This window comes from Neolamprologus brichardi, chromosome 7 (genome assembly GCF_056152115.1).
Source record: "Neolamprologus brichardi isolate AB-2024 chromosome 7, ASM5615211v1, whole genome shotgun sequence".
Taxonomy (NCBI): domain Eukaryota; kingdom Metazoa; phylum Chordata; class Actinopteri; order Cichliformes; family Cichlidae; genus Neolamprologus; species Neolamprologus brichardi.
The window spans coordinates 26,585,986-26,656,830 of record NC_142110.1 but is presented as its reverse complement, the minus strand read 5'-3'; the positions used below and the strand labels follow the sequence as shown (position 1 = coordinate 26,656,830).

Below are 70,845 nucleotides of genomic sequence, written 5' to 3'. Positions count from 1 at the left end.
TTGTACACATTCACAAATCACTGAACAGCTATATTCACGCATTTACAAATGTGATTATATACACATAGATCTGAAAATGCACAAAGAGATCTAAATACATGTGTATAGTTCTGAGAGCACACACACACACATACACACACACACAGAGATTTCAATAGGCACACACAAATCTTTACAAAATACACACATGCAGACTAAGATAGGCTCACACAAAAATCCTTTTGCTACAACAGTAGTCCCATAAAGGTCAGCATTTAGACACAGCCTTCAGATATTAATAGTTATAGTACTAAGTAGTAATGGAAGCTGAAGTTCCAGCATATTTGTCAAAAAACATCAACACACTGCTTCAGAAACACTATGCCAGGGCTTTGTTAGTCTGAACAGTCACATGATCAGTGACGTCCAAAGCTTAATTCAGCACGTCACTACCTCAGTACCAGATTCAGCGGTTTATAAGGAATTGAATCATTAGCAGGATTTGTGCTGTGTTTGGGTGATTTTGTGCGAGAGGGAGCGAACCAGTGTGCGTCATAATTAGAGCCAGGAAAAGAGGACGTTCTGCCTGTGCCTAAATAAAAACCAGTTCATCAGCACTTGTGCTCCCAGGTATAAAATGTACATAAGGAATACACTATAGGTTACAATTATAGAAGTTACAGTATCCATCCATCCGCTTATCCTTTTCAGGGTCGCAGGGGACGCTGGAGCCTATTCCAGCTGTCATAGGGCGAGAGGCGGGGTACACCTGGACAGGTCGCCAGTCTGGCTAACACACAGGGACAGACAACCATTCGCACTCACATTCACTCCTGTGGGCAGTTTGGATTAACCAATCCCCACTAACTGCATGTCTTTGGACGGTGGGAGGAAGCCAGAGTACCCAGAAAGAACCCACGCAAACACGGGGAGAACATGCAAACTCCACACAGAAAGATGGTGGACTTGAACTCAGAACCTTCTTGCTGTGCAGCAACAGTGCTAACCACCGTGCCACCGTGGATGTTATAGTATACTATGAATAAACATACCTGTCCAATTGTTAATTACATAATCACGTGGAGGCAGGGACTCCCAACCTATTATAAGATTGTGTTGTACATTGTTATATATAGTGTATTTTAGTTTTAGTTAAAAAAAAAAAACATCAAAACATCACAAGCAAAAGGAAAACAAACCATGGCACATGTTTAAACAAGGAAGGTTTATTTGTCTGAATTATTTATTATTAAAATAGACATAAGATAATTTATGAGATATATATATATATATATATATCATATATCATATATCTTATATAAGATAATAAGATAAAAATCAAAAAACATATTCAAAGCACCATAGCTCTGTAGAGTGGGCAGTCATAATGAAGCAGTTCATTATACGTTTTAGATTCAAGCTGCTCTTCATATTTCTGGCCACCAGATGTCCCTAAAGAGGACTGTGTTAAAAAGCTTTGAGTGATGAACTGTTTTTCAATACAAACTGCCTTAAACCTCAAATTCTGTTTTGTAATACAGAGCTAAGGTGGTTCTCTGGTCCATGTATTAGTGTAAATAAATGGATCGTCAATTATAAGGGTAAAGGCGAAGTGAGGGAACTGAGAAGCTGGCTGTTTGCAATTAACTTCAAAGGCAGCTGCTATCACTAAGCAATCAGCTCCTGCTGCACTGAGGATCATATAAAAGCAGCTTCTGTAGGTTGCAACAACTAAGGAGAAGTTATTAGCACAAGTTACAGGGTTGGTAGAAGCTATGAGTTTGTGGCTGATTGTGTTGGCTGGGATTATTGATATGTTATGGTTGACCAGGGTTTCTCCATTTTTGTCTTAGTACAGGCTCTCAGGGGCAGGTCAGAACTCAAACAGCAGCAGAATGAGGTGAGTAATTATGTTTAAGTCTAAAGCTAAATTTTAAAGGGCCTGTCTGATGCATCAAGATAAATGGGTACTAAGGCAGTGAGGGTAAATGGCTAAATATTGGTTTAAACCTTATGTTCTGAAATGACTGTTTCTAGGGTTTTGTGGATTTCATGTCTGCTGTTTGGAAGCATCATCTGTGTTCCTGTAGAATATGGTATGATAACACTAACAAAATTGAGAAAGCTGAACAAAGTTAAGTGGCCTCGAATACATTCTGACTCTTGCCTTGTTTCTCCTCAGATAATGGATTTGATATGGAATATGATGATATGGACACATACCCCATGCAGGAGGCAAACGACGGCTATGCAAACGACGGCTATGCAAACAGCGGCGATGCCCACATCGCTGCAAGCGACGCCGGCTACGCTGCAAGCGACGCCGGCTACGCTGCAAGCGACGCCGGCTACGCTGCAAGCGACGCCGGCTACGCTGCAAGCGACGCCGGCTACGCTGCAAGCGACGCCGGCTACGCTGCAAGCGACGCCGGCTACGCTGCAAGTCCTCGTAGTTACCGGAGTAACAAGGTGGTTGGGGATGACTGGTTCACTAGTGGCTATACAAGGGGGGACAGTGTTTACACTGATACCAGTGGTGAGGAAAACAAGCCTGTTTTTAGTGATGTGTCTGGTCTGGAACCAGTCTACACTACTGGCTCTCGTTCACGCTACCAAAGAGGAAGAGCAGTGTTTGCCCAAACCCGCTACACCCCCACAGAGTCTTTTGGCTTCCCTATGCCGCTATTCTCATACACCAGCTACACACTTTCTTGACATGCAATCTTCAAACTCCAGTCAAAGCTGCCTATTAACTCTTGGTGAGTTCAATTACTCTTGGCTTTTCATTTGAGTGGTGTGAATGATAACTGGTTGATTAACTTGTCTGCTCTGCTTCTATTCTCAGGTATGTCCAATGACTCTTTGTCCAGTTGCCAAAATACTTAATAAATTGCTTTAAACTTAAACGATGCCACTTATTTCCTCCTAAGCTGGTGTTTAACAGTTTAAGGGTTAATTGCATATAGATGCATGTTTGACAGTTCTGAAAGTTTGCCAAAAAATATCAGGTATTGATATCCAAGCAGAAGGCTTTTTACAATAAAGAATTATAATCATACTTTTTTTTTTTTTTTTTGAAAGACCATTTAAACTTTGAATATAGTCTTTAGAAAGCTGCTCCGTTTAGCATTTAGACATGTGGTGTATTGTAAGGGGTTCTTGAGGTCCGTAGCGGTTTTAGATACGGGCGGTTGCCCGGGGCGGCATCACGGACATCGGCAAAAAAAAAGGATTGCTCGTACTCATGCTGCCCCGACATCAGCCAGCGCATACTGGGAATGGCATAGGCACCGATCGGCTTTCTATCGCCCATTTGCTGGTAGTAAGGGCGCCCTCCGTTTGCGAGGTGCGCCTGCTGCTTGCGGCACAGGGAGGAGAGGGCGGGGCGGCGGGGATTCTCTGGCTGGCTGGAGCAGCATCTAATAACAACTCAAAAAATAAAAACAAACACAAAAACACCAGACATTATAATACAGACATATAATTTGAAATTCTTTACACGAAAAGTGAGCGCGAGAGCCCTCGGTGCGCCTGCTTGCTGCTGAAGCCAAAGTAAACTTTATTGTCATCTCCGCTATAGTCCAGTCCAGTATATAGAAAGACGAGATGAGGAGGCTCCAGTTACAGCAGTGAAAGTAAACAAATATAAGAGTAAGAAAATAAATATACACTTTAGGCCTAGAGGTAAAGGGATCACTAACAATTTATAATTTACAGTTTGATGATTTCAAGTCTCTCACACAACCTGTCGAAAGGGGAGGGAGACCTGCTGCTTCCAAATAGAGCACATTTAATTCATAATGTTGTAAATCCAAGCCCATTATGTATTCATGATTTGAATCCTGGTTTGTGAAATCTCAGAAATACACCTTAGACAAAGTGAATATGTGAACTAAGGTGTAGGTCTATTAGGTTATGTTGTGGTAATCCTCAAGTTGGGGGATTTGTGTTCATACTGGAGTGCAAAATAAAACCAAGATGGACAAGAAAAGTTCAAAGCCATCAGGTGCTCAGTTTAGAAAAAAGAGAAAAGAAGAGGAAGAGAAACGAGCAAAAGATACAGGTAAGCAGATGTGTCATTGGATAATGGCAGGTCATCCTGAAACAATCAGAATCAGAATCAAAATACTTTATTAATCCCTAAGGAAATTATGTGGATTACTGCTGCTCCAAGAAGAAATGGTAAAAATAGTAACAGTAACAGACTAAATTCCAAACAATACAATATGTTACAGATTTTAATATTAATTAGTGTCAATTGTTGATTCGTCCTGTTCTCATTGTATGATGAATTATGGTGGCTGTTTGGTTTGCATACAATGCATACTCTCTCTCTCTTCATATGTGCATGTCTGTGTGTGTTTCTCTGGCAAAATTCAGTATGGTCCCGACAACAGTTTTATGTTAATGTATAATACTTAATATGTTTTGTGTGTGTGTGTGTGGTGTGGGGTGGGGTGGGGTGAAGGGTGGGGGGTGGGGGGGGCGCCAGAGGGAGTGTTCGCCCGGGGCGCCAAACGGGCTAGGACCGCCACTGCTTGAGGTGGACAAATATGGGGTGGCTGCCTGGGTTTCTGTTATGATAGCTGGTTAAAAGGTATTTGACTCTGTATTCCCTCTGCTCAAAACGGAGCAACTGCAAAGAAACTGAGCTTGACCTCCTAGTGTGTGTGCACTGTTGGACATGGCTAATGCTAGCATGTAACCTAATGACTGTAGACTGTCCTACAGTCATTGCTGTAGCCCCACTCTAAGGCTCGTGTGTATTTTAAACCACGGCCATTTCTCAATGTGTACCGTAGCCCTGGTATTGGTACTGTTTATATGGTTACAGTCAGCTGAGAGTGAAGAAGTCACTTGGAGACAAAGCTACGCTCCGTCCAGATGAACAGAATGAACTTTGGGGAAAAATCAAGGTTTTGTGAAAACTGTCTGGAGACATTTCCACCCTACAAAAAGACAGTTTTCTTGGCTCAGGCCCAATGGAAATTGTATATTGTCTATGGGAAGAAGAAAAAGCAAAGAAATAAAGGCATTTTATTTCTCAGCTTAAGCTATATCTGAAAAAGAAATGAGTGATTTGAAAACTGAGGGTCTTGACTCTGTTGGTTTTTTTTTGTTTTTTTTTGTTATAAAAAGAACACAGAAAATGGCTTTGGGGAAATCACCAGGACAGAATGGTTTAACTCATTTTTATCAGTATATTCAGACATGTCAGAATTTTCTTTTTTTGAAGCAATAAAATGTGCACAAAAGAATTTACTTTTAATAACGGGGCAAGGAATAATTAAAAAATGAGAATTTAAGAACATAACTTGTTGATTAAAAAATATTTACTACAATTGGGTATTAATAAAATTATTAGTGAAACAATCTGGCTTTCTCCACAACGGATTGATCCATAGTATCTCTGATGCTAGATCTGTTAAATTATGCAGAATGGATAGAAGATGGGGGGGGCATTGTTTCAAGAGAACCCACTGAGTGTCTACATGTTCTGTCTCTGGGACACTGTCCCTCTCCTGCCTCATTGGTATGCTGACTGGGAGGTGTAAGCTCTTCCTCATTTCAAGCCATGTCTTCTCTCTTACACTTGCTCTTTTCTCAGAGAAAAGCAGAAGGGAAGAGACTATCTTAATAACTTATACAAGTACTGCACATGGTACTGTTAACTTTAGACATACAAAATCTTTATTTTGTTGTTATTAATAGATTTATGTAGCCATATTATTTTAATTAGTATGGCTTTTTTGGGGGGTTGGCTTTTGGTGAACAGCCAAAATTGTTTTTAGCTAGTGGGTCTTAGTAACTGTTCAGACTAACCCTCATATATTCTACTGTAAAAATACATATGTATGTCAACACGTAATGTATTTGTTATGTAAATAAGAGAAATTAATGATTTTATAGATTAATAATTTCCCCAAATTGACTGTCTCCATTTAAAGCAGCGGTAAGCGCTGCCGCCGTGCATCACGTGACACCCCGAATTCTGAACCCACTGTTGGGAACGACCCTCCGGCACTTGCCAGCCAATCCCATGAAAGGAGCGTGCTGACGTCTTATTTCGGCGCCTGTTGGAAAGGTTTTTAATAGCCTTAGCCGTCTATATCCGACGATCAACTTATTCTGTCTTACTTTAAATCAAACGCTGAAGTCGTACCCAGACTTGGAATGTAAAATTTGTAATCTGTATGAAAGTCAAATGACTTCCGCGATTATATGTGCGATAAACATCCTGACCAGACCTCTTAAAGGTAAGTGGACTGTTTGACAGCGTTAATCTAAATAAACGCATGTATTCCGGAAGCACATGGGTTAAGTACATTGAATAATATATAGCAAATATTTTAGCTTTCTTAACTTTTGCCTTTGGTCTCACAGTCGTGTAGAGAACGTCTTTGGTTTACGGCTACAGCTGGTGATTTGTCAAAAAACAAACAAAAAAACAAAACAAAAAAAACCCAAGTTGATTTATAATTTTTAATTTATTCTCCAATACCTGCTTATATAATTATGATTATGATTTTGGAAGCTAAACGTTTCAAAATATCGCACCCCTAAAAGTAAAAAAGGATGACAGATGTACTTGAGGACACGTTTGATGTGTATATTATGATGTTTAGAGAAAACAAGCCCAATTATTATATATTGTTGTAGGGTGTACCTTACAATATAAAGCGACTTGAGATGACTGATGTTGTGATTTGGTACTGTATTAATAAAACGGAATTGAATTGAATTTAATATTTTTTCTCTCATTAAAAAAGGTTTATATTGTTGTATAGAATTTTTGTGTAGTGTGATGTTCTGTGTGTCTGCAGAGGTATCGGCACATGAGGCTCAACTGTCACATCAGGAGGTCCTTCTGGCAGCTCTGGGGGCCAACCGGGCCCATCTCCTGGAGCAACTTCAAAGAGAGAGCAACTTTGAGGTTGTGAAGAGGCTAAGGGAGGAGGTTAAGGCAACAGCAGATTGGTTCTGTGCGGATACAGATGATGCCACATGGGCTTTTGTCCAGGAATGCCTCCTGCTGCTACTCACGTTATCACGTCACCTTTCTGATGAACTGGAGCGTTTCCAACAGGATCAATCTTGCTTGGCACCAAAACGTTGTACCCCTGAGATGGCCCCACCTTTAGCCCCTGACATCCTCAGCATCAGCCAGCAGAAGACAATCGGAGCTGCTCTGCAGTTTGTGGTTTGCCTGGGGCTCTGCCCATACTTGGCACCTGGAGTGGGTGTCCCACTAGGACGGAGGTCAGCTTTTGGAGCCATGGTGGAAAAACTAGTCCATGTGGGCCCGGTGTCTGCAATGGCACGCCACCTTCTTACCACCACCAAGGTCCTGTTGGAGCTGGCAGAGTTATCGTCTCTTGCCACACTCGTGTTCACACGATATCTGGGAGACATTATTGCAGCAATATGCCAGCTGGGATACATGCCACACCACAAGGATGAAAAGGTAATTATTGTTCTCACTGTCAGGATTATTTTTGCACAAATAGAAATGTCAGGGAATAATGATGTAACTGACTAGGCAGGGTGGGAGATGGGTTTTTGTTTTTTTTGTTTTTCATTTTTGAGACCCAGCAGTCTCTCTGGAAGATACTGTTTTAATTTTCTTTCGTTCTTCTTGAATGTTTTAATGCAGCTGCTCAGTGCTGAGGAATGTCAAACATGTAAGGAGACCCTCAAGACCCTCCTTGGAAAAGTGTACCAGCCGATTGTCATCAAAGAGCTCCTTATTCTCCAAGGAGGAGCCAAACAGGTGATAATGACGGCATAGTTTTTATTTGACAAATATACATTTGTGCTGCTGGATGGTGATTTGTTTGCTTGAAATCACCCCAAAGTTTAGACAAACTTTATCAAGGCTTATTGTTCTGATTTCCTCATTGGATCAATTCATTTGGGCTGCTGTGTAGGTCATGTTTTTTATTCTTATTCAATCTTTGTAAGCCTGTTTGTTTTTCACATAATAATAAATATGTTACTTCAGAGGTCTCACTTTAGATGTCTCCTTCCTTTCAGTCTGGTCCAGTTCAGAGCTCCAGTGGTTGCAGCTCCAGGGCTCCAGCTTGGCTGAGGCGTCTGTGTGGTCAGCTGCTGTCTGAGCGACTGATGCAGCCCAATGGTGTGCAGGCTGTTATCAGAGCAATTCTGGAGGGTGGCACAGGTGAGAAGTGTAATTGCAGCCATCATGTACAGTATTTTGAAAAGAATTAGCACATCATGAAGAAGTGGAAATGTTGTGGTTGGTGTATCACCAGCTTGTGATCACTAATTCATCTATGAAATCTGAATCATATAAAATGCTGCCAGAAGATAATGTGAGCTCTAGAAACACAGCAGCAAAAAGGCTTCAAGTACAAAGTCCAGAGACCAGTGGGTGATGCCAATTGTGCCAATATATGTCTGTGGTTCCAACCAAATAGACGCACTGTTTCTGTCCTGTTTCAGGGGGTGAGTCAGACTGGAGGAAATGCGATGCTGTGGCAAAGATCCTCATTGCCTGCCCTCAGCAGTCTGCCTCAGCTGACGCCTACTTCAGAAACATCTGCCCTCAGGTCATCCCCTGTGTTTGTGGAGAGTACATCACAATGACAGTCACCTGTGTTACACCAACCTTAATCAGTATTTGACTGATCCATACCTTTATCCTAACCATAAGCTAAAACTAACGCTGTCCTTATGGACTCCTTCTTGCTTTAATCAGTTTTCTTTATTCACTTTTCTGTCTAGTTTATATACTCTTTACATTTCTTGTTTAAATAAATCAGCTTATTTGTTGTTTGTGTTGTTTTCCAGATCCTTGAACTCCTGCACTTCAAAGACAAGCTGACATCCCGTCAATTCCAGCTTGTGGCCACCAGGGCGGTGCTCTTTATGGTGCAAGAAAGATCTAGCTTTGCCGAAAAGTACCTTCTCAGCCCTCTGCTTGCTGCACTGCACCGTTGCACCACTATCCCCAGTCAGTAACACAACCATCTTCATCTCTACATCATAATATGACAAGATAACATTAAAAATATATATATCTATATTTGTTTTTTGTTTTTTTAAATACCCAACATAATTCTCTGAAAGGTTCTGCAAATTCTCTCCTGGAGCCTTAAAAGGTTGATTCTGTTCATCTGGACGTAGCGTTTTTAGTGGGAGAAACGTTTAGTCACTCATCCAAGTTACTGAATGTTGAAAACGCTGCGTCCATTGAAAACGCTACATCCAGATGAACAGAATCAACCTTTTGGGATTTACTTCCCTGGATGATTAAGCATGCATCAAGACTTCCCTTCTGGAATTTTATATATATAATAAACTGTAATTTGGCATCTTAATCAAAAAAATAATTTGCTGTCTTGGTACACAGTAAACAATAGTTGTATTTTATCATGAAAGTTTTGATTTGCTTAAAGAACACACTGGTGGATTAGCCATTATAGAAACATCCAACATTTGTTAATACCAAAAATGGCAACACTATTAATTTAGGCCAGCTGTGGCATAAAGCTCACATTGGGTTAGTAGTCTTATACATTTGTTAAGTAATGCACATGACTATGATATATGTTAACAACTAAAGCCAGTATCAAAAGGTCAGTTTGATTGAGGATGAGGATTTACTTTGTAATTCATGTAGGAAGATGTCCAGGTTGTGTTGTCAGCACTTTGCATCAGCTGTGGTTTAAAAGGGCTTTATAAATAAAGGTGGATGGATGGATGAGCAGTATATGGATGATAAATCAGTTTATGTGCATTTTTCCAGGTGAGTGTGATTCCCAAACTCCTGTGGAAGAGTCAGAACTGACACAGTGTGTGGAAGATGTATACAAGGTGAGGACGCAAGGTCTTTACAGACATGTAAAAGCAGGAATGTAAGAGGAGTGAATTTCTTTCATCTAACAGAGCTCTTTGGGAAGGATGTGTCCGGCATTGAGGATGTTGGTGGAGTAGCATAGGGCCATCAAGATGATCTCTGAATGTGCCATCCAGCATCTTCCTAATAACTAGGTCCAGTGTATTCCATTTTTTAGCCAGCCTACCCATGCTGCATTATTGTATTGCCTCTTCCTCTTCTTCTGCTTTAATCCAGCTGAACTGTGGTCTTTGAGTAACCTGCGTTTGAGTTTCATTGAATTGTTGTTGCAGATGAGTCAAACATGTCTTCTCAGTGGCGTTGAAGTAGCATAGAAAGAAGTGCTTGTGCGAGTGGGTGAATGAGGCAAGTTGTAAAGCGCTGTGAGTGCTCAGAGTAGAAAAGTGTGATTGTAAGAACCAGACTATTTACCATTTATGAAGACCACAGATTAACTTTTGTAACTGTATCTAGTGAAAACTGCAGAACTTGAATAAATTGATTTGAATGAAATGTCATTAAAAATGAACCATCTGCTGATTTTATGCCTGTACCTGCAGCTTGTGGCTTTGATAAACAGAATTTTTTCACAGGGTGAATCCTGGTTGTGCTGTTTACTTGATGCTTGTCTTGTGTCTCCTGTTGCTGTCAGGTCTGCATGGTTGAAAACACTCCCTCAGCTTCTCTTCTCAGAGCTCTAGAAGACGTTCTTCCTGTTATCTTCACACTCTTCTGTTTTACCAAGAAGAATGTTTCTCACCTCCGGTAAACATTTTCTGTTTTTAGCTGCGATTTAACTTTGTTTCATTCTTCAGCTTCTTTTTTCATCAGTTTGTGTATTTAAATGCATTTATGCCTTAGAGCAGCGGTCCCCAATCTTTTTTGCGGTACCAAAAAAAAGAAGTTTTATGCATAACACACGTGAAAAGACCCAGGAAAACCGAGTTAACAATAAAACCGATAATAAAATAATGCTAAAAAAAGATTTAAAAAAACCCCTGAAAAGCATACATTTCACACCTGAGCCTCAACGCTCACGGCCCGGTACCAAACGACTCCGTGGCCCGGGGGTTGGGGACCGCTGCCTTAGAGTGTGTAATGGATGCGGCTACAATAATATTACCCTTTGCCGTGTGAATCACTGCTAATTGGTTGGATACTTTGACCAACTCTTTTGTTCTAAACCTGAGTTGACCATTTTGGAAGAAAGGGTTGAAGGAGTTCAGTTTTGGTCTTAGTGTAATCACAATTAAAATGCTGCTCAACAAACATTTTTTAGTCACTAATTTTGTTGGAAAAGTTAAACCGATACTGGATGCAGAACACAGTAATTACTTGTGTGCGCTCTGTGCTCCACAGCGCCCCCTGTCAGGAGATCTTGCTGTGGTACTTGACCCACGCTGAGATGTCTGCAGCCTTGTCAATACTGAGGCAGCTTTCAGACCTCCAGAGAGGGAATAACCAGGTGGCAGCAAACTTTCACTTCACTGCTGGCAGTGAAGGAGGGGCCAGGCTCAGCTCCAGGGAGAGCTGCAGGTAATGATGTTAAACATACAGATGACAGATCCTAAGTATTAAAAACCTTAATTTAAAGTAAAAAAAATAAAAGCACAGCAATGTAAAAATGTTACATTACAAGTAAAATGTTCAAGTTTTACAAGTTAAGTGTTTATTAATACATCTTTAATGACTTGCAAAAATCTGAATTTATTTTTGGTTTTCATCTGATCCACAAGGTGTCGACAGTATACAAACAACAAGAAGCAGTCGAACAGCACAAAGCTGACAGGCAGTGTTCAGTTTTAAGGGAATATTGTTTTATTTTGCTTTCAAACATTGTGCACAAATAGGTGATGAACATTTGGTATTAATTGGTAAATAACTGTACATGAACCACTTGAGCTTGTTTTACTTATACTATAGTATATTTCTAACTTACTAGGCAGCTTATTCTTTCAATACAAACACAGGCAGTATTTGGCCTTGCAGAAAAGGTCAGAGGTCCAAAGTAATATAATATTTAGAATCTCATTATATCGTTCCCTATATGCTCACATAAGTTGTCAGTATGAAGAATTAAGCATTAAGAAACATAGTTTGCCTCTGTATTTGAAAATTGCATATCATCTCATAAGGGAGATGATTTAAAATGGGGCGAGTTAGAATAATGAGGGATGTATGTGTGTGATCACTTATGACTGGTTTTATTTAACCAAATATTAATGGGGCGTCCAAAAAAAAACATAATGCTTAAGCAGAGTAGTATATTAAATATGTTATTTTCTTTCTGATGCTGTTTCCCAGTGATGAAGATGATGAGATGTATGAGAGACTGTCAGGGGACCAGTGGAGAGTGGAGTGTCTGATGCACCTGCTGGCTGAGCTCAAAGACTGTGATCTGCCAGGAGACTTTTTCCTTGACCTGCTGCAGGTAAACAGGGATGCACGAGGATAGACTGCTGACCTATGATGGTCAAAAGTGAGGGTTACTTCCAGCATTCAGTCATTACCTCTCAGTCTTAAATGACTGATGAAATATTATTATCACCCTGCCAGGTGGGCGGGTGGCGTGGAAACCCAAGTTTGTGAATGCAATCACTTGATAACAAGGCAACATAGGATTTTGAAATTCATACCGTAGGTGCATCTACTAAAAATCTTTGAGTTTGAATTTAAGTGACCTCGACCTCAAGGTGACCTCTGACCTTGACCTCAAGGTCGAGGTCAGAAGGCAAGCTTTCTGAAAATTTTGTAAATGCAGTTACTCAAGAAGAAAGTCACCTTGGACTTTCACACTCATACCATAGCTGCTACTACTAAAAATCTCAGTTTGAATCTCGGTGATCTTGACGTCAGAGGTAAAGTCAGAGGTCATATGTACTGTACCGTGTGGAAACCTCCACTCCCATCAAAATCACCTAAATCACCAGATTTCAAACAACGCAGAGTGTTGATGATGTTATAAGAACCCACATCTGCCCAGAAACCCCGGCTGGTCACAACCAAAAGCAAAAACCAAGAAGCCAAGAACACCAGAGTGCTGTGTGACAGAAAAGTAGAAAAGTTTCCACTAAGGTCCACAGCCCCAGTACAAACCAACCAGCACATACAAGGTGACATAGTTACGAGAGAGGGGCCTGCAGCATCGCCAAAGCCAAGGGACAGTGAACAGACGTGAAGCCCAAAAAGGACACCAGCCAGCACGATCTGCCACGGTAGTCCAGTCCCATGGGTCCCACTGGGCCCACCCACATTCACCAGACAGACCATAAGCACCGGGACAAGGAGAGAGACAGCAGTAGTGAGAGACAGTGACACAGAGGGCCAACAGCAAAGCCCCCACTCCTGGGACCCCACCAAGCTGGACCAGTCAACAATCCAAGTCAACTCTTACATGTCCTCCAATTTCCTGATTTCCTGAAAGAATAATGAATTGAATTAGTTGAACAACCAAATATTGCAGTGAAAATCAGAACAAAATGTTTTAATTTGCTTTATTTATATTATTTTTTTGGCCATTTAAATATGGATCGGTTTTAAAAGAACTGAAACTCATAAATAGTGCTTATGTGAGCTTTCATCAGCCTCAGTAGAAATTGATAATTTTATGTAGTTATCATTGGGAATTGGAGTGTTTTATGTCTAGATTATATTACAGTGTTTGTTTTGTGACAGAAAGCAACCTCAGATAACTTTGCTCCTTCTGTAGGAGCTCACCAGCTGGGCCGTTGCAGATGAAGAAACAAAGGATGAAGAAGAGGTTGACATGTCGGCCATGACGCTGCTGGAAGTGGAGCAGCAGCTACTGGGTCGAGCTGAGAAACAAGCCCAAAGACTGGCTTTGCTTCATGTACTGGCTACGATGGTTGAGTCCCTGCAGCACACTCATCTACTGAGAAAAACAACACAGGTGAGTGGAGACATACAGAAATGCATGAAATTAGTGTCAAAAGGTATACAGATCTGTAGGATGTGATCCAGAGGTGTAAAGTACGACAATGATTGTGTGTATATTTTGAGCACAAATGAGTGTACCAGTACACACACTAAAAGAGAGCAATTTAAACACATGTAGCAGTATTTTACAATTGCTTATATGAAAATGTTAACACTGATAATTTACACACACATTTTTAAGGTCAATGTCAAAAATCGGATTATTTCTGCTCTCAAAACTCTTCTTGTGCATACAGATGTCTTTAAAAAATAAATACATTTCTGACATTCTTTTTGCTCATTTACGGATTCTTAAATATGTGTGCACGATACACACAGGTCACATTTGTAGATGGGGTTTGAGGCTCCTCAATGTTTCAGTAATATAATGTTTGTTCAAGTACTAGTAGGAAACGGGGAATTCAACTTCCTGTGAATTCCTGTTTTTCTAAATAAGCAGAACGACTGATCACCCCTCTACTAGAAAACATACATTTACCAATACCAATATTTTACCCCATCTCTGTCACCTGTATAATCTGTCACTATTAACTTTTTTTTATTGCTCAGTATTAGTGTATCAATCAGAGCATGTGTGTGTGTGAGTACTCAAAATGTAAACACTAATCACCGTACACATTTTAAAATCGTAGTTTATCCTTGTGAATCTTTTTTTACACGTGTAAACCTTTGTTTTTACTAATTTCGCTCTATACAAGATTTGTGAGTGGAGATAATGAGATCTTATGCAGCACTCCATCACTTTGCTTCTTGCTCAGACAGATCTTACTCACCTTGGGGTCGTTTTCCTGCTGAAAAATTAATGATTTTCCCAGTAAGATCACAGCTGTGCTGCAGCATGTTGTGGTAGCCATGCTGGTTAAATGTCACCTTGAATTCTCAAATAAAGCTTCTGGTCTGGACCTTCTGGACCAAACACAACATTTATACAACAAGCCATTACCAGATTGGATTTGAATTGATTCGATATATGTAATTTAGTTTCTCCTAGACAGAAGGAACAGAATGGATGTCTTCAGTGTCATTTTTCCTAAAGCAGATGACTTCCGTTTTGCACTGTCACTGTCAGTTGACGGCACAAGTGGAGGGCTGTTACTGGCTTTGGAGCAGTTGGAACTTTAATGCAACGTTCTTCATGCAATCGAACTGAAAGCAATATTAATATGTACAGTCCTCAAAGTTGTAGACCACTATACTACCCTACACAACCTGAAGTCAGGTGAAAGGACACATTTATTACCCATCAGTTTCTGGAGTTCACATTTTTGGACCTCACCACACTTACCATGTTAGTTTTTGGAGGCTGTGCTTGGATGAGAAGATAGAGGGCTACATTACTGGTCAATGCTGAGAAGCTTGGTTATCAAGATGCATCCACACACTGCACAGGTGCAACACACAGACACTCATTTCTGCTCATTTGTACTAAGTGAAAGGCTAAAAAATACTATAATTTTATTTCCCAACAGTGAAGCATAAACTTCTTAGACGTTTCAAAGAAAACATTTTTTTTTAAAAATAATCCATCTAAGAGTTATTTTTCAGCTTTGGGTATAAATTCTAGTACTTTATTAGTATGTTATTTATGATAGTATTTGTTACAATCATATACACCTATGCTAGCTAATATCTTAGCACTTCACCCTTTTCAAATGAATTTTGTCTCTTCAGTTTTTCAAATTACTTTTGTTGTTTTTAGTCTTTCTACATTTGCCTCCCTGATGTTTCATCACTGAGCAACTGACCCCTGTCTGGGTTTGTTATAGGTTGTGGACTTTATGATGTCTCTGCTCCAGAGGGCCTGTGCGGGCCTGGATCAGACCACTGGGCTGAATGCTGGCAGTGCAGTAGAGAGCCAGACACTGAGAATGGGGATGGGTCTGGTGTCTGCGCTGTTGTCTGAACCTCAGGTATGCACAAGTGACTGATAACTCCATTCTGCTGCATGTGGCTCATTCACGTTCAGTTCATCATGTTCTGTAGTTTCATTTTTTGTAGCTTTGATTATACATTACATTTGTACATAACAGAGTATCTGCAGGTCTTGAGCATTAATTTTGCTCAAGACAACAGCTTCAGTTAAATTTCAAAGGTCATTTTCTATGTGTTTTTATAGACAGCTACAGTTGGTAGTTGTTTGTTATTTTGTTGTTTTGGGGGTTTTTTTAAGAAAGGTTTTTAATTACCTCCAACCATAAAAGGTGATGTAGGAGCTTCAAATTGTTAATATGGGCATATCTGCATTTATTCAACCTCAACCTCTCAGAGGTCACTTTTTCTGAAAATCTAATGAATACAATAACTTGAGAAAAAGGAGATAAAGAATTTTGAATTGATACCATAGGTGTGTCTTCTAAGAGGCTGAGAGGTAGCACCGGTGGTCGCCAGTAATTTTAAGTCATTCTAAACCTGTGATGTTCATATGTTGACTTTGTTTTACAAAATACATCCCTCTATTTCTTGCTGCTTATCTGCTATCATGCCTTACATAACACTAGATAGCTTTTTAAAAAAAAAAAACATTTAGAATTTTTATTTAAGGAACATTTTGAGACTCTGATGATGTACATATGCCTGTTATATGGAGATCTAATCAAGTAGTATAATTCCAGCTTTAGCTATTACGTACTTCTGTGTACATGTGCAAAAAATTTGCCATCTGTTTTTTGAAGAACGTTAAAGCAACATTAAAAACAAAGTTTTAGAACTTTAACACACTTTATAACAGTAAATGCATAACAGAAACTCTCAAGAAACCCTTACATTTGACTTTACAGTTTAGTGTGGAGGACTACTTGTCGATGTCAAAGCTGCTGCCACCTCTGGAGATACTCTCTCAGCAGCATCCTGACGTGATTATTCAGGAGCTAGCGTCCAACCTGAGAGCTGTCATTGCCACTCACGGGGCGTACCGCCCTGACAGCAGCAGTGAGGCTATCTCTGTCACTGACGCACCATCCCCCAGAAACCATAAAACGGCTGTAAAAAATGTAGTGAAAGGTGAATCAAACGACTCACATAAACCTGCCCAAAGCCATGAAAGACTTACAGCATCTTCTGGAGGGTCTGGAATAAGTCCAGGATGTGAAGGACAGATCTCTGGCTCCAGTGACTCTTGCCCTACTTCCAAGCCCATCTCTGACTGGCTGCTAGAGGCATGTGACCCAGACGTGCCAACAAGAGCGTACGCCCTGAGGGTACTGACACGAATGGTGCAACATAGAAACCCAGAAGCCATCCAGGCGCAGGAGAAAATCTTGACGGTAAGTTACCTGGTAGCTGCTCTGTTTGTTTTTTTGTTTTAAATGTGTTTTGGCTTTTTTGGTGTTTTGATTTTTTTTGTTCTGTTCTTTCTTTTGTTCTTGTTTTTTTTAACTTGGGCTTTTCTTTTCTTTTTGTTTGTCAAGTTGAGTAGATGTTATGTTCTTCACATTTGCAAGTCCTGTATAAATTACAATTATAAATTAAATTTTTAGGTAGAGAAATTTGATTCATTTGATTCAAGTACTTTATTTCAAAATAAAATAAATGCTTATCCACACATATAGTACAGGAGTTGGAGTGGCCTGTGTAGAGCAGGTGAGATACTGAAGCGTTAGTTGCTCCCAGTGTGTTCATCTTAGTGTGACTGTATGTCAGTGTTAAATAGAAAAAACATTTAGACATTAAATAGAAAATCATTATATAAGAACCAGTATCTTTACCATTGACAGCACTGTACAAAGGTCTTCAGCTACCCCTCATTTCTGTATATATTTTGCTAGGAAGATTGGAACTGCGTCCAGCAATTTATTAAAAGTTGTTTAAACTGGTCACGAGCTGTGGGTAGTGACCGAAAGTACGAGATTGTGGATACAATCGGCAGAAATGAGCTTCCTCTGAAGGGTGGCTGGTCTCTCCCTTAGAGATAGGGTGAGAAGTTCAGCCATCCGGGAGGGGCTCAGAGTAGAGCCGCTGCTGCTCCACATCGAAAGGAGCCAGTTGAGGTGTTTTGGGCATCTGACAAGGATGCCTCCTGGCGGAGGTGTTCTGGGCATGTCCCACCAGGAGGAGACCCCGGGGCAGACCCAGGACACGCTGGAGAGATTATATCACTCCATAAGACCTGTTATGCCTCCCATGGTGTACTAGTTAACACTTTCATTTGGCAAGTGAAAGGTCACTGCTTTGATGTCAGGAAGGGCATCCAGCTTGAAGCTTTGCCAAATCATGCAGGGGAGCAGCTAACGTAGCTTTTACTCCAAAAAAACAGTTGTCACTGATTCTCAGCCCAGTTCTTGAGTAATTTAGCGTACCATAGCTTTTCCTCCAATTTCCTTTCCTGTGGTTAATAATGGCTTCTTGACATCAACTCTTCCCATTGAGCCCATTTCTGTTTAGGCTTTTGTGAACAGCTCTCAAGTCTGTGTCAAGTTTTAGATGGATTTTTTTTTCTTTTCCATGTTCATCTGGTGTATTTTTTTTGGCACATATACAATAAAATCTGTCACAGTGTGTTATTGTTTCAAAAAAATGTGAGCATTGGCAATATCTTTGTCTCTTGAGACTTCTATAATAAATGAGGGAGCTGAACCTCTTTGAGACAGCTCAAAAGAACTTTGAGCTCTTGGGGCTTGTTAAGATGCTATGGGCAAGAGAAGATACCAACTAATGTATTATTCTATTTGATCAGAAGCCCATCCCCTTCAACCATCCTTCAGCAAAAACCCCCTTTATTGATTTTTCTGCCTTGTCACACAGTTGAGTTTTCTAGAGGTCACTTTTCATGTGTACTGTCCTTTCTCCTTATTTTAACTGAAACTACAGTTTTAAAAAAATGTTATTTGTTAGTTTGTTTGATTAATGTATGGAGTGGTGTGTATTCTTCTTGGCTCTGCTGTTTGTATGTGTTTTGATGTTGTGTGTGTTTTTTACACAGTAGACCATGTGGTTATAAATCATGCTGATGGTCTATTTTTCTCCAGCTCTTCTTAGAAAACCTGGAGCATGTAGACTCATTCATCTACCTGTCAGCCATTCAAGGTAATCTAGTGATTCATCCCAATGTTGATGAAGTATTCAGATGCTGCTGATGATTGATGGGCTCGTTATAAACCGTCTTTAGGTCTGGCTGCATTGGCTGATTCCTACCCTGACAAAATACTGGAAAGGCTCCTAAAAGACTTCCAACATGGACCCTCCCTCCTTTCCTCCAACAAAGAGCGCTCCGTGGAAACCCGCCTTAAAGTGGGAGAAGTCCTGATGAGGACAAGCAGGGCCATGGGTGAGCATCATCAGATTCAACTTAACAGTTATGCTGTGATGTTACTTTGTTGTTGTTGTTGCTTCTGTTTCATGTCTGTCAATGCTGTGTGCTCTTGTGTGTTGAACCAGGATCTGAACGCACTGTTGTGACAACATTGCTTTTTTCTCTGATGAGCTCTATAGACTCTCTATAAGCTCATCTTATTTCTGTATATATAAAAAAGAAAATAGGTCAAAAGATAAGAATAGCAAGACAAAGCACAAGTGGAAAAACACAATGTGTCTCTAATAGAGATGGATATTACGTATCGGTATCGGTCCAATACTGACCTAAATTACTGGATCGGATATCGGAGAGAAATAAAAATGTAATCCAATCCACTAAATATCACAAAAGCACCTCAGAAAACTTGCGACACGACGTAACTTGGCTCATAACCGTAGCATGTCGGAGCAGTGTGCATCACGTGATAGAGGAGCTGTGTTTATTTGTAGCCTCGCTACCAAACCGGCATTTCATCTCCGAGGAAGTTATCCCAGAGAGAAGTAAAGCAAGTGTGTAAGTTCATCTCTGAATGTCTGTAAAACATTCCCACGTTAAGCTTAACAACCGATATATGGATCAACTGCTTCTCTCCCTCCCTCTCCTGTTGCTACTTCAATCATGAAACTGATCAATGATCAGCTGATCGGCTTTTCTGTCGCGAGTCCGTCTCTCTTCTTTGTTTTTGGCCCACTTTGCACCAGAAAGAGGAAACCAGCGGCTGAACAACAGCAGCACGTTTAAACTTGATAAGCTGTTGTTAGAATTTATTTAATATTACTTTCTACACCAGGATCCTTTTCTACGTAGCTGTCGGCTGTAACTGTGCAGGGGCGGATCTAGCAAAGTTTAGCCAGGGGGCCGATAGGGCATGAACAGGGAAAAGGGGCACAAAGACATACTTTTCTTTCTTATTCTCATTTAAAATGTCTAGCTTTTAATAAATAATTATCTGAATCTTAAACCCAAAGTTTCAATCTGATGTAAAATGTATAGAAGTCCATTACTGTATAGAGGAACTATTAATTCTAATATACCCTAGTAAGCTATAGTACTTTTGGGAAGGTACCATCTGTGCAGTCTGCAATTCTGTTGAAGAAAGATGTTGAATCTATTTAATTATTCTTGAAAAATAATTTATTTCTGTGAATTTTTTTCTTTTCTTTTTTTTTTTTTTTTACACATGCATTAAATTAAAATTGATTACGTCAATTAAGCATCACGAGGCGGAGGGTGGGGGGTGGTTCCCTTTTTTTTTTTTTGTTTGTTTGTTTTTTTTTGTGGTGGGGGTTGGCAACCCTATTAGTTAGGTTGTTTAATATTTCTGCTAAGTACTCTTTAAAATACCAGAATAGGGAGGTTTAAGTTTATTAGCTTGATCAGTTTTGCTGAACTATGAAACATTTTGGGTGCAGTGTATTTTTTGAATACAGGTATAACAGAATAGCTTTAGTGTTTTGTTTTTTAAAACTTGACTATAAACTTATACACAATGCAGCAAGATATTAGAAAAACAGTTTTATTGATTAAAAAATATACTCTATCGGATTCATATCGGTATCGGCAGATATCCAAATTTATGATATCGGTATCGGACATAAAAAAGTGGTATCGTGCCATCTCTAGTCTCTAACTGCTGCACCTGTAATAAAACACATACAAGAAGGCAGCAGCTGACCACAATCTTGTTGGTGTGTGTGTGTGTGTGCCTCTGCATGTGTGTTTGTCACCAATTATACTTGGTAATGATGGAAGAAGAAGCTACACTAACTGTGTCTCAGGAGACAGAGGCAGACAGAGAAAGACCCAGGAGACCTGAGCCATCTGCAGCCTCCAGACTATGAAAAATGTTACTTAAAATTAGAATAAAATAAGATATATACACCATATAAACTAAGGCATAAAATGTACCTGTACTTGACCTCTTTGACATTAATAAAAGGCAAGTTTTTGTGTTGCTGAAGACCGATGGTAATTAATATTAACAATAATTCACTTGTCATGTACATCTTTATTGGCTTGTGAAAGTAGCTTTTATTTTATTTTACATTTTTAATGCAATTTAATGAATACAATATTTTATATTATTTCACTTTTAATCTTAATAATGTTGTGAAATCCTTGAAATATGGTCTAGTACACCCATGCCCCCCTTTAGACTCGCCCCTGTTATGCAGAATAGGACAGCTGCCGTCAGCCTTCAATAAGCTGTATAATTTAAACATGCTATCAGATTAAGTTAACAGTTCATCAGCATATTTTAAAACATCTGGAGGCTTACTGCAGATTTTTCACTGTGTAAAACAAACGGTGTGGATGTTGCTCGTGCTGGGTTTTTCCCAGTAAAGGTTTGAAAGGTGGTTACGGGAGCAGTGCTGCTGCCTGAGCTCAGTGTGTCGGTAACGGCTCTGCCTCTTTGCTCTTCGCGGTGTGTAAACAGACTCTGGCTCCATGTTAAACTACACCAGCATCCTTATCACTGCTGCTGTTGTGTTATCAGGTTTCTAATAATTGCTTCTGAATATTTTTGTATCACAGGTCTGTTTTTAGTTGCAAATGTGGGTGACACGCTTGCATTTACATTGTTTAACACAACGATCAGGTGTGTTGACCCAGGGTGATATCTAAAACCTGCAGGACACCGGCCCTTGAGACCTGGAGTTGCCCACCCCTGCCTTGCATGAAACATCGAAGAAAATAATTTCTGACGAGAATTTTTTATAATAGAATTTCTCGATGAATCGTTGCAGCCCTAGACGTAATATTCGATTTAGTCATAGTCAACATACTCAAAAAGCTGTACAAAACAGGAAATGGCATTTTCACACCAAAAAGTGCTGACCAAAGAGCTAGCTACCTGACAAGTTGGTAAAACATGGCACATGTCTGCATGGTGTGCTGTGTGTCCTTAAAAAACTGAGGAAACTGGACAAGTGAATGGTAAAAGAAGTGTCACGTCTAAAAGCTATCCACAGCAGATAAACAATATCTGAATATCATGACCTTAAGAAACGGGTAAAAAAGTGACTACTTTGTTGTAGTCATCACAGCCACACAAAAACCACAGTGCACACTTGTTTTCTTTGCAGATCCCCATCAGAAGGAACCCTGTGTATAAAAATCTGTCCTGACAGAACCCCCCCCCACCCCACTCTGTTTTACTGTGCCAGATTGCCATCGTACCACTTCTCTGGGACAATTAGATGGTTTATATCCTTGCTGAGAGATTGGATCGAGATTCAGTTTGTTGCACAGGCACCCAGAGAGCTCCTCTGTTTGGCTAAAATGCCCCCACAAGACTGGCCAAGATTCGGCTTTTGCCAGGCCATCGTTTTTAAGTAAGAAAGTTCTCTTAATTGACTCGCCTGGTTGAGCAAATGTTTAATAAATTAATGTTTGGTTTGCTAACTGTGGCTGGCTTAATGGCCTTGCACAGTCCTGTGAACTCTCATAGTAACCAGTGATAGGACATGTACTGAAAGGGAAGAGCTCTGAACCAGCTGCTGTTCTCAAAACATGATGTTTATCAGGATGTACAGGAAGAGGACGTGCAGATGTGTTTGTTGGAGTGCATCAGTTTTACCAGCTTTACCAATGTTGAATATTAATGTGTGTAGTTGAGACACACACTACAAGTATGGACTCTAAAACAGCAAGAAATGCATTTCTCTTTCATGGACTCTGTTAAAGCTAGTTGTGACCGGCTAGTGAAAGATGGAAATAAAGTGAGAGCAGCTGAGCTGGAAAAAGGCTATTGTAGAACAAGCTAACATCATTAAGGTGCAAGGTGTCTGTTTCTGGATAAGACAAATCTAACTGGCTCTGTGAACTCTACATCATAACTTATGACGTAACCAGAAAGCCCTTTGACCCTGTTCAGTTACTTTACGTGGGCTCCCACTTTGTGATTGAGTGGTTCTGAAATGCTTTCACTTTGCTGTAATACTGATTACAGTAAATCGTGGAATATCTAGAAGGAAAAAAATGTACAAATTGACTGTTGCAGTGGTGGCATCCTATTACAGTACCATGCCTGAATTCACTGAGTCCTTTACAATTAGCCTACTCTTTAACAAATGTTTTTAAAGGCAGACCGCATGACTAAGTGTTTAATTTTTATACATCTGTGAAAATTGGACTGAAAATACCTGGAATCAAATATTAAGAGGTCATCCCAGTACGTTTGTCCATATATTGTATTTTCCACAGAAGATGACTACAATCACCTAGAGAACCACAGACATGACATCATCTGATAAATGGTCAGTTTTATGGAGCCTTAGATCTAACCTGTCTGCTTGATGTTTCTCCTTTAGGAGAACTAGCTCCCCACCTTGGCCATCCTCTGGTGGGCATCTTCCTGCGAGAATCCAGAGACCCTGACCAAAGCATCCGGGCTAGCAGTCTGTCCAACCTGGGGGAAATCTGTCAGAGACTGGAATATTCCCTGGGGTCACTAGCTCAAGAGGTAGGGTTAACCAATAGACAATAGAAAATAAACACATTAAAATGTCTAAGAATCCATTAAGCAAAAAACAGGTTATTGTTGGAGTATAAATTAAATGGCATGAAATTCTAGAGGCTTCATCTGACTCCTGTTGTTCAGGAGGTAGAGCGGGTTGTCTACTGATCAGAAGTTTGGTGGATCGATCCCAGGCTGCTCCAGTGTGCGTGCCAGATATTCTTGGGCTAACCCCATGTTGCTCTCTGCTGCATCCATCGAGTATGAACGTCTGTGAATGTTAATAGAAAAGTATGATTCTTGTATGAATGGGTGCTTTGAGAGCTCCTGGAGAGTAGAAAAGATAGAGAACTCTCAGTCCATTCACCAAATAAAACAAACAGCTGTACAGCTTCAACTGACAAAAATAAAACCAACAAGATTTTACAAATAAACATTTTACAGCATTATATAACTCAAGCCTCATACAGGACAACAGATGGAACAATGTAAACACAGGACAATAATTTACAATAGAAGCAGTGAAAAGATAATTAGTAAAATAATTGAGTCGAACAAGTGGGTTTTCAAGAACGTTGGTTTAACTTCATTCTGTAAACTGGCTGACATGTTGGTTCCATGCTGCAGCCAGCTGGGATGAATGAGCCACCTCTGTATATGTCTGCAGCACACAAACAGATCTCACTCTAAATATACTGAATGTTTGTCCTGAGATGCACAGCTCAGCTCTATAGTGACTAACTCTTTGTAATTTTTCAATGTTGTTAAATTAACAGACTTCATGTCTGTAATATTACATAGATACTGAAATGAAAACTGCAAAACTCACAAAAATACTGAAAATACACCAATTTTTCAACCAGGCTACAAGGCTGCAATAACCAACCAGATGTATTTGTGATTATTTTGGTTTGGTAGGTAATATTTTGAGAGTAGTTACAGCAGCTCTGTGCAAGATAAATATGGTAGGTATTTAAAATAAATCAAACTGCACTAAGTCCAATTAGGAAAATAATTTTCTGCGTTTCTGAAATGTGAGACTCCATGCTTCCACAGTTATCTACAGTTGTGTTATCTGTGCTTGTTAGTTTAAAGCATTATTAACTGTTATTATCTATCGTGGATACACTTTGTACAAATATAATTCCCCAAAAATTGGGACACTTGTATAAAATATGAACACATACACTGGACAAGGAATACAATATTTTACATTTGACTATTTCATGAAAAATAACCCAATTCATATTTGATGACAACAGCATGACTAAAAAAGTTGGGACAGGTGCAGCAAAAGGCTGGAAAAGTGCTAAAAAGAACACCTTGCATTCTGTTTTTGTGCAGATTAGCTCCTGTCTGACGTCACTGATAAAGACGGAGAAGGAGGCAGAGGTGAGGAGAGCTGCTGTCCACGTTATTGCGTCGCTGCTCCGTGGTCTTGGGGACAAAAGCACACAGGTACACTCTCACAGCTCACTGGGTATTTTTAAAAATGTCTTAGGAAGCACTGGATTCAGTTTTCTAAACCTAATGCCAGAAGACCTTAAGATGAGATGTTACTTCAAAATTGGTAGGTGTATTACTGGGGACCCGCGTAAGGTGCTATTGTGAATAAATGTTTTATTGAATGTTCTATTATTGTGACATTAACACAGTTCCATAAGGGGTGTTTCTGACAGTGCTGGGCTGTTTTTAGGTTACACGTTTTTTTGTTTTCTTTTGTTTTTTCCATGTTTGATTGCGTGCAATTTGCAGTAAATTGTGTGCCATAAATGTTTTAATTAACATTTATGTGACTCATTTAAATATTTTTCTCCTAAAAGTGAAACACTTGCAAATGTGCAAATACGCTTCAGTTTGAGGTCAGGCTGTTAGCTTTTTCTAATATTTACATTTAAGTGTGACAAACATGCCAAAAAATAGGAGATCAGGAAGGGGGCAAACACTTTTCCACGTTTTGTAGTCCATTTTCTCCACATCCTGCATATTGTCATTTCAACATCCGGACATCATGTTGTTAATGAGAGACTAATGTAAGGTCGTTTTTATTCTCAGCACGCTCTTTTCATTTCCTAAGTCCTTTTCAAATTTCCTACCCACTTTTGCTTGACCTCGATGCCGTTTTCATCAATGACGTTTTTATCGAGGTCAAGGAAAAGAGGTGGGGAAGAGGAGATAGGAGGTACATTTGAAATGCACCAGGCAGAGGAGAGATAAAAATAAAATCCAGTGAAGTCGCACAGAGAGGACTGAGGGACCATGATGTTCTTTAGCCACTTTCACTCTGTCTTTTTTAGCTATAAGTGGTTCTTCATTGTTGTCTACCTGAACTGAAATGGGAAAAATCCATCTGTTAGCCTTAATGTTAGGTTTTGTAGGTGTAGAGCACATGGTGAATGAGAACTATGTGGAGAATAGACTGTTTGAGTCAGCTACACAGGTGATTCACTAGACCAGCAAGCTGGTCAGCAACTAAATCCAGGGAAAACCGTGAAAGCAGGGAAACAGTCAGAGAACTAACTAGAAATATCTCAGGATTAGGGATGCACCGATACCACTTTTTTGGAAACGAGTACGAGTACTTGCATTTCAGTACTCGCCGATACCGATACAGAGTACTTAATAAAAACATGATTTAAATTTGCAGGTAACAGCTTTAGTCCTATAATTGAAGAACAAACAAACAAACAAGGGACTAGTTTGGAATTAAGAACATTTATTTAAAATGAAAAGCATGTTGTATGCAACATATTACAGAATAAATAATTATAAAAAAACAAAATTTAATCTTAAAATTTGTTCGTCTGTTTCTCTGTTTAGAAGTCTCACTAGTACAGTCACAGCTGGGATGACATCAGAGGCTAGTGCCGCTGCTCACTTTTTTAGTTAGTTCCTCAAAGGGGGCGAGAATGGCAACAGTTGTCTCCATAAGAGCCCATTGATGAGCGGTGAGATAGTCAGGGAGTTCATGCTGGGACACGCCCAGCCCTCGCTTTTGCTCAATGAGGGACTGGAGCATGTAATACGTGCTGTTCCAGCGCGTCTGTACGTCCTGCTGCAGTCTCTTTATTGGCTGGTTGAGCTGTCCCTGAATGTCCTCGAGGCGGGAGTAGGCTAAGGCGGAATGTTTAAAATGCCCAACTATTTTCCGTTCCACTGCGATAGCATCAGCTATGCTCCTCTGTGCTAATAAGCATGGGTAAATAAGCGTGGGTAAACTCTTTGTACTCATTGTCGTGTTGGGATTTTAGGTGCTTGATTAAATTGCTTGTGTTAAATGCGCTACCTTTAGAGCCTCCTCTGGACAATTTCGCTGAGCACAATTTGCAGTCCGCCTTTGTTTTCGCGTCTTCGTTCACTTTGAAATAGTTCCATACGGCTGATATGTCTCGCCTCGCTTTCTCCCCGCTCTGAGCTGCAGCCGGGGCCTGGGGGCGGGCACTCGGCGCCTGTGATTAACCCCTTACATGCCGCTCAAACATAGACAGGTCTCAGACCGTGGTATCGGTCCTCGGGGGACTTTTAACGAGTACTTTAGAAAATGTGGTATCAAGGCCGATACCCGATACCGGTATCGGTGCATCCCTACTCATGATGAAACAACCAAAGAGTCCTGGGGTCTGTTTGTTACACAGAACCCCCCACCCCCACCTAGCAACCCATAAGAACCAATCAGTACATCCTTACAGTTCCTCTGTCTATGGCCAAACTGATCAAAGCCATGAAAGAGAGCTAATAATAATAGGCTGATGGTTTTAAAGCTGTAGTAGCTGTTGCTAATTGTATGTAAAAAGCTGGCTCAGGTGTTATATAGCTTTTAATCACCTGTCATGACCCCAGTGAAGTGGCTAGCTGTTTGACTTAGTCCAGGTTGTATAATTACTGGAACAGCTGGAGAATGGTGACACCAGCTGCACAGCACTAATGACACACAGTGACATTATTGGAAGACAAGACTGGGAAGAAACCAGAAGGACTGTTTAACACCCCCCCCCCCCCCCCCCCCCCCCCACCTCCCCCAACGACAGAATCCATTTGAAATCTGGAACATTATTTTTTTTTAATCATAGTTTTCAAGGTAAATTAGAAATACTAAATGATGTGTTCCTACTTTATTTAATCAGACCCTAAACCAAATTATAACAATAACTATATCTATCTAAAATCTAAAATTCCAGATTTTATGTAAACTGGTTCCCTCTTTATGTAAAAATGGGTTGTGTTGTTTAAACTACTTTAAGCAATTTTCCAAGGTAGCAGTTGCCTTACAGTATAAGGGTCTGGATTCAGGGCAATTATCAATTGGTAATATAACTGGAAACAAGATATTTTGGTAAAAGTTGAGACCAACAAATAAAGTTTTCCTTGGCTTTGAATTTGTCGATACTTTAAATAATGTCTAATTGAAAAAAAGCAAAAAAGGCAACTAAAATAAACATGCTACAGCTTGGTAAATATGAATGAACAATAGTTGAAGTACAAATAAAAAATGAATGTAGTTCAGTTAAGCAGACTTTTTATTAAGTAACCAATTACTATTATGCTTTTTTTAGTGTATGGGAGGATAAGGAGTGTTTTGAGTCATATTGTATGAAATGTACTTGGTAGAAAACTCAGCACCCCCACATTTGTGTCACTTTAGTGTCACCTTTTCCAAAGTTTCATTAGTGTCTGTCTCCTCCAGGTTCTCAGTGATGTTTTGTTGGACCTGTACCGAGCTCTCAAATGGGTGGTTAACTCTGACCTGGATGAGGTATCCGTGCTTCATGCCCACCTGGCTCTGGAGGAGCTTGACGACATAATGAGGAGGTTCATCTTCCCTGAGCAGAAGCTGGAGAAGAAGATTGTCGTCCTACCATAGAACTAGTTTCCGTGGGCTCTTTGCACTACAATTTATGCCTTGGTGTAATGTGGATTAAGTCTTCAGAAATGTGGTTGACCACAAAGAGCAGAAAATCCTACATCCATGCATACCAAGGACTGTGACCTAGTGTACCACCCTATTCCACAATAAATTTTTAAGCATATTTTCTGTGATTTGTGATTTGAAATATGAAAAATATTTTAACTTTAGATTTATGTGAATTAAATACTGTAATAATACTGACTTTAATATATATTAATGTTGAATAATAATCCCAAAAAGGTTGATTCTGTTCATCTGGACGTATCGTTTTCAGTGGGAGAAATGTTTCGTCGCTCATCCAAGTGACTTCTTCAGTCTCAGCTGACTGCAGGTTTCCCCAACGTTATAAACAGTACATTTGCACAATGAGTGAAACTAGCACCCTTTAATGAACAATGGAATGTGAGGTCATTTCATTGATCATTAATATGCAAATTGTCATGATCACCGATTAACAACCATTGATCAATGGCCATGAGTACAATTTACACAGAGTTTGGGAATGGCTGCAATCAAGGCATTGTAAGAACGTGAAAAGACCCCTTGTCTGTATGATCAACTCGGTCACCTATAACAGCTCAAAGTTTTTGGCTTCGATCCTCAACCCCTTGGTAGGCAGCTCTAAACACCACCACCCACTACAAACGCTACAACCAGATGAACAGAATCTACTTTTTGGGATTTCCTTACCTGGATGATTGAGCATGCATGAAGATGTTAAATAATATTCATATTGTATACCACAAAAACTATGAAACTTTAAGCCCATAGAAAACCTCATGCCACAGTACCGCCCTGAACTTCTGCACATTATCACACCCATTTGCACTCACGGGTCTTCTCTCCACTTCACTACCACGGGCCTTTCTAAAGTATGGGAGGCCACTATCATAAACAAAAAAAATTACATTGAGATTGTCAAAGAAGAAATTTGCAAGAGAGGAAGAATCCAAATTCTGATTGAAATATGCTACAATTACATAGTAATAAAATAATTCAAATCAATTTTTTTAAATATCACCAAATCACAGCAACAGTTGCCTCAAGGCACTTTATATTGTGTGGTAAAGACCCTACAATAATACAAAGAAAACAGAGAAAACCCCAACAATCATGTGCATTTACAAAGCACTTTTCTAGACGCTCAAAGCGCTTTACAATTCCACTATTCATTCAATCTCACATTCACACACTGGTGGAGGCAAGCTACAGTTGTAGCCACAGCTGTCCTGGGGCAGACTGACAGAAGCGAGGCTGCCATATCGCACCATCGGCCCCTCTGGCCAACACCAATAGGTGATAGGATGAAGTGTCTTGCCCAAGGACACAACAACCAGGACAGACAGAGCTGGAGATCAAACCGGCAACCTACCGGTTACAAGATGAGCTTCCCAATCCCCTGAACCACAGTCACCCCCGTATCCAAACTCAAAGCTGGTTCCACAGAAGGGGGGCCTGAAAGCTGAAGGCTCTGCATCACATTCTACTTTTAAATACTCTAGGAACCACAAGTAAGCCTGCAGAGTAAGAGTAAAGTGCTCTAATGGGGTGATACGGTACTATAAGGTCAATAATAAATAAATACTAACCCTAACTCAGGGACTTTTTAGGACATCCTGGTAGTCCAGCCTAGAAGGAATAGAACTAGTTTTTTAGCGTCACTAGATGCTAGGCAAACGGAAGAAAGCAGTCCTACATATTTGTTTCATTGAAGGAGATGAGTCCACTGTCAGAAGCCATAAGAAGAGGGGGGGGGGGGGGGGGGGATGTGTATGTATGTATCCATGACCGTTTATGTTAATGAGAGTGTGGGGAGTGAATTGGAGGGCGGGGTGGGCTGCTTTTAACCATGTAAAGCACTTTGTGCTACATTTCTGTATGAGAAGTGCTTTATAAATAAAGATTGATTGATTGATTCACTGAAGCTGTTTGTGTACTGTGATGAACTCTTACTGAAACTCTTCAAATAAACCATTCCTCTGCAGATGATCTGTTAGTTGTTTGACAACAACTCTTTCAAGAATTTTCGAGATAAAAGGAAGGTTGGTGAATGGCCTGTAATTAGCTAAGACCGCTAAGTAAAGTAACAGTTTCAGTAACACTTTAACTAGCTCCAGCTTGAAAGCCTGTTGTACACAGCAGATTATAGAGATAGGCTGAGCATTAAGATTGAAGCATTAATTAAGTCTTTGGGCAGTCTGTAGAAATGGGGTCTAAAAGAAAATAGCGAGCGGTGAGGAAAAAGGCTTTGCAGAGAAACATATAATGTAATCTCTGCACACTGTCCTCGCTTACCTTTCTATTTATTCAGTTACAACGTTTGGTCTTTGAGACCTTCGTCAAATACTGAAATGTTGTAACTGAATAAAAAATAATGGCAGTTCAACTCAGTTCAATTTTATTTATATAGCACCAAATCACAACAACAGTTGTCTCAAGGTGCTTTATATTGTAAGGTAAAGACTCTACAATGATAGAAAGAAAGCAGAAAACCCCAACAATCATATGACCCCCTATGAGCAAACGCTTTGACCTGTCTCTCTTTTGTTTTTTGAATCTAACTTGTAACTTTTCACAGAGCTATCCTCCAGTCTTACCGCTCAGCGTCAGTCCGGAGCGCGTGCACCTGGACCAAACCAAATAATGTAAGAAGGAGGGGGAGGCGGGGTCAGAGGCTGATTGGATTTTATTTTTTGTTGCCAATAGCAAAACAAAACTAATGCTATAAAAGAATTAAGTTCACAAGTATCCTTGTGAATCAGACATTATCTTATGGTGATAGGTTAATAATTTTATTTTAAAAGAAAAGACTAATTGACTATTTTACTGTTTTCTAGGGCCCCTCGTCATCAGTTTTCTCCCCTTACGGCGCCCCTGGCTAAAGTCATGCGACTTCTATTACAATAACTACTACATCTCACTATGTGTCATAGAGAAAGATAAAGTGTACCAATTTAGTATATTATGTTACCTGGCATGGATTGTGAAATGTGTTTACATGGCTGTGTTTAGATCGCTGTGCTTTGCCAGCCATCTATCGATTCTCCAGTGCATGCTGCAGTTTGTCCAGGTATAAGCATGTCAGCAACTCAGCCTCAAAGAGGAGAGGAAAAGAGAGGGAGGGAAGATAAATAAGCCCATAAGGGCTGCTTTGAGTAAGGTAGAGAAGTGAAAGGAGCACCCAGACTTGTTAAAGACTGCTGGCTGCATTGCAGAGAGATCGGGTGCTGGTTAGGATGCCCAGGGAGGGGAGGGGAGCAGGTGGTGAAGGAGCCGCTCAGCAGTGTTGGGCTCTCAGTCGACCAGCTTGGACAGAGTGATAAAGGAGGACGCTTTCAGCTCTGCTGAAAACAGTAGGTGCAAAATGAGCAGAGACTGCAGAAGAGAGAAGAGAAGCTAGAGAAATCCCCTGACAAAGAAGATGTCAAAACTAAGGCAGAGACGGAACCTTTTGCTTTGAATCTCAGGCATCTTCACTTTGCTCTGACCATGTCCATGGGATGGAGAGCAACACACACAGACGGCAGAATAACTGCTGCTTAACACCGACAGAGACTGCACCAACGTCAGCTGCTGGCTGAGCACCTCTGATCACATCTCAGCTTGGGGACTGCATCCCCTGGGAAACTCCTGGAAGATCGAAGGAGAAGGAGGAGGGTGGCTTACAGGCACGCTGGTTGGAGTGTGGTGGTCAAAGCAGCCTGGTGTATTTTTGGATGTGAATTAAGCAAGCAAGCTGGAATAAAGATGTAGTGTGAGCTGGAGGGCGGAGGGGGAGAGAACAAGGAAAGTTGTGTGCAAAGGAGAGGAGAGGGCTGGATGTCCTGGCTTGACGGACTGAAAACTGGAAAATACAGAGGGGGCACTGGTTCAGGAAGGTAAGGTCTTTAAAATGTTTTTCACTTTCCCTCAGGATAGCAAAATCAGTAATTTCTTATTTCTGTAACATAACTACACTAAAATGTGGGTTTATCTTACAAAAGCTCATTAAATAGACTATGCTTAGGCTTCAGTTTTGGATACCTCTTCAGATTTGGTATGTAGTTCTAAAGATTAACTAAATGAAGGTTGAAGAGAGACAAAAACTGAATGAAAAGTTAGAAAAACTGTATTAATCAATAGTTACATTGTAGGATAGTGTTCAGGCATGTGTGTTGAATGTTTACAGTGTATGGTAGAGATTTCTTTTTCTGCCCGGCACTTAGCTTGAACTGCTTAGCTTACTCTGCTTTAAAATTACACTGAAAACTAAAAAATCAATGTGAATCAGTCTGAACATAACATTGTTATTGTGTCCTTGTGTTAGCTCCTAGCATATGCAACATTTTTCCCTGTGTGGAAGAAGACAGCAACTATCTGAAAAAATAGCCAAAGAGTACCCATTTGAAGCTTCTGGTGTCTCCAATGAAAAACCTTGTACTGTTTGATTTTCCACAGCATCACTGCTGTGTTGGACCTCCCTAATGTGTTGGTCCTTTTTGCACAATGCCTGCCATTATTAGAGAGTCTCGGTGCATACAGTAAGAACTTAAGTAAATCTAAAATGCCTAAGACTGTGGAACTTTCATGCAAGAATCAAAATGTTCTTCCTATTACAAATAGGAAATAAATCGTTCTTTGCTACAACCTTATTTGGTGTGCTATGTTATATGATGGTAGCTGTAACAGTAGCACATTAGCAAGCTTTAATTGACTTGAGACAGATGTCTGAGATGAACATTTCAGAGTATTTTAGGCACAACAAATTCACAGCGTTGTGTCAGGGCTCTTGGTCTGTGACCCAGTGTTTTGTAGTTTGGGACATGATGCTGTTTGTTTTTTAATAATTATTGTGATTCTTAGGTTCATAATGTTCTTAGTTCTCCCTCACTCAGTGTTTATCTTCTCCTGTGTTTACTCGTGTCTCCCTAGTCACCGTGTTAAGCTTGGGTGTCTTGAATCTGAGTTGTGTGTGTTTCCTGCTTTATTTTGATAGTCCCTTGTTGCGTGTTCACTGTATTCAGTTTTGCTTCCTCCCTGTCACATTGTGTCTGATTACGTCCGGCTGTGTTCCCTCCTGTTATCCTCTGTGTATTTAAGTCCTCTGTGTTCCTTTGCTTATTGTCGTGTCGTCCCATGTGCTGTGTTTTCCTGTGTGATCCTTGGTACCCCAGTTTATTCCTCGTTGTTCTCCCTAGTTGTTTACTTCTGGTTCCTTGTTTTTGAGTTTTTGGTTATTAGAGCTTCTATGTTTAAATATCATTATTTCAGCAATAAAGCTGCCTCCTTTAGTTCACTCCTTTTTTTTTGAGTCCTGTGTTTTGGTTCTCATCCTGTCTGCCACACAGCGCCACCATGAGGCGTTGGTTATTGATGAAGTCTCTGAGCCAATTAATGATCACATGATTATTTTTACAATGAGCACAACTTCCCATAAATACAACACAATAGCAGTTCTGTGTTACTGTCGGCTACCATAACCATGACTGGCTTGGATTACTTTAGTAAGCGATTACTTTGACGCCAGGTATACATTATTTTTCCTGTCTAGATCGATAAACAAGTTCATCACATTACTATGACTTTTCTCCTGTAACCAGACTCAATATTCATCCAACACTCACACACACTTATCTTTGTTTACATATTAATGCACTTCTGTTCATCTTAGTGTCTTCAGTCTGCATCAGTTTCTTATTACTGTCTCTCACACCTTCTATGTATATCTACAGGCCATCAAGACCTCACAGCCCCTGGGGGCAAATAGCTCCCATCTTAATACTTAAACAAATATTAAAACTTAATACGTTGTTGAGCTTCTCCTTCCTTTTGTCTCAGGCTTCTCTTTTTTTGTTTTGTTCCCATCTGTATGGTTTTTCCACGGACAGGCTGGTACATTGATGGAACAGGTTCCTGTGTATTGTGTCACTCTTTCCTCCCTTTTGTGGTTTGAACTCATAAACTGGGATGTTAGGGCTTTTTGACTCACTACCACATACACTGCATCCCCCCAGTATGACCAAAGCTTGTCTGGACTTCTCTCTTTGAGATTGCCAAGCTTCTTTTTGAGCTGTAATAGGTGTAATCTCATAAGCCTCCTTCATTTGAGAGTGCCATTTTGTCACATACTTCTCATAGCTTGCTTGCTGGTCCTGTGAAGGCAAGTTGAACAAGACATCTACAGAAAGCCGAGGTGTGTGGCCAAACAGCAAATAGTATGGGGAAAACCCAGTAGCCTCCTTCCAAGTGTAGTTGTAGGCAGGCACTATGTTTGACAGTGAGTCTTTCCAATCTGCTTCTTTAGATAAATTCAATTAATTTCAATTGAATTAAATTTAATTTATATAGCACCAAAACACAATAACAGTTGCCACAAGGTTCTTTATATTGTGAGGTAAAGACCTGACAATAATACAAAGAAAACAGATCATATGACCCCCTTTGAACCAGTGCTTTGGTGACAGTTAAAAGGAAAAACTCCCTTTTAACAGGAAGAAACCTCCAACAGAACCAGGCTCAGGGTGGGGCAGACAGGGGTGAGGGTCAGCATGCATTACAAAATGGTCCACATCTCTTTGCATTCTCTGAGAGCTTGGACAGGAGCTATTTCAGCTGGGTCCTCAGTATATCCTTTTTCTAGCACCATCTGACTGAGGAAATCCAGTTTCTTCTTGAAGACATCACACTTCTGTGATCTGAGTTTGCCACCATGTTTTTGGTATCTCTGATATGTTCAACATGAGTATCAAATGAAGTAGAGTGGACTAGGTTGTCTTCCAAATACAGCTGACAGATTACATCCTGAAGCCATCTTAATTAGTCCTCCATGCTCCATTGAAACTCTGCTGAGGCTCAACTAAGGCCTAAATATGCAGTTCTGCTGCCCCAAGGTGTGATGAAGGCTGTGAGGGGGCAACTTTTAGGGTCCAGGAACCCCTGTTGATATGCTTTGCCCTGATCAAGAGCAGAAAACCAGAAGCTGCCGTGAAGGGAATCTAGCCTATCTTGAATTCTGGAAATTTTTTAATTCTGTGCCTCTGTACTGACGTTCTGTTGAGTCCCCTGAAATCTCAGCACAATCTCAGTTCACCTGGCTTTTTTCTAATACAGGCAACTGGGGATGAGTAGGGTGACCGGGACTCTGAAATCCACTCATGGTTCAGCAGATCTTGAAGATAGTCTTTCACTTCAGAGGTTTTGAGACTGATATGTAGGTCTTCAGTGATGTACATGTCTAAAGTGTGGATGCATCCAACATGATAATCATCATAAACAAATGCTGACATGCTCGTCTTTACTGAGATGGTCTAATTTATCTGGAAGGTCCCACTGAGGTGGCTTATGGCTGGGGGCAAAGGTGGATAATAACTTTATCTATCTGTATATGCGGCTTTAAGGAAATTGGTCCTGATGTCATGTCTTCTCTGCCAGGACTTTGCCCAGACTTTAGCTTGGGTCAGGTGTCACAATAGTTTTAGCACTGATTTAGCAGTATTTACCGACAGTGAGAAGATTCAGATGATTTTTCAAATGTTGCCTGATCTTTGCTGCCGCTTGCTCCATTTACCCACTCAAATCTGCAACATTGGGATCACTAGATCCCCGAATTTGAACTAGAACCCTGTTTTGAGGGTGACAGTCCAAATAAAACTCTGTCTCTATCCACTCATCATATGAGATTTCACTGCCATTAGTTGCTAGAGCTACCAGTGGTTCTGTTCCCAAAAGCTCAGCATACTTCCTTCCTGCCGCCTGCTACTCTTCTTTAACCAGTTCATGCATGAATTATGACAACCTCAATCAGGATTTCTTTCTTAAGTATTTTTATTCATCTTTAGGTATGAAAAAAAGATTTTTGAACTTCATTTTTTTAAACATGTAGCTGTCCACTGTAGTGACCACTACGTGTGAAAGCGTTAAAGACCAATGCTGTGGATACCACCTGCTTTTATTGTAGACATTGGTTGAGTCAGTAGGTTGTAAAATACTTGTAATATTGCAATTGTAGTCTATTGGCAGTTTTTACAGTTGAAACACATTTTGTTGTGCATCTGCATCACCAGAACTTGAATCGATTTTCTGTCATTTTAGCATATGCATTTTTTAAGCATTGCATTTAGCATTTGGATCATTCAGCCGTCATCATTCTTGCATATTTGGTTTTTGTAAAAAAAAAGAAAAGAAAAAGGATGTGCTAATGTGTACAGAAACAACTAGTCAAAAGGTGTGTGTGAGTGTGAGAGAGAGTGTGTGTGACTGACATTCTGGGGATTTCTCTATATAGTTTTGTTAGTGTTGCTATGACAAATTGTTGTGGCTGTGATGTGGTATTGAGGATGTCATGCTGCCAAGCTTCATGCCAAGGAGTCATAGGAAGACTAACAGTGAAGAAATTGCAAATGCATGTAAGATATTTCTTTTGTTGTTTTTCTTTATTTGAAAAGTAACTACATCAAACAACAAATTACTAGAATTAAGAACTAATGCAATATGTGATATTACTTCTTAACACCCAACACTGATTACTAATACGTCAGTGATAAATCAATTTAATGGTTAGCTGAAAGCAGCACATAGCTAAATGTAAATAATTAAACTGCTATTTTTAAAAAAGTTATGGTTAGCATGTTTTCAGTTCATTCAAAAGCGGACTCATGACCTCATCAGTTGAAAGGCAAAATCCCTCTCTCATATCTGATAGAAGAACTTTGGCTGTTTCTTTAACTGGGTCAGGGCTGAGCATCTCATTCGCAATGACTTTGCAGGCAGGTCATATTAATGTGTCTGCGATGATGTATTGCTTTTTGGATTCAGCTTCTAAGTAGCTAGCTTTGAGAAGTCTTTCAGACATCTTTGTGGTTAAATTAAACCAAGAGTGACATGTTTAGCCACATGTTCTCCTTAAATTACTGGTTGTCTGAGCAGTGTCCAAAAAATGAAATGGGCTTTATAGATAATTAGGAAACTTTCTGGGGAAAATCTGGTCTTATTAGAAGAGACGGCATCCATCCCACTTTGGATGGAGCAGCTGTCATTTCTAGAAATCTGGACAAATTTATTAACCCCCTCTAAAACGTGACTATCCAGACCCCCCCCCACCACCACCACCACCACCCCGGGAGGGGTTATGGGCAGTAGCAGTAGTATTTAAATATTGAAAAATAAACAGAAAGAACAATATAATATCCACAACTACATCAAAGAGTAAAACTATTAAATGTGGATTATTAAACAATTAGTCTCTCTCCCCTGAGTCCCTGTTAGTAAACCATTTAATAATTGGCTAACATATTGATTTACTCTGCCTTACAGAAACCTGGTTACAGCAGGTTGAATATGTTGAAATAAATCAACGTCCTCGTGATAAACTAACTGTCAGAATCCCCGAAGCACAGTCTGAGGGTGCAGAATAACAACAATCTCCCATTTCAGCTTATTAACCATAGACACAGAGTTTTAACTCATTTGATAGCCTGACTCTTAACCTTGTCCACTCTAATTGGAAAACTCAAAAAGCTGTTTTATTTGTTGTTATCTACCGTCTGCCTGATCCTTATTAAGAGTTTCTATCTGGTTTCTTGGGCTTTTTATCTCATTTAGTGCATAGTTCAGATAAAATAATTGTTGCGGGTGATTTCAACATTTGTGTAAATACTGAAAACGATAGATTAAACTAGACTCGACTCAGTTGGCTTCTCACAAAATGTGAAAGCATCCACACACCACCTTAATCCCACTTAGATCTTGTTCTGACATATAACATAGAAACTGAACGTTTAACACTATTCCCCAAAACCCATCTTCCATCTGACCATTTCCTAATAACTTTACATTTACAATAATGGATTATACAGCAATGGGGAAACATTTTATCAGAGTAAATGTCTTTCTGAAAGTGCTGTAATTAAGTTTAAGGATTCAATATAAAAGCCATCACCTGACCCAGCTGTCTTAGCTAATCTCCAACCTTCAATTAATTATTGAAAGAGTAGTTTTAAAACTTCCAGCTTCTCATCTGCAGAGGAATGAGTTTCAGTCAGGTTTCAGAGCTCATCACAGCACAGAAACAGCTTTAGTGAAGGTTACAAATGATCTTCTTAAGCCCTCTGACAGGGGACTCATCTCTGTGCTTGTCCTATTAGACTTCAGTGTAGCGTTCAACACTGTTGACGATATTTTATTACAGCAATTAGAGCATGTCATAGGTATTAAAGATACTGTGCTGCAGTGGTTTATATCATTTCTATCTAATTGACTTCAATTGATTTAATTTGTAGTTTGAATCTGTTTAGTCTTTTTTGTATATTTTTCATATGTTGATTTTTTCATGATTCAGACTACTGTAAGCACACAGAGCACAAGGGGAAAGAAATGCCAAAGTGAAAAGGAGAGAGGAGATATTTCAGACAAATTAGAGCTACTAGAAACACTAAATTGTTGTGTACATGACTAAATGACTCATGAAAACAGTGATTAAGAATATAAATGTTTTGTGATGTCATGTGATCTAACACCTGTATTTGCAAAATTTTTCTTTCGGTCAGGAGCGCCGATAAGACAGATTCTCCTGATGTAGTCTGCGGGCAGAATGCATGATGCCATGATGTAAATCTGTGAATCCATTCAAAAAAGTGTATAAATCTGCTTGTCCAACAGAGCTGAATGTAATAATGTAAAGACTAAACCAGTCTCTCCTGTGCAGCAAGTTAACCCTAGCCCTAACCTGGAGAGATGGAAGAAAGGAGCACCAGAGGTTCTAATGGCAGAATGGGGGATTTAGTTGTTTTGGTAGTTTTTGTTGTTTCTGAGATGTTTGTAGCTCAGTTTAGTTCAGTTGCATTTTATTTATATGGCGCCAAATCACAACACCAGTTGCCTCAAGGTGCTCAACTATTTTGAAAAAGACACAAAGAAAATGGCAATTCTGCTTGTATAAATTCATGTTGAGTCTAAGTGACTCTCAGAATAAAGTTTGTGCTTTTTCAAAGCATTTCTTGTTTCATTACTTCCATATGACAGCAAATTAAGATTACACACGTGAGGTTTTTTTTCCCTCTCTTCTTACGTCTTCTTCCCTCCACAAATTGTTCCCTCTTTTCCTAAACCCATCTCCACTCACTCCCTGGTTCTCATGTTGACATCTGTTGTGGACCCCTCTGCCTCACTTCCTGCTCCATCTTCAGATGCCCTCTTGCTACAGGAATGCGCTGAACATTGTGGTCACCACCCTTTTTGCTGCGGTGGTCCTCTTCACCATTCTGTTGGCCTATGTTACAGGTTCATTTCAATCACAAACACAAAAAGTATATGATAATTAAAACGTATGATCATATTTACTGATTTTTTTCCCCTTCTTCATTGTGAAGGCTACCAGTTTATCCACACTGAGCAGCACCACCTGTCCTTTGGCCTATATGGTGCCTTCCTCTCCCTCCACCTCTTTCTCCAGAGCCTCTTTGCATTCTTGGAGCATCGGCGGATGAGGAATCCTGCCCGACCTCAACACCTCCGTCGTTCCGTGGCCCTCTGCATCGCAGCTTATCAAGAGGACCCAGACTACCTAAGGAAGTGCCTCCACAGCATCTGCCGAATCTCTTTTCCAGGCTTGAAGGTGGTGCTGGTTGTGGATGGAAATAGACCCGAGGATCGCTACATGGTGGACATTTTCCATGAAGTGATGGGAGGAGCTGACCAGGCTGGCAGCATGGTGTGGAAGGGGAACTATCACAGGGACGGTAGTGGAGGTGGGGGGAAAAGCACAGCGCACATGGAAGAGATGGCACAGGTGTCAAGGATGGTCAGAGGTTGCCGCTATTCTTGCATTATGCAGGAGTGGGGAGGTAAAAGGGAGGTGATGTACACTGCCTTCAAAGCGCTGGGGGACAGTGTGGATTACGTGCAGGTAAGGGCTACACAGACACCATCACATATATGTACATTTGCAATGGCAAAGAATTCATTCTAACAATTTAGGCTGACCTGATGTATAATCTGAATATTCATCCTGACCACTTATTATGATCTGCATAGTTTGTATAGTCATTCTGACCACTTAGCTACTAACCACGGTAATGTAAAACGGGATGGCTGTAGCTCCGGAGGTACAGCAGGCCATCTACTAATCAGAAGACTGGCAGTTCAATCCCTGGCTGTCCAGCCTGTATGCCAGATACTAAACCCAAGTTGCTCTCCAATACATCCATTTTTGAATGCCAGAGAACCATGTTTGATAACAGATGCCATTTAAAACCTGCACTTATGTCTACCTGTGCTAGCTGTTTCTTCTGAACTACATGCTAATGCTAACACACTAATGTTATAAACTGGGCAAAATACTGCCTTAGAGCAAGAAGTTCATAAGTTCTGTGTGGCCATTAGAAAAACCACACTCACAGTGAAATAGAGTACACAAGATTTCTTTTTATTTCAAAGCCTACTAGTGCTGACAGTGTAATTCTGACCTGCAGTCCAGAGCCCAAGGACACCACAGTCAGAATTTCAGCCTGGTTTCATACAGGAAAAGGTGGTCACTCAGAGCAATCACATATCTTAATAATCGGACTCTTGCATCTTCCTAAGAGAGTTTTCATCTACCTTAATAGGCCTTGTGTTAGTGCAACATGAGTTTCCATACCAGATCCTTGGAATAGCACTCTCTTTTTCTCTGGGTCCTCTGTGATTTCAGCAGGTTGGCCACCTCCTAATTGCACAGTAGGCTTTTGCTCAGAGCCCGACAGATTCAGTCCAGTCCTTTTTTAAAAACTTCACATAAACCCTGATTTAAATTGATCCTTCTGTCAAATAAAACTACGTTATTTTAAAAATAGGACCAGACCAGGTTACAAACTATGTTTTATAGCCCCCTTCCTTCCTGTTTACCCACAGCCGGATCTCTCCCCCCCCCCCCCCCCCCCCCCCCCCTCCTTTTTATAGAAGGGTCCCAAACTAATTTGAATTCTCTACTTCCTGTACTCTGCTCCAAATAGCTGGCAGCTATCAATTTGACTAATTTTAGTATATTAATTGATCATACTAACATTTAATTAATGCTTAATTATTGTAGCTGTAGTATTGCAGCTGAGGCTGTTAGGAATCCCAATTTTGTAGATGCTAATTTGTCAGCACCAATTATAACGCATGACTTTTCTTACATCAACTCTGTGAAATGTGTTGTCAGCAGTATAAAATCCTGCACACCCAAAAATGACCTCTTTTGTATTTAACATGACAGTAACATTACTTGTGATTTTTTTCATAGTAAAAATAAACCATGTGTTTATTAGAAGAATGAAATCCTTCACCATCTGTGAAGGACTTGCAATGTAATGTAAAACAAGCATGAAATCCTGACTACTTTACACAAGTAATAGCCAAGCAAGACTGTTGAAACTGTTGTTGGTGTTATTTAACTGCTCATGGAAAGACTTTCCGGGTCTGCATCCAGACCTGTGGGTTAATGCTGGATATTTAGTTCCTTCTTCATAGCCAACTGTTGCCTTTGTCCTTGCTGAGGGTAAAGGTCGTGTCCACAGCTGACCCAGGTGCATTGAAATTACAGAGAACCAGCTGGGATGTTTGTCAGCAGCCTCTCATTTTTCTCCTGGACTTTACGATCAATACCAGCCTGTGTTTGGCAACACCTGGGGTCTGCTGGTTGTAATTGTCTGAGCCCGTGTTTAACCTCCACTAGGCCTCACCTTTTGTTTTTTATGTCGTCTTTTATTTCCCCAGGTGTGTGATTCAGACACAGTTTTAGACCCAGCATGTACCATAGAAATGCTCAAGATCCTTGAGGAAGATCCAATGGTGGGAGGGGTTGGTGGAGACGTGCAGGTAAAACAGCACTGCAGAGGAAAAGTGAAATGAGAAAGTCGACTTGAATTTCCTCTCTTGTTATTGATTAAACTCAATATCTAAATATCAGAGTCACAGAATATTGAACCCTTTATGCATCAAAATGGCTTTTATCTTCTTTATTACGCTGCGTCTGTGAGTATGCAGTTCATTTTTGCATCAAAGTACAGGGCAAACTTCAGATTGCTAATATGCTCACTTATGCCCAAACCACCTCAACTGGCTCCTTTCAATGTGGAGGAGTAGCGGCTCCATAGTGGTGGGTGTTGTTGGACTCCGCCAGGGCTTCCCTTTGTCACCGATTGCCACTTTGCCTTCTAGTGTACTTTAAAATATCACAACAATATGAAATGCCATAGACAGCTCTAAATCCTTCTCAGTCATACAGTTATCCTTTTACATTGAACACATGTAAAAATAGGAGATATTGTGATTTGGCAAGCAGCCCTACAACTAACTTCCAGATGGTTTTCACTGCAAGACAAGGCCTTGTTAAATCATTCAAAGACAGACAATCCATTTTCTTTGTCCTTGGCATGGCTATTAACACAACAGTGGCCGTCATTCACAAAGAACCGTTCTGGGCACTTCAACGAAAAACTGAAATTATAGCTAGCCTAGCAAGTGCCAGATGCCAGTCGTATCCAGACTGAAGTTATAACAACATGTGCATCATGAGTAGATGCTTTCCATTGTTGTCAAAAGACCATGGCTATATTGTGAAGCTTGAAGGCTCTACTTGAAATGCAAATCCCTATGCAAATTGGTCTCATGGTGTGCTCAAAAGTCAGTCAATCAATCAATAAATATAAAGCAAGAGAGGCTGGAACAGACTTACCAGTAGCTGGGGGACATAACGAAAGGAGATAAAAAGAAAAGCACGTAACATCAGTTTCACATCCAAAGTGCTGTACAATAAAGGAAATGCCAAAGGGGAATCCACACTGTTACTAGCTCATCTTTCTGTAGCCAATTCCAGCAACTAAGAGGATTGAACAAGATAATTAGTATTCACAAAGCTGAACTTGACAGCTATGGACACTCAGCCCAAAAACCAAGTGCTCAGTCAGGCCTCAAATAACGACACTAAGGAGACTGTAATGCCAGTTCCATCCACAATCCATTGCTCAACAATCTCTCCGTAAGGGCAATGGCAGGTCTGCACCTCCTATGGCAGCCCAAGTCCATAGGACAACTCTGAACAAAAGTCCCATCCTAGCTGCTGCTCAAATCAGGCAATTTTACAAATAGACAGTTCAGTGAGCTACATTTAGGTGAATCATCAGAAGCAAAACACTGTAGGCAGAATAATCTGGAAAAATCCTCGCAGACAAAACTACTTAAGCAACTGTTTAAGGCAAGACGGCAGGTCTGAGAACAGGCCGCGTCAACTGTGGCCATTGCAGGCTATATATCCATATATAGTATGGCTGCAATGTCAGAAGGTGTCAGCTGGAAACAGAATCCTAAAAATAAAAATCATATTAGTGTATATCTAACTAATAAGCATACTGTCTTCAAAGCTACTCACCAGAGTGAAAGGACACTGTGTCGCAAATTAGTTACATTAAAGCTGCACAACGGCTGGAAACGTCACACTACAAACAAAAGTGTGGGTAAGCTGTCATAACACTAATTATTTAAGCCGACAGAATCAAGTGAACAGACATGCAGCCTACCTATAGCGGGTTAACCTCAGATATTGCTGACAGCCAAAATCATGCTTCAGAAACAGAGACATGAGAAACAGAGCAGGGAGCATAACCAGCGCAGCTACAGCCACAACCTTGAATAACATAAAGTTTTACATTAATTAATGTAAAGGAGTTTAATGAGGTAGATAGATTAATTAGAAATTTAAAGAGTTAGATACAGAAATGAGCTGTATCTAACTCAGAAAAGTGGGCTAACCATGCATATTTTTGCACATTTGAAATACTCAAATGTAAAATCCTCACAGAAAAAAACTACAATGCAAAAATGTATAAAACTACATTTGAAATGTCATCTAGGTCCTGAAAATGTGTCTATTTTATTCTATTTATATCTGGGACAAAAAAAGGTGAAGGCTCCTTGGAGAGTTTCAAGACAATATTCCCTAAACCTGGAAAAAAAGGAAAAGTTGATGGAAAAATCTTAGTTTTCAGTAACTGTTAAGATACAATAAAACCTGACTGTGAGTTTCCTTTCTTTCAATCTTAATATATTCTTATGCATTTTCCTATCTTCCAGATACTCAACAAGTACGACTCATGGATCTCCTTCTTAAGCAGTGTGCGCTACTGGATGGCCTTCAACATTGAGCGTGCGTGCCAGTCCTACTTTGGCTGTGTCCAGTGTATCAGTGGTCCTCTCGGGATGTACAGGAACTCCTTGCTACAGCACTTCTTGGAGCCATGGTACCATCAGACCTTTTTAGGCTCCAAGTGCAGCTTTGGAGATGACCGCCACCTCACCAATCGGGTGCTTAGCTTTGGGTACAAGACAAAATTCACAGCTCGATCACAGTGTCAGACTGAGACACCAACCCAGTATCTGCGTTGGCTCAACCAGCAGACTCGATGGAGCAAGTCTTACTTTCGTGAATGGCTCTACAATGCCTTGTGGTTCCATAAACACAGCCTCTGGATGACTTATGAATCCATGGTCACTGGCTTCTTCCCATTCTTCTTGGTTGCTACAGTCATCCATCTCTTCTATCGTGGACGGCTGTGGAATATCCTGCTCTTCTTATTGACAGTCCAGTTGGTCGGGATGGTGAAGGCGACCTACGCCTGTTTTTTGCGTGGCAGTCTGGTCATGATCTTCATGTCACTTTACTCACTTCTCTACATGTCCAGCCTTCTTCCTGCCAAAATATTTGCCTTGCTGACCATAAACAAGGCTGGATGGGGCACATCAGGCCGCAGGAAGATTGTGGTCAACTTCATTGGAGCTGTGCCAGTTACAGTTTGGGCTATGGTGCTGCTTGGAGGTGTGGCATATACAGTTTACTGTGAAACACAGGAGCCATTCAGTGAGACTGAGAAAGCCTTATTGATAGCAGGGACGATACTCTACGCCTGCTACTGGCTTATTCTTGTGGTACTGTACTTGGCAATTGTAGCCAAACGGTGTAATAAGAGGGAAGAACAGTATCATCTGCCATATGAAGAGGCCTAAACTGGAAATATTGCTCGTCTGAGTTTCACTGCAGTATGATTCAAGCAAGGTCTCTACTCACCTTGCCGGAACAATAAACATTGAACAAGGAACACACATCTTCATTGCTGGTGCTACAACACTGTGATTCTTAAATTTGAGAAGCATGATTCTAGTTGTGGGGACTTATAGATCCATACAGTTCTTCCATTTATCCCATTATTACGGTGCTTCACAGTGAAAACCTTAACCAAGCAGAATAGGTCATAATGTTATAAAATATCCATATACTTGTTACGAAAAACATCAGGTAATTGATGGGTACAGGTTGCTTTTTGTAATGAAAAGTGTCATACATTGTTTTACATTTTTTTAAAAATACATGTGAAACTTTTATATTTAAGATGTTTACTTAGATTAGTCAGAGCACCTACTTTGGAAAAGATTAGGGAGGCTCAGTAGGTGTAGAGTCCAGACAGAGACTAAGCAAAATTTAAAAAATATGAAACTGCCAACAAATTCAACTGAAGATGTGTTTAACATGGAAGAGGAAGAGATGAATTTGTCCTGGCCAGTCAGCATGAATTTAAAAATATAGAGAGGTAGGAAGTAGGAAGAGTCTTTAAGAAATAAACAGAAAATACACTAGTGTGTGAGTTATACATAAAAATACATCCATACTCTGTAACATCCTAAGATCTATACAGTTGGTGCATGAAAAGAAATTACATAAATATTCTGTCTTAACTTCGCTACTTCCATTTTTACTATTTATACTTTAATAGTATATACATTATACTATGTATCTACTAGTGTAGTGTGTGAATTTAAGTAAAGTAACATTGTCTCAAATTGTCTGTGTAGGTTCTCAGTCATCCAGGTGATGATAGTCTAAGGAGCTTGGAAAGAAATCATCTGGACTTCTTTAAGTTTCTTTAAGACTTTTAACTTATGATCTGAGAAGCTTCTTCAGTTCCACTGGTCATTCACAGTGGGCATAGATGAATGACCATCTTTGTAAAGAGGGGATGGCTTACGACACCAGCTGTCTGCCACTTACTATGCAGTTCTGCGTTCCCTTCCCAGGCGCCTAACCCTCCACTTAGCTCTTGCATCAGGTGATCTCAGTGGGTCAGATAATAGGGTAAGGCAAGGCCTCACAATGGTTTCAACCGAAGCCTCTGCTGATAGTGACCTTTTTTCACACCTTGTTGTGAGGCACGAGATCAAGTTAGTTTTAGAACTGAAGAAGCTTCTCAGATAAGATGTGAAACGTCTTCAAGTAATTAAGAAGTCCAGTCACTTTCTTTCCAAGCCATTTAGATCATTGTCTCAGATTACAAACAGTAAATTGTAGGGGTAACAAAAATAATGTTTGTAAGGTTTTACCATGATTGTGCACCAGCTGCCACCTTTTGTAATAATTTGAAACATGTTGATCCTAAGATGATACATATTTCTAAATTCATCACCAAACACCACCATAACGTGTTGTGTTAGTGCTTGAAAAAGATCTGCTGTGTTTACCTCGTTGATTAGCATTGCCACATAGCATTCCACTAAAGATGCTTTTTCACACTGATTTGTTTAACTCTCTTTCAGTTATGTAGCCAAGAGTAGATTAAAAAAGTATAGTTCACTCTTAGCTTTGACCGGTACCTGTAGGGCTCTTGAGATTTGGCAGGTGGGTGAACCACAAGATTTAGTTTATCAGTGCAATGAAAAATAATTCTCAAATTAATATTTGCTTTGAACTTGAGTAACAGCTCAAACAGTCATGGAAAGCTGTTACATTATTAAAACTGTTATACTGTTATTAGGCCAGCTAGCATATCTCCCCATGTGAAGACCCTAAATGTATTTAGTTAAGATGCATACATACAGTGATATGAAAAAGTATTTTCCCGTTCCAGATTTCCTGTTTCTTGCATGTTTGTCACACTTAAATATTTAGAATTATCAAACAAATTTAAATATTAGACAAACATAACACAAGTAAACACAAAATGTAGTTTCTTAAATTCAGCCGTTCATAAGTGGACTGGCTGGTGCGTTTTGGGTCATTGTCCTGCTGCAGAACCCAAGTGCGCTTTACTTTGAGGTCATGAACAGATGGCCGGACATTCTCCTTCAGGGTGTTTTGATAGACAGCAGAATTCTCTGTTTACCACAGCAAGTCTTCAGGTCCTGAGGCAGCAAAACAGCCCCAGACCATCACACTACCACCACCAAATTTTACTCTTGGTATGATGTTCCTTTTCTGAAATGCTGTGTTACTTTTATGTCAGATGTAACGGGACACACACACCTTCCAAAAAGTTTAACTTTTGTCTCATCAGTCCAAAGAGTATTTTCCCAAAAGTCTTGAGGATCATCAAGATGTTTTCTGGTAAAACTGAGACTTGATGTTCCTTTTGCTCCGCAGTGCTTCTCATATTAAAACTCTGCCATGCAGGCCATTTTTTTCCGTCTTTCTTATGGTGGAGTCATGACACTGACCTTAACTGAGGCAAGTGAGGCCTGCAGTTCTTTAGGTGTTGTTCTGGGGTCTTTTGTGACCTCCTGGATGAGTCATCGTTGTGCTCTTAGGGTAATTTAGGTCGGCCGGCCACTCCTTGGAAGGTTCAAAACTGTTCCGTGTTTTCGCCATTTGTGGATAATGGCTCTTATTGTTGGCTCGAGTCCCACAGCTTTAGAAATGCTTTATAACCTTTTCGAGACTGAGAGATGTGTCTGATTTGCTCCTGAATTTCCTTGGACCGTGGCATCAACTCTGGCTTTTGAGGATCTTTTGGTCTACTCCACTTTGTCAGGCAGGTCCTATTTAAGTGATTTCTTAATTGAGAAGAGATGTGGCAGCAATCAGGCCTGGATGTGGCCACAGAAATTGAACATGGATATCACATCCAAAGATGTGATATACCACAGTTAATTTATGTTATAACAGGGGGGTCCAATCCCTTTTTCATACAGGTCGATTTATGTTTGGATTATTTTTGGATCCCCCCCCCCCCCCCCCCCCCCCCCCCTTAATAATAAATGCCATCATTTAGAAACTACATTTTGTGTTTACGTGTGTTATCTTTGTCTAATATTTAGATTTGTTTAATTATCTGAAACATTTGAGTGTGACAAACAGACAAAAACATAGGAAATCGGGAAGGGCGCATTCAAGACATTAATATCTTTTGTGCTAGTTAGCAAGCTGGCAAATTGACTAAAGCAATAGGCCTACAGATTTTACACTGCCGCAAACTGCCACTACAGCATGGCACTACAATTCTGAAATTCCTGGCCTGGGGATAACCCTAAAAATGGGTGTTTTTCTAGTAATGCGTAGGCATGCCAATATAAACAACTGTCTTAAACATTGTTGTGATAAATTTTTGAAACAACTGATTTTGCAGCAACTATGAGGAGAAAAAATCCATATTAATACCTTTAATGATTCAAAGTATGTGGTCGAGGTGCAATTGTCATTTGTTCTACTGGGGTATCAAAGTCTTCTTGTCAAAATCTAAAAACAGTGACCATCTTATCAGACAACAGTATGTTGACACAACTGTATTAAAGTTTAATGATGTTTGGAAGTTATATAGTCATTTCAGACAGTACTATGAACCTCCCTTCTGCATACATGCTAAAGTGTGTACTGTATCAAAACCAGACCTGAAATCTATTCCTACTGAGACAGTAATTGCATTTGGAAGTATACAGGGTAGGTGTGGAAGTTTTCTAGACTTTGCATGTTTCTCATGAATTACGAACAGCATTATCATCCACTATGATTTACCAGAAAAGAGAATCCAAACATCTCTGAAGGTAGGGCTGCATTTTGTTGTGGCTGAGCAGTGTCATTGTTAGAATCGTTATTTTACAGTTCTCGGTGTGTTGTAGTTTAATTCAGAAGTCTTTTTTATATAATGAAAAGTTGCCATATTATATCTGTGTGTTTTTCTGCTGTATACAGTTATGTTGATGTGGGTCATTTACACATTTTACACTAGATTTTGATTTTGTCTGTTCACACCAACAAAAAGACTAAACACCAAAGTTTTTTTCTAGGATATGTTCCAAAAACTTTATCTGTATGTTTTGTGTGACATCTGCAAACATCTGCATAATGGACACTTTAAAATACTTAAGTTATATTCATATTGCTTTATTTTGAGATGTAAAAGCTTCAACTTGAAAGGTCAAAAGGTCACATACATTTAAAGGAACTTTACAACTCTGACATTTTGTAGCTCTTGTTTCTTGATCTTCTGCTGTTTCCATCTCTGGGCATCAACAGGATGCTAAAAGTCATTAAAATGCTTTCTATGTAGGACACAAAAATCCTATTCATATGATACAGAAAATGTCTCATTTAAAGTACTACATGGATTTTCCCTCTTGTTTAAAATCATTTTCTGACTGTTTTTTACTGTATTTTTTGTTCACTTGAAAAGATAAAATTCATTTTTAATAATTAATTCTATTGTTGTTAAGTCACTTTGGAATCGTTCTTTAGTGTCTTCACTCTTCAGTCTTTTTTGTGTCTTTTCTTATCTTTTTCTGCAATCAGCAATATCTTTGCCTTTCACGCTGCTATTTGGTACATTAACATACAGTAGACACAGAAAAAGCAAAAAACACATTAAACAAAGATATACAGAGACATACAAGACAGACAGACTAAGTGAACACAGCATGTTGCCCAAAGATAGCTTGGAGCAGCCAGGGACAGAGCCACCTCCCCATTAGTACATGACCTGCTCTACTACAGCCTTCCCACCTGAGAAAACTAAAACTAGAATTAAATTAAAGAATTGATAGGAAGACATAATTTCTGGTGCCAAGACTGTGTTTGGAGAACTCTAAACATGGCAATAAATCTGCAAAATCCCTTGCCAACCAGATAAAACAAAATAGTGAAAATGTAACCGGACAAATTACATGAAGTGGAAATTCTGATAAGCGATTCTACACAAATTTTAATTAAGTTCATCCTTCCTAGGCTGGATCAAAACATTATACAGTTCTTTATAGCATCAATCCTACTGCACTTTATATGCATATGAAACAAAAAATTCTCAATTTGAGTGCATTGACTCTTTTTAAATATTTGTAAATATTATAAATTTTATAGGTTTTATTTTTTGTACAGAATTTTTTCTTATTCATTTATTTTTTCTGATATATCTTTAATTCGCTTTTCCTTGCTGCTATAATATGAATTTCCCAAAGTGGGATCAATAACGTCTACGTCCTGTTCCTCCTCGTGAAGCTTTCTGAAGGAGTCATGTGAAGGACAGTCTTGGATTCCACGCAAATGATTTCAAAGTTGCAGCCCTGCTTTTCCCACTGCTCTCTGCACTTCTTGTAAAATAAAAGCTTTAAAATGTCTGATATATACAGTGGAAATACAATTTACTAATTACAAGAGAAAGCTGGAGTGGATACTCCAGCAGAACAACATGAGAGATGTGGAGTGGCATGAAGACAATCACTGGATTCCTGCCATCCAACAGCAGAAGAGCTGAGAGTGGTGAGGACAGAGCCAGTCTTTAACAGATTCAACACTGCAGTTAATGCTCAGCCACCTGCTGACTTACCTGTAGTCTTCATTTCAAGCTATGTATGTCTTTATCCTGTCTTTCTCCCATCACCTCCAACTGACTGTGGGAGATGGCGAACCCTCCTTAAAATGTGTTCTGCCAGAGCTTTCTTCCTGTTAAAAGGGAGTTTTTCCTTCACACTGTCACCAAATGCTTGCTCCAAGAGGGTTGTTTGATGGGATTTCTCTCTATTATTGTAGGGCCTTTACCTTATAATGTAAAGCACCTTGAGGCAACTGTTGTTGTGATGCTATATAAATCAAACTGAACGGAATATTCAGATAAAACAAAAACACATTAGACAATTACAGCATTACATATTGAATTTATTCATGTACATATTCTTAAACTGCCCATAAACCTTTATTTTTAACTGTATTTGTTTCAAACATCACATTTATTCAGTTTATCTACACTTCAATTTGTTATAATACAACTGCATATAATACAACAAATCCAAAGACAGTAAAGAAACACAGAAGGGATGAGAAGATAGCTCAGTGACTCACAGTGTGCATGTATCTTTGGGGAAGATACTGAACCCAAATCCACTGTATCTGTGAGACAGTGTGTGTGTGTGTGTGTGTGTGCTTTTTTTGTTTTTTTAAGTCCAAATCAAAATGCCCTCAGACTCTGAGCTACTATGTGATGCTAGAACAAATTCAGTGTGCACTGGCAGAGTTCCCAAATCTCTGGAATGATCAAACTGTTTCTTTAGCAGAAAAATGAGTTACTCCGAAGAAATGTGTATTGATTTGCAGTGCCCTTTCCCTCCAGAGTGGAAAGGTGAACTAAAAGTACAAAACAATTAGCATCATCTGATTTTTATCTTGATGAATCCATTTTAATTAAATCTATTTTACCAAAAATAAAAGTAAAACAGAAAGTGAAAGTATGTCTAATTTCTGGTTCAAAGCCCATAAAAACTTTGTCTGCACCAGTATTTCTTTATAATATATATTCATGACTGCACACAAAAACTGCTGTTACAAACATCTCTTTCACTTATTCTTATCAGGGTCACACGTTTAGAGCCTATCCCAGCTACCACAGGCACAACAGTCGGGGTACACCCAGGAAAGGAAATACAGACAGGACAAGACCCACTAACTGCAGGCCTCCATCCTGTGGGAGGAAGAGAAAACCTTCTTGCTGCGAGGCACGAAGGTTGAGGTTGAGTGCATCAGTTATTATATATGACAAATGTAATTTTTGCCTTCAGACACGCTTCACCCGTCCATCAGTCCGCCCAACATATACAGTCTTTCCCATGATTAAGAGGAAATGAGAATTTTCATTTGCAGTTTTTCTTTAAATTTGGACACAAAGTCAGGTAGTGACAAACCCATTGTTGTCTTATTTTGCTTTCCAAAAACTGCCTTCAACAACATTCAGATCAGAAACCATCACAGTATAAATACTTCTTAGAATAAGACAAGTCAGACAGGGACTCTGTCCCAGCAATGAAATGTAGTCCTGCTACACCTTCTTGGGTACATTAGTGATGATAGGTTTGGGGCGGATCTTAAAAATCAGTTTTGTTTTAATGAGTGCAGACACAGAATAAGATGTGGAAGCAGAGCCTTGTTGGTCTGTTTCCATTGCTTCCTGTGTTATGTCATCGTTGTTACTGCTGTGACTGCCCTGTGAATGGCCCGAGTGCTTGGTGAGAACAGCAAAGGGTTTCTCCAGTTTGACCTGCTTCCCATAGATAATGTGATGTCCTACAATCAGCACTGGCACCCCCTGGTGGATGGGAAACAAAATAATAATTCAGTGGCAGTGGATTCTCAGCTTTCCCCCAATATAGCAGTTGTTTTGTTTGCGCTCAATTTTGATAGCACTATTAAAGATTGATATCAGTTTGTACATGCTTTGTACTTTTGTGTTACTCGCAGCAACAACTGCCCCTCATTGTTAGTCCATTTAAAAAACTCTGTGCTTTTCCGTTTGGAAAGTAAATAAATGGCAGACGACCATTTACAAGAACAACTTAAGTACCACTTTATCTTTGATCTGATGACTTGGTTATTTATTGACACAATAGGACTCATGGGTTTATTTTTGGAAGTCTGTTGTCTTAGCCCTAAAAAGGGGTATCAAACAGACGCTTAAGTGCCAAGTTGATGGCAGTCTTGTGCAGCCACAGGCACAGCCCAACTGAGACAAGTGGAAGCGAATATTGTTGTTACTTCAGTTGTACATGTTGATATTATCATCAAGTATGCTGACTTCACGAGTCTGTGTGGCTGGTATGACCATGAGCATCTCATTTTCTCTCACCAGCCATTTTTGCACTGATGTGGCTGCATTTTGAAACTGAATTAAATTAATCAAAGTACGCAGATGTTTTCGACATAACATAGCAGCTGTTTCTTCACATTCTGTTAACATTGTTAGCTAAGTTTGGAAGGCTGTAAACTATTTGCATTTCTTTAATTAATCTTTGTATTATCCAAAACTTGCATTTAGGTGACACAATGACAATTCAAAACAAAACTGAAAATGAAAAAATTCAGAAAAAACAATAAAGTGAAAAACCCACCAGCAAATTTTAAATCAAATCATCAAATTTTAAGGAAAAAAAACAGGGGAAATGATTACTGTTTTTTAATGTCATTGTTTTTTCTATTCTGGTTTGCATTTTCCAAAACTTTGTGTTTTTCTTTTTCTTGATATGTCTTACACTTAAAAAGCCAACATACTTGATTTAGCCGGTATTCGTTTTTCCCTTAGTCTGGGATTACCTGACATGGCCACTGAATACATTTCTAAATTTTGATTTGGCTCCATATTCCTAGAGTTCCAAATGAGGCGACAAAGCTTTTCATGTCAGTCTGTATTTTGTACCAATATTGTCCCATTTCATAAATAAACTTGCTTTATTACTACCTAAAGTACTTTCTTCTGTGTGAGATTGTGCTATTCTCATATAAACTTAATTTTAATTGATTTATAAACACTGCTATTATTTTTGTTCTCCATCTACAATACTAATTGAGGGAAATGATGCTGGATTTTAGTAAATACATAAATGATCTTTTTTGGGGGGCTATACTGTGTTTTTCAGCATGTTGTGTACCTCTTTGGTATACAGTAGATCTCCCATCACATTTCCGGCCAGACCAGAGTTGTGTCTAGACACCATCTCCCCCTGTAATTCCACCACCAGCCACTCGGGGGGACTGCTGCCATCCGGGCTGCCTCTACAAGAGCAGATGCATATCAACAGCCTATAAAGCAGTCATACTCAGCCTGTTTAATTCGGTAGATAAAAGAGCATATGTTATTTAGTTTGTTTTTAATTATTTTGAAAAAACATCAGATTAAAAGTTATATTTCAAAAGCAATACAACATCCTTTCAAAGTTGCGTTTAATAATGGCAATGCTGGACAATTAAGCTAAACTTTCTGATAAAATCCTGCCACCTTGTGGTGAAAGATTTCAATACATTTTACAGTTATAATTTTCTATAATAAAAAGGTACCCCTAAAAACTTAATTGTAAAAAACAAACATTCAATATATTCTAAAAAGAAAAAAATATAAATATTCACACTGTTAGCTCAGGCACACACCACTCACATGTACGAAATAGATTTAACTTTAGACTTAAACCTTGACTTCCCTCATTCTCCTACAAACTTATTGAGCTAAAACAAGTATTTTGTCTCCGCATGTATAATGTGATAGCAATACTGTATACAAATTTCTAAAACCTAAATTTGTTAAAATGAAAAAAAAAACAACCCATCTCATCCTCTCATAAATGCACCTGTCCAAGCCTACACAGGGATGTCTAACATTTTTCTCCCTCTCTGTCAGCATCATGGCAAAACCACAGGAGGATTTACTAGAGCTTGAATACCCAGGTCCTGAGTTTTTAAGAATGAGCCTTTTCTTACTTTTAACAAACCAAACATTAAGCCTTTCAATGGTCTAGTCTTTGTAAGAAGTGTTGCTGGACCATAAATCCCGCTTTAATCCTAAAGTATAAATTCTACTCTCCTCTTAAAATGTGGCTAATGACACTATAGTTGTTCCGATCATTAGCATGAACTTGCCTTGAGTATTTCCCCCATAAACATATATTTGGCACTAAGTAATGGAAAGATAAAGTTCGCTCATCAGTCTTACCTGATCATTATTTGAACCATCCTCCCGTCAATAACGACTAGCAATAACACCAACTAATTTTCTACCGATGTAGCGCTTCAGCTGCAGTCACAAACCAGTACTCTGCACTCGGTTCGTATTCCGACAGTATTTCCCGCCCACTGTGAGCGTTTCTTCTTCGTCGTCTTCTTCTTCGGCGGTTGACATCAACAACCAGGTGTATTACCGCCACCCACTGAACTGACGTAACAAGACTCCAGAATGTAATCCACAGCACATGATGGGAGAGTCCCATTCCACAAAGAATCCATGCACCAATTACCAACTCCCTGATACTTGGAGCAGTTGAATGAACCATTCCAATAAATCCATATGCAACTACTGTCCACTACATTTTATCCAAGCCGTTGTCCGTACTGTCGACGTGATGACGTATGTCCATGAATCCACTACCGGTTCAAAGGGTAACAACGTGGGTCCTGGCGTGTCTCAGTTGGTGTTCAAGATAGTCTGGCGACAGCGAAGAGGCACAGTTGGTAACTTATGTTTTACATTAATAATTAATGCAACTGAATTACACGACGTGTTTGTAATGAGCTGTAAGGTGTTACACTTTGCTAACAGGTAGGTTGTCGCAGTTCGTGCTTCTTATATTAGCACACAGAGCGAGCACTTTTTTTTTTTTTAACCTAGATGTGTGAATTTTGTGATATTTGGTTGATAAATATATTCAGCGCAGCGTGTGAGAGATTTTTAACTCGTTTACTCATTATGTACCTTAGGTGGCAGACCGGTGTTACAGTTCACATTAACTGTTTATGTTTATCCACATGTCAGCCCGTTGTAACGAACAAAGTAGAACATCTCAGGCCCCCCCACACCTGGGGCCTGAGATGTTATAAGAGAAAGGGGGAGTCTAAGACGTGTTTTGACACACAGACAAACAAGCACACACAGACACAAACATGCATTCCCACCCTCATGCACGCATATATAAATACTCACCCAACAGGGACACACACACACACACACACACACAGCCTATACAAACTCTGAAGTCCTCCGGAAAAGACCCTAGGCCTCACTCCGTCCACTCATATGTGGTGTTGATGTAAAATCCTGTTTTTCCTCGCTTTTTCTTGAACGCGCTAACTCGGGAGTTCGAGGTATCTGGACTCGGCGTTCAACATTCCCCGAGTTAGGGTCCGCGGCAAGATGGTGTAGGGAGCAGATGTATTGTAAACAACTCCACATAGCAAGATCCCGATGCACCGGAAGTTGTCACCCTCTCACCAAGCACCTTTCTGATGGTCTTGTAGCTCATCAGAGCTCATCTGACAGCTGTTTTGTCTCATCTATGGTGATGGCACACCACAGATGAGACAAAACTCATGTTGAGATGTGCCACAAGGGGGCATAGGCAGTCTGTGGGAGCCAGAATTTTGACTGGGCTTTAAGGCATCAAATAGTTTCACTTAATTTCACTTAATCATGTACAAAAAATTTTATCATTTGTATCTATCTGGGTTTTTTTCCTGAACTTTTGGATGATTTTTTTTTTAATCTCCATTACAGTGAAAAGACTGCTCATTTCTGTATATTTTATGAACTGGAGATGGCGAACTTTTCATTTTATTGCTTTGATACAAGGTCTTAATCTTGTCAAACTTTGTGATATACTGGCAGGCAGAGGTGACTGCTCGTTGAAAAGGACGAAGCGTTTTAAATGATAAAACTGCAAATTGTAAGAAACGTCTTTATGTATTCTAGGTACATTTTCAGATCAGCAGTAAGTGTTTTCAAACAATAATTTTGGACTTTTTGGAATTGTCAATTTCTTACTAAGAAAAACCTTCAATATACTTTGCTCAAAATGCCATTAAAGGTTGTTTTATGAGTATTGTTTTGCTTCTTTTGCCCAGCTGTCACTGAAATGAGACTACCTTTTTTCCCATTTTCTAGTCAATAATGGGCGAGTTTAAAGTACATCGAGTCCGCTTCTTCGACTACATTCCGAGTGCTATCCGGACCATGGCGTTCAACAGTCAAACTGAGCGGCTGGCTGTGGCCCGGGCTGATGGCGCAGTAGAAATCTTCAACTTCAATGACAATTTCTTCCAAGAAAAGGTAATGCCATTAGATAGATGACATTACTGCATGGTTTAAATGCACTAAGTATTCATTCACACATCCGAATCATTGAACTCATGTGTTCCAATGGCTGCTATGGCCACAAGTATATAAAATCAAGCAGCTAGGTATGCAGACTGCTTCTACAATCATTTGTGAAAGAACTGATCAATTTCAAAAGCTCAGTGAACTCCAGCATTGTACTGTGAGAAGATGCCACCTGTGCAACAAGCCCAGTTGTGAAATTACCTCTCTACTAACCATTCCACAGTCCACTGTTAGTAGTACTGTAAACAGGAACTCAGCCATAAAATGGTACGATGTGTAAAATCACAGAGTGAGATCAGGTGCTGAGGTGCATAGTCTGCAGAAGTCTCCAACTTTCTGCAGGTTCATTTGTTACAGACCTCTAAACTTCATATGGCCTCCAGAACAATGCATAGAGAGATTCATAGAATGGGTTTCCACGACCAAGCAACTGCATCCAACCCTTACATCACCAAGCGTCACACACAGGTGGTGTAAGCACGCCACCACTGGTTCCTAGAGTAGTGGAAACATGTTTTCTTGAGTGATGGAGCGTTTTTCCATCTGGCAATCCAATGGATGAGTCTGGGTTTGGAGGTTGCTAGGAGAATAGAACTTGTATGATTGCATTGTGCCAAGTGTTACATTTGGTGGTGTGGGGTTGTTTTTCAGGGGTTGAGCTTGGTCCCATAGTTCCAGTGAAAGAAACCCTAAACCCTTCAGCATACTCACACATTTTTGGCTATTTCATGCTCCCAACCTTGTGGGAACAGTTTGGGGATGGTCCCTTACTGTTCCAACTTGACTGCACACCAGGGCACAAAACAAAGTCCATATAGACATGAACAGTTTGGCGTGGAAGAACTTGACTGACCTGCACAGAGTCCTAATCTCAACCCAACAGAACATCTTTGGGATGAATTAGAGCGGAGACTGAGCCAGACCTCCTCATCCAACGTTAGTGTCTAGACTCATAAATGTGTTTATGGAAGAATGATGAAACATTTCCATAAACACACTCCTAAACTGTGGAAAGCCTTCCTAGGGAGGATGATGCTGTCACAGCTGCAAAGGGTGGGCTGACATCATATTGAACTCTATGGATTAAGAATGAGATGTCCATCAAGTTCAAATGCGTGTGAAGGCAGATAAGTGATTACTTCAGCAGTATAGTGTAGTTTTGATAATGGCAAGAAAACACCTAGAAGATTAATTGTAGGGAACCCTTCACTGCTCTGTATCACTTTGTGTCACACTCTTGGACCATAGTGTTGTTCTTTTGTGCAGTAATTTTTCTCATTATTGAAGGAGTCAAGGATGAAGCCAACAGACACTGTACCAAATAGATCTAAAAGTGCACATAGCACCTTAAAAAATAAAAGGAGATAAACAAAAATACAATTCTGCTGTGTGTGTTTGTGTGTGAGAGAGAAAATGTCAGGAAGCTCCCACGACAAGTGGAGAGTGACAGGCATGGGAACCCCCTCACCCCCAGTAACCATGTTAAATTGCCTAGCCAGACACTCGAACTGCACAAAGAGACACCTCACCTTCTGAAGTGTGGATGATGGGTAGATGTTCAAGACCAAGGCTTCTGGTTACTGTCCAAATTCTTTTAGTTTTTTTTATTGCTAAAAGCCAATGAAAGTGGTTAAATGTAGCCACAGGCATGATGATCACTGCTGTGAGTGAGAGATGTGTCAGGTGTCAAGGCTCAGGGGTTTGCATTTTTCTACATTTTACCAAAGCCCTCAATGGCATAGTGGAGTTTTGTAAAAGTGGTCTTGAAGGTAATAATATGATGCTAAAATTATTATTCATTTTTGTTTTGGGTATTATGTACTTTGCTTTTGTGTTGTGTCTGTTGTTTCTGTAATGGCAGAAGGAAGGTAGATGATTCACAGCTGCAGACCAAATGTCAGGTACAAATAAAGAAACCTGAACCTAACCTCCACACTGGTTTTAATTTTCTCAGGTGATCCCAGGACAGGATGGCCGAGCTATTGAGGCTCTGTGTTGGGTGGGCCATCGACTGTTCAGTGCTGGTTTGAATGGAGAGATCACAGAGTATGACCTGGAGAACCTGAGGCCCCAGTATACTGTAGATGCATATGGAGGACCAATCTGGACCATCAGTAGCAACAGCCAGGGAACACAGCTGGCAGTGAGTGTAAACCTTCTGGATGTTATTTTACACTTCAGACATTTCCTGTGTCAGACTCATCAGGAAGTCTTGTTGATACATTAATCACAAGAAATGTTTTCTGGGTCAGGTTGGTTGTGAGGACGGAACTGTAAAGATATTTGCAATATTGGAGGAGAGGATTCAGTTTCAAAGAAACCTCAACAGACATAAAGGTAAGACGACAAACTAGTTCACAGGTCTTTTCTTTAAAGAGTGTAAATTTCTGTCTTTAAAAAGGCTACAAACGTTAGACAGTGAACAATAGATCAGCTAATATTACTACAGCTGCGATTGTCCGAAGCGTCTGTGTGTTGTATTGAAAACAGATCAACTGAACTTAAAATGGTGTCAGGCTGTGCTTTTGCATAATACAAATTTGTACCACAAATGGTGCATCGAGTTTTTTCTGACTCCAACTTGGAGTCTGCGCTCTGGAGAGACAGAGACAGCACCTATACTAATGAGAAGATAAGGTAATTTGTGTTAATAACCACTGGATGACAAAACTGTATCTTAAACAAATATTTGTGTTTGTGAACCCGCCTGATTCAGTTGTCTTTGACCTCTTTAGGACGCATCATATCTTTGTGCTGGCATCCATCGAGTGCACAGATTGCTGCTGGAATGACTGACATGATCACAATCTTTGATGCAGAGACGGGTATTTTCTCCTCGAGCTGCTTTGCACAATTAGCAGAAATACAATCAGTTAAAACTGAAATGGAGCATGAGAAGAGATGTGTGTTCTTTACTGATGTGATTGTGTTTGTGACTGCAGGGCATGCTACACGCAGACTGCTGGTGGACAGGGCTACGGGAGCATCAAAGAATAAAGAAGTGGTTGTTTGGAGTGTTGGTTATCTGTCCGACCACACCATCATCAGTGGTGATTCTGCAGGAAAGGTCCAGATCTGGAACGGACTCACAGGAACTCTGGTTAGAACTTACCTGGTCACCAAGTGGGATGTTCTGGTTCTGTCTGTTTCAAAGGTGAGATGATACACTCACTGCTGCAGCTAGCTATGGGTGCACACACCTGTAAAGTCACTGATTATAAATGCTTCACAGGATGAGAGCAGTGTCATAGCTGGAACATCCGAGGGCACTGTCATCCAGTTCCAGTTCATCTCCTCAACCGTGGACCAGCATGATAAAGAGTGGGTCCGAACCAGGACGTTTCGAAACCACTCCCATGATGTGAGCGCACTTGCTCACACAGACACCGCAGTGGTTTCTGGAGGTAAGTGTTAAATCTGCTTTTGGAAGTTTCTATATGTAATCGGTTATTTTTGATGTTTCAAAGTTTATACAGGCGATGAGTCCACGATTCTGTCAGTAAAGATGTTTTCTAAGTGTTCTTTTAATGTTGCTATTGACATGATGGCTGGTAGCGAAAGATGAGCTTTGTAGGTGAAGCTGTAACTGAACTAGTTTTTTGATTTTCCAAAGGAGTAGAGCTGCCTTATTAGATTAAAGGTACAGTCAGTAATTTTTAGGTCATTTAATAGGAAAAAAGGATATTATGCTCAAATTTACAGAGATTAATGTGTAATTAAATTTTCAAACAAAGTGATGCACTCACATAAATGTATCTTTTAAAAATAGATAGGAGTAATCACGTGACCTCATATGTAGTACACCAAAGGCACAGGGACAGACGTCAGAGGTGTTCGCGTGCCATTTAAATGTGTGCCAGCATGAAGGTTCATACTGTTTAATCATTGGAGAAGGGCTCCCCAATAAATGAATGAGAAGGAAAGGGGCAAAGCGTCTTAATAAAATGTCATCCTCCTCACCTCAAGCAAACATAGAAGTTAGTATTTGCAGCATATTTTAACATGTCTTTTTTGTTTTTTTAGCCAAGTATTTCAGCCTTGAAGTTTCCTGTGACCTGCTCTCTAGAGCACCCATTCCCAAATTCAAGAGTGCTGTGGCCTACTTAAAAACAAGAAACTCCCATAGAGCCCACCCAAGCTTAAATCTTCACTCTGATCAAAAGATGAGGGAGTGTTATGTCCTTGTGAATGTTACCCAGTCATACACAGTGTTAAGGACAAAGTGAGACTCACCTGCCACTTAGGCACAAACCTAAATACAAAAGCAGTAAATTCAGGTCAACGTAATGAATAATATCACAAACTAACCATCTCAAATTATGTGTTTTAATTTGCTTTTTATATAAAAAAGAAATACATTTATATAAATATGTAGTTGTACACAGAGTAATTTCAAGCTGAATTTCTGTTATTTCTGCGGCCCATCTGCAGTAGTATCTTTGTGGCCACCAGGGGCCCCCGGCTCACTCTGAAAATCACTGATCTAGAGATGAATGTAGGAATGCAAGTATTCAACACTGTGTTAACCTGCCACCTCCCCAGGACAAAGTCTGTGATGTCAGATTGCCTGATGTGCAAAGTGTAGGTAATGCATTTACCTCTACAAAGAGGGCATCACCAGTGTTGCCTCCAGTGCATCCTCTCAAGGCAGCAACCTCACCTATATAACACTGAGTATTTCCACTTGTCCAGAAGCATCTGGAGCAGACTATTTTCTGCTGTTTGGTACATGTGAGAAACGAAGGCTGGAAAATGTGGAATATAAAGGATGGCTAGCTTCTGTGCTTCAAATCTGTGCTTCAAATCTGTGCTCATTCTAATGGCCAGTACAGGCAACAACCCTGGTTGCACAAAGAAGTTGGCTTGTATAGAAGTCTTATTGAACACAATGTCACGTCCCTATTAGTGGTCTGTTTGTGGTTATGGTAGTGTCCAGATGGATAATAGAACTGGGTATAGAGAGGGCCTGTCTTTTAAAAGTCAAGTTGCTGTTGCTGCCTTTAGTTTTACATTCAAATTCAGTCATGCTGGTCTCATGATGTGTGTTTGTAAAAAGTTAAGGTGACAAAAGGAAAAAGCATTTGGGATCATGCAAATCAGCGCATAAAATCAAAGTGGCTAAAGAAGCAACCCAGGGATTTAAAGTTTAGATGTAAAGTTAAAAAAGATGGTGTTTTGATATTTTCCTTCAGGTATGGACACCCAGTTGGTGGTGCGCCCATTGCTGGATAAGGTGGAGAAGAACACTCAAGAGTCAGCACTGCGCAAAATAGCTTTCCCACATGTGAGTAGAAGAAAACGTCGAACAAGTCAATTCAGCTAAAGTGGAGTCTTTAAAATTGAACTAACCTGTTATTCTATCTGTATTTCATGGATTAGCCTGTTAACAAATTATTCTGAAGCACTTTAATAATGTTTAATACCATTTATTAAAACCAATGTTGTCCATGACTGTTCCTGTTACAATGTGCAGTGACCTTTTTTTCTGTCTTCTTGTAGAGGAGCCTAGTTGGCTGTGCAAAGAAAGCTGGACTCCTTCTCTTCCAGTTCCCTGATCGCTTAGAGCTGTGGAAACTTGGAGAAAGTGAAGGACACGGTGAGCAACACACTTGCATAGAGAAACATTTAACTATAAGAAAACTTAAGGAGCTCTTTGATCTACATAGTTAATGAACAATGAAACAAAAAAAATCTACTGCTATTGAGAATAATCCCCTTATTGTGCCTGCTTCAGCTTTGTTCAACGTGCTAATTGTGCACTCAGCACCTTCACTGATTTGCTAACAATGAAAATTGCCCATGAAGGGACAAATAAAACGAATGATTATTTCCAGTTCCAGTTTATTCTTGAATACTACAGCAGCTTTGCATGAATTACAGTCCAGTAATGAGAATCCTTGATGAGTAAATAATAATAATAATAATAATAATAATAATAATAATAATGACAGCAGGTGTACCATCGCCTTGACGACCTCCATCGCCTTGACGACCTCCATCGCTGTGCTGTGTTTGTGTCGCATACTGCGTCACAGGACTGCACTGCTGTAACAATCCCACATGCATTAGGTGGTGCTCAGTTGTAATAGATGTGGCAGAAACTGAGTGGAGTTTAATCGAGTTGTGCCGAGCCGAGTAGGTACTGGTGGAAAAGCTAGAAGTGTAATAATTCTGTACACACAGGAAAACCTGGTGACCGTCTACCTGTGAAGAGGAAACCAGAGAAGCTGATCGAGCTGAAGAGGAAGGTATGTGTTAATATTTTCGATGTATCCGTAGTTTCTTTCAGAGCAACATTTGGTTTGCTGCAACGCTCTAAAAGATGGCTGCCTCCTTTCAAGCTGTGGCGTCAAGGCTTTTCTGTTCACAAGGAATGTCACATTTTTAGAAAGTCTACAGGAAAAAAACAATTCTCTACAATCATGAAATCTGGTAGCTTATCAGTGTTTAGTTGACATAAACACTAAAATATATAATCTGTCTTGTTTGTGTGTTTAACGCCCTTATTTCTGCGAAAAGTGTTTTTACAGTGACGTTTTTTGTGTACGTTCTGTGATTCACAAAATAACTTTATAGGACAATTGCTAAAATTACAACAGCATGATTGCACACATAGTAAGAGTCCAGCAAAACATTTTTTGCTCCTTAGAATAGAAACGTCCTTTATTGTAATTGTACATGTGCAACAAAATTGGGGGTGCACTGCAATTGTATTATGTCTTTATAGTGTGTTAAATAAATACATAAATAAATAAATAAAATTAAAAATTAAAAAAACAGACTTTAACCTTCTAATTCTAATGTGACGAGCTTTAAATATAATTACATCGTGTCTTCTAATAAAATACATTTAATTTAATTGCAGGGAAATGATGTCCCTAGTGTGTTAGTGTGGCCTTTGTGTTTCCTTTCAGTCAGATTGAACAAGACACTTAACAATGACCCTTGAAGAATTAGTTTTAGGCGCCAGTGTGCTTGATGTATCCATACTTTGTGTGTCGCTTCCTGCAGGGAGAGGATCACATCTGCTGTAGTGCTTTGTCTGCATGTGGGGGCTGGTTGGCATATTCCACTGTCTCCAATGTTCGTCTCTACAGAATACAGTATAGCAACACCATCAGCATTAACAAGGTGAGTACCCTAGCACGAGCATGCCTGTGACATTGCACTTAAATAACACCACTTTAAATCATAGCAGGAGTTTTTGTTTTCTTTTGTTTTTCTAAAGGTGTAAAGTAATTTCAGCAATGTATGTGTCTTAAGTACTGTGTGGGATGTCCCTCTTGTCAAGAACTGTGAGTGCAAACAGTGCACAGTTAACACAGCTCTTCTCTCAATGCACCACAGAGTGGCTAAAACTAACATTTACACCCCTTGAGAAGCTACCGGGGTGTTCAGGTAGACCGTAGGTTCACTGGATGTATCAATTTACCATCCAACAAAAGTTTTTACATGTAAAGCTGCTCAAATAATCACAAGTGTAAAATGATGCCTTTGACTAAATATAACAAAGTGTGATGATCTCTGTGTCTTCATCTCTCCAGGTGTCCAAGCTGCCTAAAGAGCTTCGCTCGGTCCACCAGCTCTGCTTCTCCTCTGACTCCTCCAAACTCTTTGCTTCCTCCTGCCAGTCTTCAGTTATTGTTGTTGCTGTCAGTCAACAGGAGTGCAGATATCTTCATACCCTTAAACATAAGACAGGTGAGTGGAAAGCCAGGAGCACAACCCACAGAAGCCAAACCAAACGGAAAGACAAGACAGTACCTTAAACACAATATATTGGGTACATGCATCATATTTTGAAGCAAATTAATGCCCAGGCCTGAGTGATCTCACCAAGGCTAAAGATCCAAAAATGCATTCACTCGAATGCATTTTTGGATCTTGAAGCTGGCTCCTTGACTCCATGCTCCGAGGAGCCTGTTAGTGAGTCCAGAGTCCAACACACGCACACACATACACACACACACACACACATACACACGCACACACATACACACACACACACACACACACACCATTGCGTGCATTTTCCACTTTTCTATCCAGGTATAGTTTTACTGCGCTGGGAGACTGTTTGGGATCTTTGTCATGCTGATAAATGAAACCACTGTCCAGATGATATTGCATGGTGATCAAAAAGCTGACAGTGATTGTGTGTTCATTTAATTACAATTGCAATAATTTTGACAATACTTCTGGTTGAAAAATAATCCTAAGCCATGGCAGACGTTCCACCATGTTTTACAGATGCCTGTAAACTCACTGCTGTTCTGACCTCCTTTATACATATTTATGACACATCAAAATATCAAATTTGGATTCATCATAGCTTCTTGTAATAAGATTACGGTACAAGAAGGTCTGGCCCCTTGGAAGGAAAATATAAAGAAATGATTGCATTAAACGTTCTCCCTCAAATGTCTAGGGACGGCTCTGTAAAGCCCGATATTTACAGGGACAGATCAAAGCCGGACTTAAATGGTAACCAGTAGGCATTCCCGACCTGATGCAGCTCCTTCTGTCAAGTTATTGTTTCCTCTTTGTAGATTGTAGCAGTAGACTCAACTCTCCTCAGGCTTCTTGCCAGAGATCCTCACTGCTTCTGCTCCATGATGCAAATTGCACGAAGGCCATTCCCTGCCAATGCTACATGCAGCTATACTGTGCAGTTGTAACTGTTTGATAACATCTTGCATAACTTGTGTGTGTGTGTGTGTGTGTGTGTGTGTGTGTGTGTGTGTGTGTGTGTGTGTGTGTGTGTGTGTGTGTGTGTGTGTGTGTGTGTGATATCAAGGTTCCAGACAGCCAGTGCACCTTCTTTGTGCTAGTGACGATGGTAAATGGCTTGCTACAGCAAACACTGACTGTGAGATCCACATCTACAACCTCCACAAGATGAAGGTGAGTTCTGATTTATTGATGTGTGAAACTTGAATCATTTTTGATACATTAGAGTTTGTAAAATCTTAATTTCTGTTTTGTTGTAGCTCCACTGTATGGTTCCTGTGTACAACTCCTGTCCGACTACAATCGCCATCCACCCAGTGACCAACAATCTCATCTCTGTGCATGCTGACCAGCAGGTCAGAAACAGCTTAAGATTTAGTTTTATTCAGATCTCATAGTAACCAACAGATCCTGTAACTGCATGTGTTCTCTGTCATGTGCAGATCTTTGAATTTTCCTTGGTGCAGAAGGAGTACACACAGTGGAGTCGAAGACTGCAGACACAAGGACTGCTTTCCCTGTGGCTGGAGCGGGACACGCCCATCACCCACATTACCTTCAACCCGAAAAACCTGGATCACATCATTCTGCACGACACATACATGTTCTGCATCATTGATCAGAGTCTGGTATGTGTGTGCATGTCCATAGCTGTGTTAAAATAGTTGGCCCAGGCGTCAGTGTGTGATAGAGATGGAGGAGAAAGCTGAATGTGATTCAATGGTCTCGATAAGCTTAACAGGAAGTCCAGAACCAGTGGCAGCCCTGATAATGTGACTAACACCACTGTGCTTGCCTCTCTCTTCATGCTACATCATTATAACTAATTCAGCAGTGTTGTTTTTGAGCACACAAAACTACAAAGCACTGCAGACTTCTGTGGAGAGCAGCAGCTGTTTCTGTGGTTTCCTACTATGGACACCACACCAGTTTAAATATCTGTGTGTGTCTGAGTCATGAGCAAACATTTTAACCCTCTCCAAAGATTTATGGACAGTTCAGCAGTTATTTCAGACCTTGTTGAACATTCTGTGGTCTGCATTTATACTCATCTTTACCGATGTTCCCTTGTATGACTGATTAACTAATATCTTTGGATTAGTTTGTATGTATCCATTAGGAAAATTAATCGAGAAGTCCTCGGGAGAATTTTTGTTATTCCCGTCAGCTTTTGCCTTGAGCATCCAGCTGGCGCCAGGGGGGGCCGCATGAGAGGAAGATGGTAGTTGTTTTGGTTAGTGCGAACGAACTGCTTCCAGTTTTACAGTTGGTCTAATGTCCGTCACTGGTCACCAGGTCTCTCAATTCCCGTTGTTCTTCTTCAAGATGTTATCCATATAGCAGAGCCATGAGCTTCTCCAAGATCTTATCCATAATCCGGTAAAAACAAACACAGTCTGAGTACTCACAGCCCTGCCCATTGTCTATCATGTCGGCCAGCCTTGTGGGATTTTGAACAGCTATAGCCGCTTCATGTTCTTCGATAAGCCAGGTCCTCCATCGAGAGTGTCGCCAGACACACGACGCAACCGACCATTGAGTATCTGGCAGCAAACGTCTCTGCAGGACAATCAGGCTCTCTCAAGCCCAGGAGTGTGTCAATTCCGTTAAGGGACCAGTTGATCAAATCCATAATTCTTCTTTAGGTTTTTAGACAACAAGTCTGGGAGACTCTCTTAGGTTTAGAGAATAAGCGAGACTATACAAAAGACACGAGAAGCCAAGCAGGAAAGATAAGGGAGAAGGAGAAAGTGCGACCGCCTCCGTCAAGAGCTGGCTATATTTTTAGAAATTTTTTTTTGAGAATCTTGAGGCTTTACTAATCTCTTTCTGTCACTGTGTATTTCTGTGTCTTTGTATCTACATGCAGCCCTTCCCAGAATTGAATGCAGTGCTCTGGAATCAAATGACATTAAAGAGCCTTCCTGTGTCACAGAGGATTGGACAAAGCCATGCCTTTAAGATCTGTAAGAGTTTCCAGGTAGGATATTTATGGTGACTACAATGTTTAATTTTACTGCTTCAAACAGTAGCGACCGCTTCAAACTCAGCTATGTTTATAAGCGCACATGTAGTAGTTTTAAAGGATGAAATCCCACCTTGTGAAATACACATCATCACAGTCAGACAAATAATTCAAAGCTGCACGGTGGTCAAAAAGCAAAGAAACCACCTTGTTTCAAATGAGACATTTGAGCAATGTCATTGTTGTGGCAACAAATAAATAAACAATAATAAAAAATAACTTTCAGCTTCCATTAATCCTTCACATGAAGCTGTTATACTAGCTCGCACACTTGTAGCCACGTGTCACTAAAGTGTGACTGTTCTTCACTGTGGGTGAACTATATCAGGTAAGGGTGATGTACAGCAACGGTTTTCAGTTCATTATGTGTAGCTCAATCCAATAGCAGAGCACTTTATTTTTAGATTCGTGTAAGGGAGAGAAGATCCTGGAAGTTTAGAACTAGCAGTTCCTTGTTTGTCTGGAATTTCCAGTCCTACAGGACCTTAGCACTGTTGTTCACAACCACAGCTGGTGATATCTTCCAGAGGGAGACGGCGGCACAAATATTCCTGTACACTATCACAACCACTTGGTTGTGTGTCTCAGTTTATGCCGTTCCAACTTGTATCTCACATTCTGCTAATGTGTGTTGTAGATTGTAGCACTTGGGGTCGTTGGCTGTGGCAGACGCCTGCCTCTGTGGATATTATACTGGTTATACGTTCTTGCATAACCAGTGCTTGGAGTTCGTCAGAATTTGTGGGTTTTGTTTGTCCACCCGCTTCTTGAGGATTCACTGCAAGTTCTCAGTGGGTTCTGTGCCGTTTCCTGGCCATGGATCCAGAATTTTGATGCTTCTTTCACCAAGCCACTTAGTTACCACTTTTCTGCTGACATCTCTTCTACTGATCTTTTGTCCCACAGCACCTCATGTGTGTCAGTCTATTGGAGGATCTCTCTCTGGTGGTAGTAGAGCGCCCCCTCCTGGACATCATGTCTCAGCTGCCAGCACCTGTCCGCCAGAAGAAGTTTGCAACCTAAAAGTACATGTGATAGGATGAGATTGTTACCTCTTTGTATTAATAAGTATCCATTTTGTACAAAAAGTTTTGATAATGTAATTTGAAAATAAAATAAAGTATTTACTGTTATCTGTGTTGGATGCAGAAGTGCGCTGAAATCTTTGTCTCTTCTTCACTTAATGTTATGAACTTGCTGGAAACCAAAAGTGTAAACAAGACTGGAGCTATATGATGAGAAAAAGACACAAATGATGGAACGTTTCAAAGACACAAAGACCTGGATGACTTCTAATCTTTAACCAGGATTTCCTTTTCCTTCAGTGTGACTATTAAACAAATATGTAGGACTGCATTTGCACAAGATCTCTATAATTGGAAACATCCTGTCTCAGTAGTGCTGAAAACTAGTTAATGCATGACTTATATCTCACAGAACTGTATGCTTTTAGAGAAAATAAAGCCAAATGTCACTCAGATTACAGTACTGTTGACATATGAAGCAAACGTTTTTAAACCTGTGCTTTGGTGTTAATTTGTATTTTTAAAATGTTCATGTTCCCTTTAATGGAATAAATTAATCTGCACAGTTAATTGGGAAAGAATCATTTTTAGACACTTGGGGGGAAAAGTCTATAGTATTACATTACTTGAAGTATAAAAATGGTAAATATATTTGACTAAATCTAAAACTTGTCACCTCTCAGTATAGATGGTCTTTGATTCACTCTGCTTATGTAGCGCTAACCCGAGAGGACCCACCAAATGAGAGCTCAGGATGATCTTGATGCACAACTGTGCTTCCCATGTGGGTAATTAATGACTGAAATATCCATAAATCCCCCCCCCCCCCCCCCCCCCCCCCCCCCCCCCCCCATTTAAGGTTGTCGATTAGCTAAAGCATGCTACTTAAGAAATGTGATAATAACATGACTGGTAACTATGGCACATTCAAGTATCACCTTGGAAGAAGTATCATCTCTCAGTGTTGCCTCTGCAGCAACAACTTTGACTTGTGTAGGGACTCAGTACCAAAGATATGTAACTACTGACTCAAGTTTGCCTATTTTTTCTAAATCTACACAGGAAATAACACTTTCCACGGGCAGAGTTGGGGTCAACATTGGGCAGTCGCATACCTCCAGTGACGCAGTCATGCTGGTGAAAACCAATCTCCGCCCTCTGTCTGACCGAAAAGTGTAGGCGGATGGACACATTTGTGGGATTTTCGTGAAACTGTTGCTTCTTCTCCACCTACTGTCCCGTTTTTTCAAATGATGATTGTGTATTGTTTGGGATATCCGAGATCCCCAGGAGAATTAGCAGCACTGACAATAGTGGGTGTATTAGTGGGAGGTGCACACCTGTGCACCAGGTGTGGTAGGTCTTGCTCATTGAGCAAGTGTGGGAATTTACGTGTTTGTCAAGCGCAGAATATCATTTACTTGTATATCCTCGGTTTGTACTTTTAACTAGTGTTGGACAGGGCGAGGCTCCGTGAAACACTGAAACATTCGAGCCCATCTCCACGGTGACGTCTGCTGGATAATGTGACCATCGCCACATTTTGATAATGCTGATCTGTGAAACAACGACGCAAGCGTTTATCCTGTCTTTCTTATCTCACCGCAGCAGGTGTTGAGCCAAAAAGTGATTGTCTGCCAGAAAGGGATTGCAATCCGCGGGAGCGCGCGCCGCTGCTAAAAGCTGCAGCGCCCGGATTACTTCCGTTGCCAGATACTTCCGTGCAACTGATATAACGGGGGGGGG

General features: G+C 40.1%; 5 protein-coding genes across 7 annotated transcripts; 4 read left to right on the top strand and 1 right to left on the bottom strand.

Annotated features, from left to right (window-relative positions):
- The first annotated feature begins 2,002 nt into the window (after positions 1-2,002).
- Positions 2,003-2,694, top strand: LOC148102033 (uncharacterized). The gene is made up of 2 exons (XM_087842671.1): positions 2,003-2,075; positions 2,162-2,694. Exons 1-2 carry the CDS (start codon positions 2,003-2,005, stop codon positions 2,692-2,694), a joined length of 606 nt encoding a protein of 201 aa, XP_087698797.1.
- Positions 2,695-6,036: 3,342 nt separating this feature from the next.
- Positions 6,037-28,571, top strand: tango6 (transport and golgi organization 6 homolog (Drosophila)). Its single transcript, XM_006782240.3, has 18 exons — positions 6,037-6,236; positions 6,804-7,444; positions 7,634-7,750; positions 8,014-8,158; positions 8,443-8,549; positions 8,791-8,953; positions 9,749-9,816; positions 10,491-10,603; positions 11,198-11,374; positions 12,143-12,269; positions 13,548-13,748; positions 15,562-15,705; positions 16,573-17,058; positions 18,760-18,817; positions 18,900-19,058; positions 23,399-23,550; positions 24,889-25,002; positions 28,229-28,571. Exons 1-18 carry the CDS (start codon positions 6,185-6,187, stop codon positions 28,403-28,405), a joined length of 3,201 nt encoding a protein of 1,066 aa, XP_006782303.2. The 5' UTR covers positions 6,037-6,184; the 3' UTR covers positions 28,406-28,571.
- A 10,885-nt stretch (positions 28,572-39,456) lies between these two features.
- has3 (hyaluronan synthase 3) lies at positions 39,457-46,138 on the top strand. Its single transcript, XM_006782241.3, has 4 exons — positions 39,457-39,706; positions 39,796-40,331; positions 42,161-42,262; positions 44,516-46,138. The coding sequence occupies exons 1-4, from the start codon at positions 39,613-39,615 to the stop codon at positions 45,443-45,445; spliced, it is 1,662 nt and encodes a 553-aa protein (XP_006782304.1). The 5' UTR covers positions 39,457-39,612; the 3' UTR covers positions 45,446-46,138.
- Positions 46,139-51,333: 5,195 nt separating this feature from the next.
- On the bottom strand, positions 51,334-55,579 carry chtf8 (CTF8, chromosome transmission fidelity factor 8 homolog (S. cerevisiae)). The gene is made up of 3 exons (XM_006782242.3): positions 55,162-55,579; positions 54,107-54,230; positions 51,334-52,770 (listed from the first exon to the last, which is right to left on the bottom strand). Exons 1-3 carry the CDS (start codon positions 55,179-55,181, stop codon positions 52,504-52,506), a joined length of 411 nt encoding a protein of 136 aa, XP_006782305.1. The 5' UTR covers positions 55,182-55,579; the 3' UTR covers positions 51,334-52,503.
- utp4 (UTP4 small subunit processome component) lies at positions 55,574-69,207 on the top strand. Of its 3 annotated transcripts, none has more exons than XM_006782243.2 (17): positions 55,574-55,676; positions 57,103-57,267; positions 59,273-59,461; positions 59,571-59,655; positions 60,054-60,143; positions 60,261-60,472; positions 60,551-60,722; positions 62,511-62,602; positions 62,818-62,914; positions 63,502-63,566; positions 64,330-64,449; positions 64,863-65,019; positions 66,116-66,222; positions 66,309-66,404; positions 66,492-66,677; positions 67,919-68,029; positions 68,981-69,207. In XM_006782243.2, exons 2-17 carry the CDS (start codon positions 57,109-57,111, stop codon positions 69,095-69,097), a joined length of 2,055 nt encoding a protein of 684 aa, XP_006782306.1. In that variant the 5' UTR covers positions 55,574-55,676; positions 57,103-57,108; the 3' UTR covers positions 69,098-69,207. The 3 variants fall into 3 exon arrangements, with proteins under 3 accessions (XP_006782306.1, XP_006782307.1, XP_035771350.1); XM_006782244.2 differs by lacking the exon at positions 68,981-69,207 and adding an exon at positions 68,712-68,971; XM_035915457.2 differs by having other exon boundaries at positions 55,612-55,764.
- The last annotated feature ends 1,638 nt before the right edge of the window (positions 69,208-70,845 follow it).

Coding starts and splice junctions, on each gene's coding strand:
- LOC148102033 (XM_087842671.1), top strand. CDS start 2,003: ATGACTGTTTCTAGGGTTTTGTGGATTTCATGTCTGCTGTTTGGAAGC. Junction 2,076..2,161: donor CTGTGTTCCTGTAGAATATG/GTATGATAACAC, acceptor GTTTCTCCTCAG/ATAATGGATTTGATATGGAA.
- tango6 (XM_006782240.3), top strand. CDS start 6,185: ATGACTTCCGCGATTATATGTGCGATAAACATCCTGACCAGACCTCTT. Junction 7,751..8,013: donor TCCAAGGAGGAGCCAAACAG/GTGATAATGACG, acceptor CCTTCCTTTCAG/TCTGGTCCAGTTCAGAGCTC. Junction 9,817..10,490: donor GTGTGGAAGATGTATACAAG/GTGAGGACGCAA, acceptor TGTTGCTGTCAG/GTCTGCATGGTTGAAAACAC.
- has3 (XM_006782241.3), top strand. CDS start 39,613: ATGCCCTCTTGCTACAGGAATGCGCTGAACATTGTGGTCACCACCCTT. Junction 39,707..39,795: donor TCTGTTGGCCTATGTTACAG/GTTCATTTCAAT, acceptor TTCATTGTGAAG/GCTACCAGTTTATCCACACT. Junction 40,332..42,160: donor ACAGTGTGGATTACGTGCAG/GTAAGGGCTACA, acceptor TTATTTCCCCAG/GTGTGTGATTCAGACACAGT.
- chtf8 (XM_006782242.3), bottom strand. CDS start 55,181: ATGGTTCAAATAATGATCAG. Junction 54,231..55,161: donor ATGGTTCAAATAATGATCAG/GTAAGACTGATG, acceptor CTGCTCTTGTAG/AGGCAGCCCGGATGGCAGCA. Junction 52,771..54,106: donor ATCTACTGTATACCAAAGAG/GTACACAACATG, acceptor CCCATCCACCAG/GGGGTGCCAGTGCTGATTGT.
- utp4 (XM_006782243.2), top strand. CDS start 57,109: ATGGGCGAGTTTAAAGTACATCGAGTCCGCTTCTTCGACTACATTCCG. Junction 65,020..66,115: donor TACCCTTAAACATAAGACAG/GTGAGTGGAAAG, acceptor TGTGATATCAAG/GTTCCAGACAGCCAGTGCAC. Junction 66,223..66,308: donor ACAACCTCCACAAGATGAAG/GTGAGTTCTGAT, acceptor GTTTTGTTGTAG/CTCCACTGTATGGTTCCTGT.